General features: G+C 38.5%; 2 protein-coding genes, 1 long non-coding RNA gene and 1 other non-coding gene across 6 annotated transcripts in view; all 4 read left to right on the top strand.

The window, feature by feature from the left end:
- Window positions 1–16895: 16895 nt before the first annotated feature.
- On the top strand, window positions 16896–45797 carry LOC104093518 (uncharacterized). Of its 2 annotated transcripts, XM_070181679.1 has the most exons (9): window positions 16900–17534; window positions 37935–38120; window positions 39317–39409; window positions 42548–42730; window positions 42816–42918; window positions 43002–43187; window positions 43682–44712; window positions 44872–45272; window positions 45347–45797. In XM_070181679.1, the coding sequence occupies exons 1-9, from the start codon at window positions 17247–17249 to the stop codon at window positions 45411–45413; spliced, it is 2538 nt and encodes an 845-aa protein (XP_070037780.1). In that variant the 5' UTR covers window positions 16900–17246; the 3' UTR covers window positions 45414–45797. The 2 variants fall into 2 exon arrangements, with proteins under 2 accessions (XP_070037781.1, XP_070037780.1); XM_070181680.1 differs by lacking the exon at window positions 45347–45797 and having other exon boundaries at window positions 16896–17534; window positions 43682–44779; window positions 44872–45008.
- LOC117276168 (U6 spliceosomal RNA) lies at window positions 36964–37064 on the top strand. The gene has a single exon (XR_004506407.1). It is a non-coding gene; the product is annotated as a U6 spliceosomal RNA (small nuclear RNA).
- A 19022-nt stretch (window positions 45798–64819) lies between the features above and the next one.
- Window positions 64820–67138, top strand: LOC138895153 (uncharacterized). The gene is made up of 2 exons (XR_011409370.1): window positions 64820–64909; window positions 66976–67138. It is a non-coding gene; the product is annotated as an uncharacterized lncRNA (long non-coding RNA).
- Window positions 67139–70136: 2998 nt separating this feature from the next.
- LOC104093504 (probable serine/threonine-protein kinase WNK5) overlaps window positions 70137–72089 on the top strand; it is a 6493-nt gene continuing 4540 nt past the window's right edge. For both annotated transcript variants that reach the window (XM_009599255.4, XM_070181681.1), the window contains exon 1: window positions 70137–71125. In XM_009599255.4, the coding sequence (XP_009597550.1) occupies window positions 71048–71125 (78 nt within the window). In that variant the 5' untranslated portion in view covers window positions 70137–71047. The remainder of the gene's footprint in view (window positions 71126–72089) is intronic.

Consider the following 72089-nt stretch of genomic DNA (forward strand, 5'->3'; position numbering starts at 1 on the left):
CTTGGCCTAGACCTACCACTCCGACAGAGGTTCGTAGCTTTCTAGGCTTAGCAGGATACTACCGGAGGTTCTTAGAGGGTTTTTCTTCCCTTTCGGCACCATTGACGAAGCTGACATAGAAAGCAGCTAAGTTTCAGTGGACAGAGGCTTGCGAGCAGAGTTTCCAAGAGCTTAAGAACAGGTTGACCTCAGCGCCAGTTCTAACACTTCCAGAGAGTCCAGAGGGTTATGTCGTGTATTGTGATGCCTCAGGTGTCGGGTTAGGATATGTCCTGATGCAACATGGGAAGGTAATTGCGTATGTTTCAAGGCAGTAGAGGAAGCACGAGAGGAATTATCCGACCCACGACCACAAGTTAGCTGCGGTTGTCCATGCACTTAAGATATGGCGGTATTATTTATATGGTGTTCATGTTGATGTATTTACAGATCATAAAAGCCTGCAATATATCTTCAAGCAAAAAAGTTGAATTTGCGACAGAGGCGATGGCTAGAGTTATTGAAATATTATGATGTTAACATTCTCTACCATCCAGGGAAAGCTAATGTTGTAGCAGATGCCTTAAGTCGCCGATCTATGGGTAGCTTAGCACATGTAGAGGCTGAGAAAAGAGAATTAGCTAGAGAGATTCATTAATTGGCTTGTTTGGGGGTTCGGTTAGTAGATTCTGATGGTGGTGGAGTAGTACTCCAAAACACTGCAAAATTTTTCTCTCAGAGCTGAAGTCAAGGAAAGGCAGTACGAGGACCCAGAGTTGGTCGAGTTAAGAGAGCGAGTTCCGCAGCAGAAGAAGTCGTTGTTAGATCTCAAGGAAGATGGGGTTCTCAGATACAGGGGTCGTCTGTGTGTTGCAGATGTAGCAGGGCTACGAGACAGGATTATGTCAGAGGCACATTATTCGTGGTACTCCATTCATCCTGGGTCGACAAAGATGTATCATGACATTAAGGATGTGTATTGGTGGAACGATATGAAGAAGAACATTGCTGAGTTTGTCGCCCACTGTCCTAGTTGCCAGCAGGTGAAGGTAGAGCACCAAAAGCTCGGAGGGCTAATGCAGACTATAGAGATCCTGACGTGGAAATTGGAGGAGATAAACATGGACTTCGTTACGGGTTTGCCTCGTTCTCATCATAAATTCAATTCTATATGGGTGATAGTCGATAGGCTCACGAAATCAGCCCATTTCCTACCGGTCAGATCTACATATACAACCGAAGATTATGCGAAGTTATACTAAGGAGATAGTACGGCTACACGGAGTACCAGTATCTATTATATCTGACAGTAGGGCCCAGTTTACAACACATTTCTGGAGGTCATTTCAGAGAGGTCTAGGGACTCACGTGAATCTCAGCACAGCTTTTCATCCACAGAATGATGGACAAGCCGAGCGCACAATTCAGATGCTCGAGGATATGTTACGAGCATGTGTGTTGGATTTTAAAAGAAGTTGGGATGAACATCTACCCCTTATCAAGTTTGCATATAATAACAGTTATCACTCCAGTATCCAGATGGCTCCGTACGAGGTTTTGTATGGACGTAAGCGCAGATTTCCTATAGGGTGGTTTGATGCTAGAGAATATAGGTTACATGGGCCAGACCTGGTTCAGCAGGCCGTAGAGAAAGTAAAGCTTATCCAGGAGTGACTGTTGACAGCTCAGATTCGTTAGAAGTCATATTCTGATGTGCGGCGACGAGACTTAGAGTTCGGAGTTGATGACTGGGTATTCTTAAAGGTGTCGCCTATGAAGGGCATGATAAGGTTTGGCAAGAAAGGCAAGCTTAGCCCACAGTATATTGGACCTTATAGGATTATTCGAAGAGCGGGCCGAGTAGCTTATGAGTTAGATTTGCCCTCAGAATTGGAGTTTGTCCATCCGATTTTTCAAGTATCTATGTTACGGAAGTGCATTGGGGATCCTACCCGAGTGGTGCCCATTGATGATGTACAGATCACGAAGGACTTATCGTACGAGAAAGTTCCGGTTGCCATCGTATAAGGAGGTTGCCTCCGTGAAAATTTTATGGAGAAGCAAGAACATGAAAGAGATGACGTGGGAAGCGGAGGATGAAATAAAGTCTAAATATCCCCACCTATTTCAAACTGAAGATATGGCTTGAGATGGGATACTTCAGCACAGCTCTATTCAGGCTAGTAGGTCATTAGGTAAGTTATTATTTTTGATTTTCAGTATTTATAATTGGCAGCGATGTGAGGCCAAGTGTTCAAGTCTCCAAGAGTAGACATTGGAGGACGAATGTTCCTAAGGGGGAATGATGTTACACCCCATATTTTCGTACGTAAAAGTGCGTCGTAAGCAAACTAATGTAATACCAAAAAATAAGATCATCTTTGGAAGTATATAAAGTAAGTTATCATGTTACCTCAGAGGTTACAAATATTGAAGACCATGAACAACAAGTACAAAGAGTGTTGGTTGGTTCATAAGCTAAGGAATTGAAGAAAATAATGTTTCGTCGAAAGTCGACAAATTAGGAATGTTATAACCCGTACCTTTGGAGTGAGACTAGGGTTCTTAATATAATAAGAAGGTTATATTATGAGTTATATTAGTCGTATGATAGTCGTGTGTTATGTTTTGAAGTCAGGCGAGTTGAGGAACAAAAGTCGATGAAAGTCATCACAAGTTACATTCATAAGTTTTACTGAACTTTGGGTCAAATGTAACTGCTATTTTCTCCCAATTTACTTAGAGTTACGGGGTGTTCCACCCATGAAATTGAATATCTATGAGTCTATTTTCTAATACATTAAACCATTTGTCAATATGACATCGAAGTAGAGAGATATATACATTTTTGCAAAACTGCACAGACTGCTATGTGGCAAGTAGGTGTGCCACCTACTTGCTTAAATGAGAGGATTTTATATGTCCAAAAATGGGCCAGTTCGGGTCGTTCAAAGAAACCTTTTAAAGGCCTATTTCCTTCATATATTACACTGATAATAGGGCATAATAACCAGACATAAAACCCTGCAAAAATCCTCCCAAAAATTGCACACAAACCCAAATTGATTTTCTCTTCTTTTCAAGTCCTATTTAGAGGTAAAACCTAGAGTTTGAAGAACCAAGATAGGAGCTGAGTTATTCAACAAATAAGGTAAGTTTAATGCTCTCTTTCATCCATTTTTTCTGCTGGAGATGTATGAAAAGTCGTTCTATAATTATAAGAACTCACGGGACGGTGATCGAAAGCCGTGAGTTCGAGTTATTCACTTGTAGCGGACTGTTTTATGGATTGTTTCGTGTTGCTGTAGGACTGCGTGTTTTGTTGCTGTTTATGGAGTTTTGGAGGAGAAATTGTGTGGAATAACACCACATAAATTCAGGGTGGTGGGCTGGTCGTTCGTCGTAACATTTTTGAGATGTTTGACACTACTACGGTGGTCGTTTTGTGTATGAAGAGATTGGGGTGTTTTGGGCTGTTTTGTAGTATTTTGTGGTGTATATATGTTGTTATTGTTGTATTCTTGTATTGTTGGTGTTATCTTGAATTTGGAGGGAGTAAGCATTATAGGGGAGATGTTGCCCATTTTAATACAAAATAAGCTTGTCGTTCATTGTGCAATAGTTGTACCTTTCGTAACTTAATAATAGTATTATTATCATTGTTGTATATTAAGGTGCGAAGAGGCGAGTTCAACTTGGTGATTGGAAAGATTGTGATATGGTATGTTAAGTCTAAACCTTTCTTTCATTTTGACATGATCCCGTAACTACATGAGTTTGATAACGAGACATAAAGAGAAGTTCGTATTCCTGAACTTATGTACATTATCCTAGTCTCGTAAGTTACAGTATTCTCCCTTATCGAGACTTTATATTCAGTTAAGTATTATTTTCTTCCAGTAAAGAGAGCAGAGGGTGTATATATATACAGTATTACAATACTTTCACCACCATCGAGCTATAATCGATGGGCAGGACCCTATTGGGCAACCTCTGATCAGATGGTAAGTTATATACCGAGCCTACTGTGGCTGAGCGCCTATGAGCGAGCCCAAAATGGCCGAGATACAGATCTTAATATGGTCGAGCGCCTATGAGCGAGCCTACTACGGCAGAGCAGTTACGCGTTCCGAGCCTTATAGGGCCGGACAACTATTTTAGTTACTATATTGAGAGAGTTGAGTCAGTATCAGCAGGTAAGTATATCTCCAGATCATCTTTGACTCCTAGTTACTTTCAGTTATTATATTACCAGTTTAGTTTCAGCTTTCAGTTATTCTATTGCCTTACATACTCGGTACATTATTTTGTATTGACGTCCCATTCCTAGGGATGCTTCCTTTCATGCATATAGGTTCGGATAGACAGCCCAGTAGACCTCCTTTGTAGGTGTTGTCTATGATCAGCTTGATCGATAAGCTCCACGTCCTTCGGAGTTGCCGGGTCTAGGGTTTTGAGTACATATTTTTTTTTGTATATATATATATATATATATATATATATATATATATATATATATATATATATATATATTATGGGTAGGTCGGGGCCCTGTTCCGACCACAGTTTATCCATCAGTAGAGGCTTGTAGACGTATCCTGTCAGTTAGTGCAGTATGTTGGGCTTGTAGGCCTTGTATGTATATTTTGTTGGTTTGTCAACTGTAGTAGTTATGAAGGCCTTGTCGGCCCAGCTTTATATTGATGTTTAGTCAGAGCTAGTTTCCGTTCAGTTTTATATTTTGTTTCGCAAATTATCTTGCAATGTGGCACCATGGCCAAAGTATGACATTGTATGTTCAGAGTCCCTCAGTCGCAAGTTGGTACGCTAGATTAAGTGAGGCACCGGGTGCCGGTCTCGCCCCTAGGTTCAGGGCGTGACAAATATGTAACTATAATTAATTAACTACATCAATGTAGTTACTAGTCTTCGAACATGAAGGGAAGTCTTCGAAAAAGATAAGAAACTGGGAAGTTGTACAATAACAAATTAACAACACTGTGAAGTTTTGTAGTATTTGGCTATTTGTACAGCTCTTTTGCTTTGAGACCTCATTTCATAAACCACTTTTTCTTTGAGACCTCATTGTACGCTCAAGAGCTGCTTTGAGACCCTCATTTTTTCAATTTCTGATTTTCTGTATCCTCTCAAGAAAAGCAGTTTCAGTGTGTTGATTCTGTTAAACCATTAAGAGCAACTAATGGTCCAACCAAATTGTTGGTTCGGTACACTGAAACAGTGATGTTACTACATTAGAAAAGCAGCTCTTAAGAAGCTTGAACAATGTTGTTACTACATTAGAAAAGCTTGAACAAACTTAATACCACATTACCAAACACATAAAATAGTAAACTACAGCAGATCAACCAAACATGAAACACCTGCCAAACAACAAACTTAATTGAAAATATTCAAGATGTCTGGTCCATTAGAGAGAAAGACAGAAAGTAGCCTGATATTACTGCTTACTAAAGAAATCACTATCAAAAATTCAACACCTCAACTGCTGCTTACAACTTACAAAGGCGGTAAAATCACTATTAAAATTTCAAGAAAAAATAAAGAAGTTGAAGAATGAAGAAGGCGAGAAGCTGTAAACCTGTTGAAGATTGAACAATGAAGGTCAGTCGCCGATAAGAGAGCTGAGAAGTCATCGTCGCCGAGGTCTCTGTTGCACAATCGGTGGTCGAAGGCTCGAACTCGAACTCACAAGTCACAGCTGGTCAGCGGCAGAGCTTTTGAGAATTGAGAGAAAGGTGAGAAATTGAAAATCTTATCCAGCCCTAGGTATACTAATTCCTAATTTTCTATTGCTAGTCGAAATGGGGTTGGACTTGGGACTAAGGGTTTGGGCTCAGCAGTATCATCTTTGTGTTGGGCTGCCCTGGACTATTTGGAAATTGGGATAAACTATTAAGCCTAATATTTTGATATTTCGGTATACCAAAATATCGAAACCTCAATACTGAGGACCGTACCGAAATACTGAATAACTACAATATTTATACCGAAGTAGTACCAAAATACCAAATTAACCAAAATCAAAATACCGAATTAATTTGGTCCGATTTGGAATTCGTTTCCCACCTCTACTCTTGATATATATTTTCATAGATTATCATTGAAAGAGGCGATGGACATTGTGATACGCTTAAAAAGGCCAGAGTCAAGGTATGTGAAGCTAACTCTCTATGTTTGGTAATGTTAATGATTTTCCCTACACTATGTTTCTTTTACAACATTATTAATTGCCTCAGAAATATATAGTTAAGCCTAGTTCCTCGAATAGTTTCAGAACTTCTATTCTCTAGCTTCGTAACTCATTCATGACTTTCATTCTTAACGTTGTGAGCTCAGTGCGTAATTAATATTGACTTGGTTTGATGCCCATGAGTCTCATTCTAGATTACTCAGCATGTCATAAACAGTTAAAGTTTCAGTTTTCATAATCAGTTCGTGAATACATGTCTCAGTCTAGTTCTATTCATCATTTCAGTATCATGTAACTCAATATGATTCAGTATTTCAGTATCATGTATTTCAGTATGATTTTCAGTTCCTAATTTTAAATCCCTGAATGTTGAACACTTGTATTTGGGTCTGAGGCCGCAGTTAATGCTTTATGCATCTTTGGGCCTGAGGCCGCAGTTTATGCTTTATGCATTTTTGGGCCTGAGGCCGCAGTTATGTATACGTATACTTGGGCCCGAGGCCGCAGTTTGTGCACATACATATTGGGCATGAGGCCGCAGTTTATTTATTTAGATAAACAGGTGGTTCATTATTCAGAAGAGGGAGTATTCATATCCTTACTTCCTTTGTGCAGTTATCGGTTATCATTTCAGTTATCAGATTTAGTTTCAGCATTTGCAGTTCTTTCTTTCAGTTGCTTTACATACCAGTGCAATTCAAATGTACTGACGTCCCCTTTTTCTGGGGCTTGCATCTCACGATGCAGGTAATGATTTACAGGTTGACTATTCAAAGCGCTAGGATTCTTGTACCAGGTATTTGGTGAGCCCCAGTTCTTTCGGGGCATTATCATTACCTTACAGTTTTCAGTATTTTCAGACAATCAGTATTTTCAATATTTCATTAGAGGCTTCATAGACTAAAGTAATAGCTAGAAAGAGTCACATGCTTTTCATGTTAAGCAATGTTGACTACAGATATGTTTCAGACTTATATTAGTGTTTCCACACTTTGATTTATATCATTCAGACTTTCAGTATATCAGCATGTGTTAGTTTATCTACCACATTCAGTATGTTATTATATCACATGTTGATTCAGCCAGCCAGTTGGTTCGCTCGGTCACATGTAGTCAGGCACCGAGTGCCGTGTTACGTCCAGGCCCAGGTTCGGGGCATGGCAATTGAATACTGTTATTCGCTCGGTCACATGTAGTCAGGCACTGAGTGCCGTGTTACATCCAGGCCCAGGTTCGGGGCGTGGCAATTGAATACTGTTATTATTGCTCATATTTATTGTCACTCGACCAAATATACATATCATCTACCATAAAATCGATAATCTTGTCTTTTGGATATTATTATTAGCTAAGATTGACACTATTTTACTTAAACCTAATTGGTTGAGCCTAGTTCTAAATTTTTGGGTCAAACAATAGTGTTGGTGGAAAACCAGGAAATCGCTATTTTCGAATTACAATCGGACTGTCGGAGTGAATAAAAATACAATAACTTTTGATTTTTGTACTACACCCAAAACTCGAAAAAATCAAAAGAGCATAGATAATAACCAAACCAAATATACAAAACAACAAAAATAGCGAGATGGCTCTTCAACAGATTTAGAATTTAAAGGTATTTCAAATCTTGAGAGAGAAGACCGAAGGCAAAATGAGAGTGTGAAAGGGAGGGAGATAGATCAGAGACAAGAATTGTCATGATGCTGAAGATGAGATGTGGTGGGAATCAGGGGCGGATGCACCATACAATTATCAGGTTCAACTGAACCCAGTACTTTCGATGCAGAGCATAATTTTATGTATAAAAACTCACTAAAATTACAATAAATAGTAGATATGAACCTATATGTTTAAACGTTGAACCAATAAAACTAAAATCTTAGATCCGCCTTTGGTAGAAATAGTAAATATGGTTGATGAGGTAGAGATAAGGAAGAAGAAAACAAGAAAGAGAAAAAAGAAAAGAAAAAGTAAGAACGAGAAAGAAAAGAAAGAGAAAATAGAAAAAAATATGAAAAAGGTATTCTGAAACATTTCACGCGATGTTATGCCGTGCAAAACACAACAAATGCCACGTAAGCGTAAAAGGTTGTATATGTTACATTTCTAACAAGCACAAGGAGGTTATAGGACCACCACAAAGTATAAGGGCGCAAATGATAAAACAGGACAACCTCAGGGGGATAATTATGTATTATCCCATTATTTTTTTATGTTAATATTACTTGCCATGTTTGATGAATTATTCGATAATGGTTGATAAAACAATGGTACTGGCATACTTGCCATGCAACTAACATGCAGCGGTTTTTCTCACAATAATTTAATACTTTGAATCTCAATAAAAATTTGAGCCAAATTAAAAATAGAAGATGAATATTTGTATCCATTGTGTATCCACCGTGTATTATTTGTCTCTCCCATATATATCAAATGTGTTTTCATATATATATATATATATATATATATATATAATATATATATATATATATATATATATATATATATATGTCTTGAAATACATGTAACACTTAAAACTTTAAACTCGATTTTAACTAAATATTTTGACTCCAAATCAGTTCAAACCACCTCTAATCTTCCTCAAATTTTGTATATTACCTCATTTATATATTTTCAACGAATTCCAACCATATCTATTAGGAAAATACCTTTTTTGTTTAGGTTTTTTCAATGCTATATATCATTGGCCATAAATTTTGACTTTAAACAAGTCTAAATCACCTCCAATCTTTCTCAAATTTTATATGTTGCCTCATCGAGTGTTTTCAACGAACTTCAATTATACACATTTTTTTTTTTGCTTAATTTTTCTTTTTTATATTGTATACCATTAGTAACGTTTTTGGCAATTTTTTGTAACATAACTTAATGGGTTAATCGTTGGTAAGTATTAAGTAGTATTTTTTGTGGCTTATCTCTGTAGTTTTCTCTAACATGAAAGGGTGGCTCGTGAATTTGGGTGATTGACATAAAAAGGAATTTTGGGGGTGGTCTTAGCGGAATATCCCCAAAATTTGTGGTATTTAAAAAATGAATCTGGACCACATAAGCTCTTCAGTTGTTTCTCTACTGAACTAAGTTGTTCATCGAAGTCTACAGGATTGTCATACTTTTGCTCTTCAAAATTTTTCTACCAATCCGGTAGAGTTGATGCTATTATTACTCTACTTGTCATTTATGATGTTCATTGAAGTCAACCGGATTATCATACTTTTGCTCTTCAGGTATTTCTCTACCGGGTCGGTAGAGTTGATACTATATTTTATCTACCTATATGTTAAGTTGTTCATCGAAGTCTATATGATTGACATACTTTTTTTGGGTTGTTTTAACAAAGCGTTCTTCGAATTTGCAACTTTAATTTCGATCAAATCACTCCAAATCTGCTCCAAATGATCTCAAATTTGAAACAAAACTTCCAAATACCAACATAAACAATCCCAAATCACCAATTTAGTCGAATAACACCAAATCAAAAGGACACACTTTGTCTTCTTCAATACTTTCTAAGGTCCAACAATGGAGTTTTGAGACTTTTACAGTAGATCACCAAAATCCGAGTCTAGAGATGGCAATTTGAGCTCAAATTCATTTAACCCGCCCAACTCGCCCAAGATTAGACCGCTCATTGATCCGCCTATTTGTTGAACTCAGCTTATCTTGACCTAGCCCATCTCTGACCAGTTGGGCTGATTTTTAGCACAAATTGTTCCATGAGTAACTTTGTTAAAATATCTTTAAAATAATTCTTTTTTGTTTGATATGTTATATATAACTATAAAAAAAAGTCTTATTTGATAATTAAATAATTGATAAAAAATAACACACATTAATTAAAGCTTGATAAAAGTTGACGGGTTGGGCTATGACCCAAATTTTAGCCCATTTTGACCCAGCTCATCTCAACCCAATTACCCAAGTGATTTTTGGATGAGTTATTGACCCATCCATTTATTGACTCAGCCTGTTTTGTTCCGCCCAAATTTAGCCCAACCCGCCCATTTGACACCCCTATTTATGTATGAACTAAAAGTTTAAGCACAAATTATCAACATTCAAATGGTTTAACAATGAAACAAGAATTTCAAGCTTTAAAATTTAAAGAACTGTGGTGTTCAAGTAAAAAAAGAGGACATTTTTTTGCCAAGACCATCCTCTTTAGGGGTCGCGCCATGCTAATTTCTGGTGAATTATTCTTCAAACACGTTGGGCCTAGTAGATTGGATATTTGATCCTGTTGGGGCTATGTGGCTCTCTCCTGGTACTCGAGTTTTTACTGTTGGGCCTGGCCCATATACCAAAATGATGAAAGATCCAATCGCCTATAGCAAAGCCTTTCCTCAAATTATAGTCAAAGGCAGAAATCAGAAAATAACTTCTTACAAAGTACAAACACGCCAATGGGACCATTTTCTACATTGTTGACCTCTGAGACCATATGAAACATTCATCATTAAGTTTTTACCTTCCAAATAAGGGAAATAAAACAAAAAGAAAAAAGTGTTCACTTACCTTCATTTTTTTTTTTATGTTACTATAAAAGCCATGGAGAGAGAGTAGGTGAGACAGGGATCTGTTTTCCAATTAGGATTTAAAAGAGTAATATAAGTAGTAAAATTTATGATATGCTAGTAATCAATTATTTTTACGAGGGAGTAGAGAAGGTAACAAATTTACTCATACATTACACCCTTACCTCAGTCCTCAAATACCCCAAGCATTGCCAAAAAGAAAATAAAAAATCCCCAAACAAAAAAAGAGAATTCAACATAACATATTAGAATTTAAGTGTAAGGAATTTTATATCATCTCAATTAATGTTTTATTTTATTATTAAGATTATAAATCCAATATTTACATGTATACGTCCTTTGAGAGATCTAATAATATTTATATACAATATACTATATAATTTAAGCTCAGAGACTACAAATTAGCGAATGTTATGAAAATAATTATATTGTGGATGTCCATTTATTACTCCGCTATAGATAATCTTCCTGAAGAAGATTATCCATTTAGTACTCTGTTGAAGTTTATCTACAAGCAGCTGATGCAGGCAGGTTGCAAGCAGCTCAATGAAATGATTTGCAGCAGCTTCTTATTAAACAGACAAGTTGCAAGCAGCTCATGCAGACAGCTGTACAAGCAGCTAAAGAAAAGGCTTGCAGCTGCTTCCTGAAAAGCCTCGCAGCTGCTTCCTTTATTCTATAAATAGATGAGTTTTCAGTTCATTATGTACATAAGTTTGAAGTTTGAATAATATATCAATCTCTCTCTATACTTGTCTTAGGTTTATTTACTTTACAGTTTTTATTTTATAATACGTTATCAGCACAAGACTCTGCCATCTCGAGCAAATACTTTGAAAGTATCACAGGTACAAACTTTTTTTTTTAAAATAATGTCAAATCTTTCTAAATTTGAATTTGTAGCCCTGTATATATCGGGCAAAAACTACATGTCTTGGGTGCTTGATGCCGAAATTCATCTTGATGCGATAGGTTTGGCAGACACCATCAAGGACAAAAATCAGGTATCAAACCAAGACCGTGCCAAAACAATGATATTCCTACGCCATCACTTTGATGAGGGCCTGAAAATGGAATATCTTACTGTTAAAGATCCAGTCATACTGTGGGATAATTTGAAAGATAGATATGACCACCTGAAGATGGCCCTTCTTCCACATGCACGATATGATTGGACTCATTTAAGGCTACAAGATTCTAAATCTATCAGTGAGTATAATTCTGCTATGTTCAGAATTATTTTCCAATTAAAATTATGTGGTGATAATATTACTGATCATAATATGCTGGAAAAAACTTTCACCACTTTTCACGCCTCGAACATGCTCCTGCAGCAACAATATCGAGAGATGGGATTCAAAAAGTATTCTGAATTTATCTCACATCTTTTTATAGCCGAGCAACATAATGGGCTATTAATGAAAAATCATGAAAGCCTACCTACTGATTCTTGTCTATTCCCTAAAGTGAATGAGACGAACTTCCACCAAGCTAAGCGTGGAAGAGGACGTGGCCCCAGTCGTGGTCATGGCCGTGGTCGGGAAAGAAACACTAATCATGGTAATAATAATGCACCAAAGAACTATCCTCACCACCAGCAGTGGAAAAGGAAGGAACAAAAGCATGAAGCGGTGCAAGCAGCAAACGCAGAAAATACATGCTATAGATGTGGAGGAAAAGGGCACTAGTCACGTATATGTCGTACGCCAAAGCACCTGGTTGAGCTGTATCAAGCCTCCTTGAAGAAGACTGAGAAAAATGCTGAAGCACATTTTATTTCTGAAGATAATTTAGACTTCATGCATTTGGATGTAGCTAATTACTTTGCACTCCCGGAAGGAGAAACAAGTCATGTGATCGGTGATGAATCTGTAGATATGTAAATATTTTAATTTTTGTTGTTTGTAGTAGATAGTATGGTTATGTAATAGTTGTACATAAATAAAAGTTATGCTTTGATAATAATGTTTACTATCATATTTATTTTGTTTATGTCATTTTGAAGAATATGGATAATCCTAAAATTATGTTTGGATCAAAGACCAATCATGAAGATATTTGTATAATTGATAGTGGAATAACTCATTCCATATTCAAAGATCAGAAATACTTTTCTTATTTGCATAAGGAAAAAGCAAATGTTTCTACAATTTCTGGTAATATAAGTTTGATTGAAAGCTCTGGAAGAGCTATTGTATTTCTGTCTAAGAGAACAAAACTTATTATAGACAATGCATTATTCTCCTCTAAATCCCGAAGAAACTTGTTGAGTTTTATGGATATCCGCTGAAATGGGTATCATGTTGAGACGATAGATGAAATGAATATAAAATATCTTTGTATTACAAATAATGTTTCTGGCCAGAAGTGCATTGTAGAAAAGTTATCAACTTTATCTTCTGGCTTATACTATTCAAAGATTAGTACAGTTGAAGCACACTCTATCGTAAACCGGAAGTTTACTGATTCAAATACTTTTGTACTTTGGCATGGCCGTTTGGGCCATCCTGGATTAATAATGATGAGAGGAATTACTAAAAATTCGAGTGGACATCCATTAAAGAACCTGAAGATTCTTACAAATGATGAATTTTCTTGTGATGCTTATTATCAAGGCAAAATAATCACTAGACCATCACCAATGAAGGTTGGCATTGAGTCCCCTGCCTTTTTAGAGCATATACATGGGGATATATGTGGACCTATTTACCCACCAAGTGGGTTGTTCAGATATTTTATGGTCCTAATAGATGCATCTTCAAGACGGTCTTATGTGTGCCTACTATCATCTCGCAACCTGGGATTTGCAAAGTTATTAGCCCAAATAATTCGATTAAGGGCACAATTCCCAGATTATCCTATAAAAGCTATTCGCCTTGATAATGCTGGAGAATTATCATCTCAAGCTTTTGATGATTACTGTCTATCAGTTGGGATAAAAGTTAAACATCCTGTAGCTTATGTTCATACTCAAAATGGCCTTGTAGAGTAATTTATTAAATACCTACAGTTGATAGCAAGACCACTACTTATGAAAACAAAATTGCCCACTACTGTTTGGGGCCATGCTATCTTGCACGCAACATCACTTATCCGTCTCAAACCGACATATTATAATAAATATTCTCCGTCACAATTAGTTTTTGGTCATGAACCAAATATTGCCCATCTACGAATTTTTGGATGTGTTGTATATGTGCCAGTAGCACCACCACAGCGCAGTAAGATAGGCCCGCAGAGAAGGTTAGGAATATATGTTGGGTTTGAATTACCCTCTATTATTCGCTATCTTGAACCATTGACAGAAGATTTATTTACTGCTCGATTTGCATATTGTCGATTTGATGAAACAAATTTCCCATAATTAGGGGGAGAGAAAAAGGAAATCAAAAGAGAAATTGTGTGGAAAGTTTCATCATTATCTCACTTTGATCCACGTACCCCTATATGTAATCAGGAGGTCCACAAGATCATCCATTTACAGAATATAGCAAATCAAATGCCAGACGTATTTACTGATTTGAAAAGGATAACTAAGTCACATATCCCTGCAGAGAATATACCTATCCGAATTGATGTCCCAGCAGGACCATCTATTAGCATGAGAGCTGGTGAACCTAAAGCACGCCTGAAGCGTGGTAGGCCTTTGGGTTCTAAGGATCGAAATTCTAGAAAAAAAACCCGACAAATGATCAAAATGATATTATGAAGGGATCTCCAGAAGAGACCCAAGATCTGATTAGTTCTGAGATTCATGAAGAAATTAATGTACCCGAGACTCAAGTGAGTAGGGAACTTTTAATAAGTTCTACTGGTAATAGGATTAATTTAAATCGATCTGAAATAGTGGTGGATAATATTTTTGCATATGATGTTGCACTTAACATTATACAAGATAGTGAGAATCTTGAACCCCGATCTGTCGAAGAATATCGACAAAGATCTGATTGGCCAAAATGGCAAGAGTCAATTCAATCGGAATTGAAATCACTTGCTAAAAGAGAGGTCTTTGGACCAGTAGTCCAAACACCTGCTGGTATAAAGCCAGTTGGTCATAAATGGGTTTTTATGCGATAAAAATGAAGTTGAAAGATACAAGGCTCGCCTTGTTGCACAAGGATTCTCACAACGACGTGGAGTCGATTATGATGAAACATATTCATCCGTTATAGATGCCATAATATTTCGATATCTCATTAGTTTAGCCTTACGTGAAAGGCCTGAAATACATCTAATGGATGTGGTTACAGCTTATCTATACAGGTCACTTGATAATGAAATTTACATGAAAATCCCTAAAGGATTTAAAATACCTGAAGCATATTCAAAATCTCGGGGAATGTATTCAATCAGATTACAAAGATCTTTGTACGGTTTAAAGCAATCTGGGCGCATGTGGTATAATTGTCTCAGTGAATATTTGCTGAAAGAGGGTTACATAAATGATGTTATTTGTCCATGTATTTTTATAAAGAAAATGGCTTCAGAATTTGTTATACTTGCTGTTTATGTTGATGACATAAATCTTGTTGGAACTCTAGAAGAGCTCCAAAAGGCAATTGAATATCTTAAGAAAGAATTTGAAATGAAAGATCTTGGAAAGACAAAACTTTGTCTTGGTCTGCAAATTGAACATTTAGCAGACGTGATCTTTATCCATCAATCTGCCTATACAGAAAGGGTCTTAAAACGCTTTTACATGGACAAAGCGCACTCATTGAGTACACCGATGGTTGTCCAATCACTTGAAGTGAATAAAGATTTGTTCCGACCTCCAAAAGAGGATGAGGAACTCCTTGGTCCCGAAGTACCCTATCTTAGTTCAATTGGTGCACTAATGTATCTTGCTAATGCTACAAGGCCTGACATAACATTTTCTGTTAATTTACTAGCAAGATATAGTTCTTCTCCTACACAGAGATATTGGAACGGGATTAAGCATATATTGCGATATTTAAAGGGAACTCTTGATATGAGTTTGTTTTATGCTAACAAAGATAGTGCAGATCTTGTTGGTTATGCAGATGCATGTTATTTATTTGATCCCCATAAAGTTAGATCTCAAACCGGGTACGTGTTTACATGTGGAGGCACTATCATATCATGGCGCTCCACAAAGCAATCTATTATTGCTACTTCTTCAAATCATGCTGAAATAATAGCTATTCATGAAGCAAGTAGGGAATGCGTATGGTTGAGATCAATAATTCATTTTATTCGAGAAAAATATTGTTTGGAATGTGAGAAAAGACCCACAATTTTATACGAAGACAATGCTGCATGCATAGCCCGATTGAAGGGAGGGTTTATAAAAGGAGATAGAACGAAGCACATTTTACCAAATTATTCTACACACATGATCTTCGAAAAAATGGTGACATTGATGTGCAACATATTTGTTCAAGTGACAATACGACAGATTTATTCACTAAATTTTTGCCAACTTCAACTTTTGAGAAGATGGTATACAAGATTGGAATGCGGAGACTCAAATATTTGAAACAAGGTTTTCATCAGGGGGAGTAAAATACGCGATCCACTCTTTTTTCCTTACTAAAGTTTTTCCCCACAGGGTTTTCCTTATAAGGTTTTTAATGATGCAGCTAGAATTGTATACTCATTTTCCTTCACTAGGATTTTTCTCACTAGGTTTTTCCTAGTAAGGTTTTAACGAGGCACAATACCTTTTAATGAACATTTAAGGGGGAGTGTTATAAAAATAATTATATTGTGGATGTCCATTTATTACTCCGCTATAGATAATCTTCCTAAACAAGATTATCTATTTAGTACTCTATTGAAGTTTATCTACAAACAGCTGATGCAGGTAGGTTGCAAGTAGTTCAATGAAATAATTTGCAACAACTTCTTATTAAACAAGTAGGTTGCAAGCAGCTCATGCAGACAGCTTACAAGTAGCTAAAGAAAAGCCTTGCAGGTGCTTCCTGAAAAACTTCGTAACTGCTTCCGTTCTTTTATAAATATAAGAGTTTTCAGTTCATTATTTATACACGTTTGAAGTTTGAATAATATATCAATCTATCTATGCTTGTCTTCGGTTTATTTACTTTACCCATTTTATTTTATAACAGCGAATTCTTTTCAAAGCATGTTATTTTTGCTTTTGTTTGAAACGTAATAAAGAAATAAATAAATTAAAAACCCCAGATGAGACCAAAATAAACAAAGAAATCTACCCTAAAATCCCCAGGATTTGAAAAACCAGCATTCCCAAAAACTCTTCATTTATTTTTTAGCTTTTCTTGAAAGTTTCAACTTTCATATTGGTTTGTGTTTTATCTTGGATCTTTTCCCTTTCCTTTAAAATCCCCCCTTTTGCATATTGTAACACAGAGAGAGAGAGACAAAGAATCTTTCCATTCTTCACTTTATTTCTTGTTTGATTGAATCCATTTTTTTCCGTTGTTTCTGATTAAAATTAGCAAATTCATGATTTGGGTTTTATAATATAAGATAAAAAAGATTGTATTTTTAGGATTTTCATGGGCGAGTTTAGGGAACCTAACGGCGGCGTTTCAGTAACGGACGAGGAGGAGATACCAGCACCGTCGCCGTCGCCACCGTTGCCGTCGACGTTCTTCTTGTTATCTTCTTCAGCGATATTGTCAAACCCAAGTGTATCTGATATTGGGCCTGAGAGGTGGGCCAAGGCAGAGAAAGCGACCCAGAATATTATTCGGGTAGTCCAGCCCACTTCTGTGTCCGAAGACCGGAGACGAGCTGTTATTGATTATGTTCAGAGGTTGATCGGAGGTTGTCTTGGTTGTGAGGTACTGACTTTTCATTAACATGCGTATTTTACCTTTTGTCTTAAACCTTTGATGTATAAATGTTTTTGTTCCTTGTTTAATGGATATGTTTGGGATGTGCCACTTGCAGCTTAGCATAAGCTAATGTTATTGGTTCATTTGATTGTCTTGTCTAAATTCACAGGTAAATATAGTGGGTGTACATGCACCCGCTTCTTATATGCTAGAACCACCTATGCTCGTCTTTGAACTAGTTGTATTTATAATGTTTGTCTTACTCTGCATTATGAGCTCATGGTTATTGATTGGATAGCAATTCATTACTACTAGTGAATTTTCATGATTTACGAGTAGGTCTATAATTTGTATGGATGTTGTGTTCATGTGTTCATTGGGGGAGGTATGCCTTGGCAAGTACAAAGTGATAAACTTGGGGCTAGTGCTTAGATGCCGAGGCTGAAAGCTAGCGATGTAGCGATACAAAGCGAGGGGTTATCGCTTCATAGGTGCAACCATGCACGCCAGAGAAATGTGTGCTTCAGACAGTGATGCTCAAAGTGATCCCAACAAGAAGCGGACAGTTCTTTGAATCTCAACTTTGAGCAGTTGGATATATTCAGAGGCGGATCCAGGATTTGGAGGCCCCGGGTGTCGCACTGTTTTGAAAGTAAATGTGTTGCAATTTACACGATCCGAATAGATTTACATCTAATTGGTTTGGTCAACTTTTGCCGTTGATTCGAGTTTTATTCGTCTTTTCAAAGTATATAGACAAATATACAAATAATATTCCAAATATTATATAAAAAAATTCGTGATCATATCAGTGTACACATAAAGATTTTAAGAAAAAAAAAATTTTAGTGTAGAACGAAGCTAGTCTTAACGTGCCCTTTTCCTTTGTATTTTGATAACCATTTAAATCAAAACAAAGCAACATGAAAAAGTAAAGATAAGAACCTCGATGGGAGAGAAGCTAAGGTAGAAAGGAAAAGTTTCTAAAATTTTGACAAAGAGAGAGGAGAAGATTTGGGAGAAAGGAAAAGGTTTGTTGGAAATAATTTAAAGTTATGCTTAAAATTAAAAGGAAGAAAAACAAATAAGCAAAATTAATAAAAGAAAAAAGGTCATTCAATAACATTCCTCCAGACTTGAATCACTGTCAAGGGGGAAGTTCTTATTATTTAGGTTAGTTAGGTATTTCCATTTCAAAAAAAAAAAAGTAAAAAATAAAAATTGGGTTGCGCTATATATATGAAAGAGTATACAATAATGATGTATTTGGCAAATCAAATACCATGGTCTAATAATCAAACATTCTGATTAGTTGATAATATTAGTATTAGTTGGAAATTTTGTGAAAGATTCCTGTGAAAAGTTTCATTAACGCGGAATTCGTGTCGAGTAGACCTTGAGCGTGGTGAAGTTCGACAGAAATGGTTAAAGTTGGAGCTTGAGTTACCTAGCATACTAAAATGTTTTAGAAAGTGTTGTAGGCCAAGTTCGAACTTGTGCCCCTACGGTAAAAACTATGACTCCTAACCACTGGCACCTCAAGCTCCATTGTTGGTCCGGGTGACACGAATTGTATTTATCCGATTCTCATACATAGATACAGATACATATAATGTTTCAACCGAGGCGTCCGGGTGGCGTACTGCCCCCACCCTTGTACATAGATCCGCCCCTGGATATATTGGATACTGAAATTAGTTATTTTTAATAGCAATTTGATCGTTATAGTACTAAACTCATATATATTTGGTAATTCTTTAATGTCGTGAGTTATGGGCTTCACTTCTAAAGAGAATGCACTTCATTTTTTACTTCAAGCCCCATGGAACTTATCGCGTTCTCTTTTTGCTTTTAATAACACTGTGCTTAGGCGGGCTGGTGTAATGGTCGGTTGGATAAGCATGGTTTTGTAAGTCAGAGTCATTAATGCTACTTTGACTTATACAATTTAAAGTTATTGCAATTTTTGTAGTAAGTTTTCTAACTTGAAATTTATGTTTACTGTAAGAAATCTCATTCTGAATGTTCTTAACATTGGGAAGTTTTGTGTATCTGGGTAGAGATGCAAGGTTCATATTCTGTTTAGAGTGTTCAAATTAGTTGTTTGTTTGATCCTTATCAATCAAATAAAAAAAGTTGTTTGATTGAATTCTAGTTGCAGCTCATCCGATAAGTGCTATATTTGATTGACAAGGTGTATTGATGACTTGGCTTAGTGCTTGTCTTGCTTACATAAAAGCTTATTTGTCGATGCCATTACTATATTTTATTGAACATAGGAGCAGAATAGTGGAAGAGGAGCTGTGAAGCAACGATAAAGTTGTCTTCGTGTGACCAATAGGTCACGGGTTCGAACCGTAGAACCAGCCACTAATGTTTGCTTTAGAGTAGGCTGTCTACATCATACCCTTTGGGTGTGACCCTTCCTCGGACCCTGCATGAACGCGGGATGCCTTTTGCACCGGGATGCCCTTTTTATAGGAGCAGAATAGTGGTGGTGAGAAGTCAGAGCATTAACGAGGGGGGGGGGAAGGTATTAAGACAGAGAAGATCAAGGGGAAGAAGAGATATGCCAATATTACCTAATACGTATTGCTTCGATATATGGAACGGGAACGGGGTTGCAATTTGTCCTAAAATGCAATTTTTTAGGAGCAGGCATCTATTGTTTTTCTTGGATAACCGAGAAATTCGTGAAGGCCAACTGACCGGGGGGGGGGAAGGTATTAAGACAGAGAAGATCAAGGGGAAGAAGAGATATGCCAATATTACCTAATACGTTGTCACGCCCCGACATCGGGGAGCGCGACCGGCGCTCAACCAAGATACCCCGGTCAAGTAAGCCTGCTAGATGACTTCTACCTAATCTTGCCCATTAACAATATAAGAATCCGTCGCCAGAAATATACATGAGAGGAGTCAAGTGCTCCACATTCTTTTCCATTACTCAAGGAGATTCATTTTACAATTTCCAAAATATTACAAGTTTATAGACATGATGAAAAACATGTTTGCCACATACCAACACTTCTAGTTTATTACCCAACATCAAACACCACCCACAACCTGTCTACGGAGCCTCTAAGTACAACCGAAGAGTAGAATGGAAGTGCTGGCGACAAGGCCCCGGCTATACCTCAAAACGTAAATTACAACGTCAAATGACATATAGCTCGGAACAGAGTAGGGCTCACCAAAACCTAATGAATAGGGAGTAACTGCTAATGAGATACAAACTATAACTGATTTAATGAGCCATTCGCAGTTTCACAGTCTGAATTTGTTCATACTTACTGTTACGCGGCGCCTTCCTGAAGTTCCTTGGAAGGGCGACGTAAGGCTAGGCAACCGATGTCAGTACGGTTGCTGTCCGCCAACTGAGGTCCCCTCCGTACGCTAGACTAGATTGTCAGTGCCGTACGGGAAAACCAATGTCATGAGCAATTGAAAGAGAGCAGAAAAGAGAATTGAGAATGAAAGAAAGCTTGATTGCATTGAATGAAAGCTATTACAGAAAAACAAGACGGTGTCGGGGGGGAGAGACACCAGTACAGAGAATTGTTTGCTTGCTTGAAAGTTTTGATTGCTTGGTCCCCCTTAATAATGCTTAAAAAAAATAAACTAAAGTTACATGACTAGACCTATGAAAGCTGGAAAATCACACTTAAAGAAAATACAGCAAAACTACTCTATATTTACAATGAAAAGGACTTAGTCTTCTACAAAGCAGCAACAAGTCCGTTGGCAGCAACTTTGTCTTTAGCATCAGGGTCTGCGCGCGCGGCATTGTCTGCGCGCGCGGCGCTGTTGGCTTTTGCCTGTGGCTGGGCGCTGGCGATGGCTATCGGTGGGGCGACAGAGGCACATGCGCGCTTGTCACTTGGAGCTGCCGAGACCACGGGGCCGACCGTGGCGACGGGCGTTGGGAGGCTGGCCAGGACGCCACGGGGCGCGTCCAAGGGATCATGGGGCATGGCTGGAAAGCCGCCCATGACATTCTCCCCCACCTGAGTTGGCGACGTCCTCGGCGCCTTCCTTGCAAGGTAATCATCAATCAGGCTCTTGTAGGCTTTGAGGTTTGTTCCCCTCTCCCAAGTATTCTCCTCTGCATCACATCCCTGCCATTTCACCAAGAACTCCTGGTGATCTTTTCTTGAGGCGTGAATCACTCGATCATCAAGAATAGCTTCAGCATGCCTTTTCCCGGTTGAATTGGGACCTCGAATACTTGGTATTGTGAGTTGGCTTTGCGAAGGATCCTCCATATCTTCCCGAAAAGGTTTCAGGAGACTGACATGGAAAACAGGATGGATTTTCCACCAAGCTGGGGTATCCACCCGGTATGCAACTTTCCCAATGCGCCTTTCAATGGACAAGGGTCCAATATATTTTTGCAATAGGCTAGGGTCATGGACCCCTGCAAACAAGTACCGCTTTGGGATTTTGACCATCACTTTGTCTCCCACCTGGTATTCAACAAAGCGGCGATTCTGATCAGCATGCCTCTTCATCCGCTTTTGGGCTTTGACAAGATAGCTCCGCACTATCTCCAAATTTTGCTTCCATTCTTTTGAGAAGCTAGCAGCCCGAGGAGATTTTGACATGTTTGGTGCGTTCACTGTGTGTGGGAGTAGCGGTTGCTGCGGTAACAATTTCAAAAGCGCTTTTGTTAGTACTTGAGCTCTTTTGTGAATTGAAACACAGTTGAGCAGCATCCAGAAGCTTCACCCAATTCTTCTGCGATCCGGTCACAAAGTGCCGGAGATATTCCTCTAGCATGCCATTGAATCGCTCCGTCTGGCCATCAGATTGCGGATGAAAACTTGAGCTATGACTCAATTTTGACCCGAGGCACTTAAAGAGTTGGGTCCAAAAATTGCTAGTGAAGCGTGAGTCGCGATCACTAACAATGTCTTTAGGTAAGCCCCAATATTTGACGACATGAGAGAAGAATAGTCGAGCTGTATCTTCTGCTGATATATATTGTGGGGCTGCTATAAAGGTAGCATACTTGGAAAACCGATCCACCACAACCAAGATAGTTGTGAGATCTCCGACCTTGGGCAATCCGGTGATGAAGTCCAGGGAAACGCTTTCCCAAGGTCTTTTTGGGACAGCTAGTGGTTCCAAGAGCCCTGCCTGCGTCAAGCGGTCTGACTTATCTTTCTGGCATACTAGACAAGTCTTCACATACTGAGCGACGTCATCGACCATTTGAGGCCAATAATATGCACGGCGAAGTAATGCCATGGTGCGTTCCTCGCCGGGATGACCGGCCCACAAAGTATCGTGGCATTCTGCAAGAAGAGCTCGTCGCAGATCTCCTCCTTTAGGAACATAAAGTTGGTTCCATTTCACCTTCAGGAAACCATCTTCGGTGTAGAACTGGCGAGTCTTGCCCTGTCCTACCAAATCAACCAAATACTGTGCAGCAGGATCCTTGATGAGTAGATCCTGTATCTGGTCTTTTATGGTGGTGGTTACTTCACTTCCCTTTAGGGCGGCGAGTACACACATCGATGCTAGATCAGCTCTCCGACTGAGTGCATCAGCAACATGATTGGTCTTTCCACTTCGGTACTCCAGGTTGAAGTGAAATTCCGCTAGGAGTTCCTGCCACCTAGCCTGTCGACCATTCAGCTTTGGCTGGGTCATGAAATGGCTAACGACTGTGTTGTCTGTCTTGACCACGAATGGGGCTCCCAGTAGATAATGCCTCCAAAGGCGTAAGCAATGAACGACATCCAATAATTCTTTCTCATGGGCGGCATAGCGCCGCTCTGCATCCTTCAGTTTTCGGCTCTCGTACGCTACGGGATGCCCTTCTTGTAGCAATACTCCACCAAGTGCATAGTCGGAGGCATCCGTTTGCACTTCGAATGGCTTGGCCAAGTCAGGGAGGGCCAAGACTGGGCTACTAGACATAGCCATCTTCAATGCGTCGAAGGCCTCTGCCCGCTTGGGGCCCCCAATCCCACGGGGTGGCCTTCTTGAGAAGTTCTGTCAGCGGCACTGCAATGAGGGAGTAACTTTTCACAAAACGTCGATAGAAGTTGCATAGACCAAGGAACGACCTCAAGGCATGTATATCCTTAGGAGGCGGCCATTCTATAATGGCCTGAATCTTCTGCTGGTCCATCTTGATCCTCCCTTCCTCGATGACATGTCCGAGGAAGTCAATTTGTTTCTGAGCAAAGGAGCACTTGGATAGCTTCGCATATAATTCGTGCTCCCGCAATCGGCTAGGACCTTCCGCAAATGCTCCAGGTGTTCTTCCAGTGTCTGGCTATATACCACAATGTCATCCAAATAAACCACGACGAATTCATCAATGTATTCTCGGAAGACTTGGTTCATCAAGGTGCAAAATGTGGCTGGCGCGTTAGTCAAGCCAAAGGGCATAACCAGGAAGTCGTACGACCCATATCTTGTCACACAGGTCGTCTTGTGCTCATCACCATCTGCAATCCGAACTTGCCAATAACCTGTCCTCAGGTCTATTTTGGTGAATACCGTCGCACCACCCAGTCTATCAAACAAGTCTGCCATTAGCGGAATAGGGTACTTGTTTTTCACGGTGATTTTGTTTAGAGCCCGGTAATCCACGCAGAGTCGTAAACTACCATCATGTTTCTTTTGGAATAGCACAGGGGACCCGTATGGGGACTTGGAGGGCACGATGATCCCTGTGTCTAGCATTTCCGTCAATTGTCTCCGAAGCTCGGTGAGTTCGGGTTGTGACATTCTGTATGGCGCCTGGGCAGGTGGCTTCGCACCCGGCACCAACTCAATCTCATGGTCCACAGTTCGCCTAGGCGGAAGATGCTTTGGCATGTCTTGTGGCATGTTGTCTTCAAATTCCAGAAGTAACTCCTTCACGGGTGCAGGAATGGGACCCGAGGAGCGTTCTATATCTTCCATGCAGAGGGTAGCCAGGAACGTGGGTTCATGTCTTTTTACCCCTTCTTCAACTGCAAGGCCGAGATGTTCTCGGCTGCCATCTTCATGGGAATGCACGGAATAATGCAGGGCTTGGCCCCATTTGCTCCCATCATCAGTAGCATGTCTGCATACGGTGCGGGCATGGTATTGGTCTGTCTCAGGAATTCCAACCTCACTATTAACTCAAAGTCATTTATGATCACCACGCGCAGGTTGAACTTTCCTTCATAAGGGCCAAGCTTCACTGGTACTTCTTTGGCTATTCCACCCACTGGTTGAGGTGGTGAGTTGATAGCCTTCACACGACCTTTGCCCTTTCCTACAACTAGTCCAAGGCGCTCCACCTGAGTCGAGGCTAAGTAGTTTTGGGTGGCACCCGTGTCTATCATTGCCCGAATAGGCTTGCCATTTACCTTCATGTCAACGAACATTAAGGTCCTCTCTTGATGAGGAGGAGTCCTCTCATTCGCCTTCTTTTTTCCTTTCCTGGCAATTGGACAGGGGTCCTTCTTCTTGCGGATACCGGCACTGGTTCCCATTAAGGGCTCAGAAATGGAGCCAACAATTGCATTGAATGCACCTACTGGCTCGGTCTGGTCCGCATCATCGGCGTCGTCATCCGTCCCATCCTCAAAAGCTTGATGGGCATTCATCTGTGCATGTGGACATTCATTATTCCAATGTGGTCCGCCGCAATGGCGACATCCTGAGGGGGGCTTCCTCCCCCGATCATTGTTGTTAGATGCAGCACTAGTACTGCCGGAAGAGGGAGTCTTGGATTTGGGTGCACTCCGGTCTCCTCCACTTCTGCTAGGGCCACTAGTGTTTGGTTGGCCCCCTTTGTATCCTCCTCGGACAGGCTGTTGAGGCCTATCCTTCCGGGCTTCCACTTGGTAATCCCCAAGGCACTCTGCTGCTTGGATTGCCTTAGGCAACGTGTCTACCCTTTGTCTCTGCAACTCCATCCGGGCATAAGGTTTCAACCCTTCCAGGAAGGTGAAGAGTTTGTCTTTGTCCCCCATGTCACGGATGTTCAGCATGAGCGCGGAGAATTCCCGCACGTAATCTCGCACTGATTTGGTCTGGCGGAGCTCCCGCAACTTTCTCCTGGCATTGTACTCAACATTTTCGGGGAAGAACTGTAGGCGTATGGCTGCCTTCAGTTCCGCCCATGTCTCGAGGGCATCTTCACCAGCCTTGATGGCTTCGTACTTCACCCGCCACTAGAGTTTGGCATCACCTTGAAGATACATGGCAGCAGTTGCTACCTTCTTAGCTTCTTCTAGGCCTCCCACGGCATCGAAGTATTGCTCGATGTCGAAAATGAAATTTTCTACTTCTTTGGCATTCCGAGCTCCACTATATGGCTTTGGCTCAGGAATTTTAAGCTTTTGTGCCATAGGGGCGAGGTTCACACCACCCCCAAATTGGTTTCCGCCTCCTCGAAGTAGGCCTTGTAAAGCAGCATTGACAACGTTGAGCTGGCCTGTCAAGTTGTCTATAGTTTGTTGCATGGCAGTCACCCTGTCTGCCTCTTGTTCCCTGTTGGCTAAATCCTCGGCACGCTCCTGCTGGAGGACCTCAAATTTACCAAAAATTTCAGCTGCCTCTGTGGCTGCCGTTTGCCGGTCTCCTTCAGAGTCGCGACTGATGTTTTCTATGTCAACTTCGGCCTGGACGAGTCTGCGGTCCAGGTCGTCCAACCTTTGCACTAGGCTGGTCTTTAGATCGGGCACCATTTCCACGATGGGTCGTAATGCGTCAACCGTTCCCTCAAGGGTCGCGATGCGATCCCCATAATTCACCATGGTCAAAAATGGTGGTAATTGCAATATAATCCCTCGTCCGATGTCGAGCCTAGGCTCTGATACCAACTGTTACGCGGCGCCTTCCTGAAGTTCCTTGGAAGGGCGACGTAAGGTTAAGCAACCGATGTCAGTACGGTTGCTGTCCGCCAACTGAGGTCCCCTTCGTACGCTAGACTAGATTGTCATAGCCGTACGGGAAAACCAATGTCATGAGCAATTGAAAGAGAGCAGAAAAGAGAATTGAGAATGAAAGAAAGCTTGATTGCATTGAATGAAAGCTATTACAGAAAAACAAGACGGTGTCGGGGGGAGAGACACCAGTACAGAGAATTGTTTGCTTGCTTGAAAGTTTTGATTGCTTGGTCCCCCTTAATAATGCTTAAAAAAATAAACCAAAGTTACATGACTAGACCTATGAAAGCTGGAAAATCACACTTAAAGAAAATGCAGCAAAATTACTCTATATTTACAATGAAAAGGACTTAGTCTTCTACAAAGCAGCAACAAGTCCGTTGGCAGCAACTTTGTCTTTAGCATCACGGCCTGCGCGCGCGGCATTGTCTACGCGCGCGACGCTGTTGGCATCTGCCTGTGACTGGGCGCTGGCGATGGCTATCGGTGGGGCGACAGAGGCACATGCGCGCTTGTCACTTGGAGCTGCCGAGACCACGGGGCCGACCGTGGCGACGGGCGTTGGGAGGCTGACCAGGACGCCACGGGGCGCGTCCAAGGGGTCATGGGGCATGGTTGGAAAGCCGCCCATGACGGACGTTAGTACATATGAAATAGTACTAGTATGTAAAGCTAACTGTCCTCTTTCAAAATAGAATGCCAAAATAAAAAAGGAGAACCATGGAAACAGCAACAACAACCAATGATATCCAAATACCAAGTTAAAACATAATAATTTTCAAAATACGATAGTAATATTATTTTTGGTTGGGAGATCCCTTGTAACAACCTCTACACAAAGCGGTCCCGCCGCCTCACCCCAATGTGTGCGGGTGGAGGTGTATTCACAATCACAATAGAATACTCCGAAAATCACAACTTTAGGTTCATTAGTAATGAAGACTCCGAAAATCACAACTTTAGGTTCATTAGTAATGAAGACTTTAAACACAATGGATTTCTTTCCAAGAAATGGAGTAAAATGATTGGCAATCGCTGCACAAGTTAAAATCATAAACGAGGAACACATCATTTATTCTTGAAATACTTTTCCCCAAAAGGGCAATACACAATTTCAACTCATGAATATATAAAAGCTCAAAACACGTTGGAAATACTTACAAAGCATAGCATTAGTTGAAACAACCACATTTTGGGCACGACTTGAGTACATAAGCTTTTAGGCAAATCTATTTTCGAAGTCAATTTGGAACAGTTGAATCAAGGCTCATTTCATAATCTTCCGCACATCATTTCATTTCATTGGCACTATTGGCCACAAGTATAACTTTCATTCTTGGCACGGTGACCACACTTTATATCCCCAACTCATTCCTTTCACTTTCAAGCATCTTTATAGATTATCAACAACAAAGCATCTCTAATCACTGCTTTCATTACACACATGAGTAATTAAGAGTCTTAAGCACATCGAGATTTCTTACACAATTTGGCATAATAACCTTCATTCGAAACACGACTTGAATTCATAAGATCTTAACACACATCCTATACTTGAACACATTCTCTTATGATATCATAATATGACGAGCATTCGGAACATGTTTTGAACATATACTTTTCGACATAAAGCTTATTCGGAATAGTCAATTTATAATGAATAACTCGGTGACTTTCAAGAACATTATGGGATTCAATTCTAGGAGAGAAGTTTAGCCAACATACCTTGCTTGAGCTTCCCTTAGATTACCACAACGTCCCAACACTTCTAGCAATTCCAATCAACTAGAGATATAACAAAAATTGAACCATAATTAGGGAGAGATTCATGGTTTCAGCTCACTTAGGCATTTCATCAAGCACTAGGTGTGCAAATTACACTACAAGGTTTCTATGGTGGAATCATTTCATCCCACGACAAATCATTCACCCAATTTAGTTCGACAACCTCCCTACCACCCTTATAGGTACATTCATGCATAAAGAGTAACTCCCACACCTAAGAATCATACTTCTTATGACCTACTTTTAGTCCAAATCCCGAAATTTAGGGCTAGAGAGTAGAACCTTACCTCTTAGATAAAGGTTTTGTGATTGGCTTGCTTGATTCTTGAAGATTGGGCAAGAATGGATGATTAGCATGCTAGGTCTTCTCCTTCTCTCTCTAAAATAGCTCTCTCCTCTCTCTAAAAAAAATCAGATTTTACCTTTAAAATGACCCCCTAAGGCCTTATATCAAAATAGGGTCGGATAAGAAATTTTCCAAAAATAACCCCCGAAGTCAATTATGTGGTAGCAGAATCGTTATGTGGGCAGCAAAATCGATTATGTGGCCAGCAGAATGATTATGTGGGCAGCACCAGCAGAATCATTCTGCGGCCAGCAGAACTGTTTTTCAAAATTTGCCCATTCTCTGCTCCACTTTGCGATGCTTATGCGGTCCGCAGAACCGTTCTGCGGTCGCGAAATTGACCGCAGAATCGCCTTCTTCTGCCATAAATTCCCATCAACACTTTAGTGCATTTTTTAACCCAAAAAGTCCGTACCGTGGCTCGTTTTCTACAATTCTCAAACTCATTAGCCTACCTCGGCACCACGAAACCTTAAATTTCTTGGCGAAAATTTACGGAGCCTTACATTCTCGCCCACTTAGGATCATTTCGTCCTCGAATGAAAAGTAGAGTCCGCCCAGCACACCTAACATAACTCGTCTCTTCTTTCACACATCTCAAGCTCCCAAATTTTGATTAACTCCCAAACTTTTTTTCAGAAATTTCGGCAAAGTTTCCCCTATAATTGGGCCTATCCACCTGTCAGAGAATCACCAAAACCACCCTAACAACACATCCACAGCTCGTCAAAGCATCACAATCTATATCAATCAACACTAATCTCAGCATTACAGGTGTTATATTATCAAAAGTGGTATACGGACATGAATTGCACACATTTTAATCATAACACATAGAAAGTACCTTTCGAACCACAACCATCTGGCTATGCAAACAACTGAGAATACTTTCTTTCCACAACACTCTCGGCGTTCGAGGTGACCCCCTCGACTCATAGACTTTGCCGTAGCACATTAACGGAGGCAATCTCAACTTCCGGACTTATCTAACAAGGATGACAATTAAGTACCTCTTATAAGCCAATTACCCATTAACTTCACCTTTAATAGTTTCCACCGGAATGATAGACAAAGGATTTCGAACAACCTTATGGAACCTAGATACATGACGCATCGGGTGCATGGAGGACAACGATGGAAAAACATCATACTCATAGTTTGGCCTATTTCCTTCAAGATTCCTTAAGGTCTAATGTGATTACACATACTTTACCTTTATTAACAACTCACCTGATATATTCATGGAGAAAATCTTGAGAATAACCCGTTCACTTTCTGCAACTCTAAATCTCTACGCCGAACCCCCAAACTAAACCTTTGGCGACCTTCAACAATTACCCTAAGATGTGCTAGCATGAATATGACCATAAAATTCCTACCCAATATGTTTGATCATGGGATGATACTTCTTCTTTAACATGTTTCTGCCATAATAACTCTTAAATTGCAATACCAGGCCACATCATGGGCAATTACAATACTAGGAACAAAGTGGGTTACTCACTGAGTCATGATATAGGTGGACATGAAAGTTATACTGCGATGGACGAACAAAAGATCTTCTTGGGACAAATTCGTGGAAACCTTAAATTTCCTAGAAACTTTATACAGACAAGTGACCATTTCAATTGACATGTACGCATATGATAGGTGCTGAGGTATGCTCTCATGTTACTAGATAATGAATAGGGTTTATGATAATATTCACAAAGGAGTAAAGTTACTGTTCAAACCATAGGAGCCACGTACACCGAAGAGAGAAAGAGTGGCTCAATAAGGATCTCAGCACTAGGCTGCCTTACATTAGATATGATACCACGTAGGTAAACTTTACGACGGTGCATGCATAAGCACCAGTGAGCAGATGTTATCCATCTGAATAAAAAGGTTCTATAAGAAATTCATCAGGTATAGTCCCTTGTTGAGAATTTAGGGAAGCAAGTGGGAAATATTAGCCTAGAGTTATAACTCAATTCAAGGACATAATTATAGAGCTCAATCCCGCAAGAGGTTGTAAATAAGAGAATTTGTGATAAAGAGGCTTCACTAATAATGCGTCTCGTTCAGAAAGTAAGTACATGCAATGTTTTGTGATTCAACGTCTTGTTAAGACCATATTTACGTAGGCTCTTCAATATGGGTGTACATATACAACAAGGAAAAATTTTGCGGTGTTCATAATAATATAGCAAGGAGTGACTTACTTGGTGATTTTAGGTTGACAAGGCAGTACCTTAATTGATGATCCTCGGCTCCACATCCATAACATACATTGGTACCATAGTGACATACCCCCGAATGATATCTCCTACACTTCTCGCAACGAGGATGAGGTCCACTAAACTGACTCGAACCACTGACCTGATATTTACCTCTTTTGCATACATCATAAGCATCCCCCTTATCCTTCCACCAGGCCTTCATGGCGGGAGTAACAATCTCTGTACCAGTTTGCTGTGTGGGCCTTTGGAATTGCCCAAGCCTGCCACCCCTAACACTCTCCTGAGCATACTTACAACACGACACCAAATGTTCCTTCCCACATAACGGGAAGACCGTGATGGGTGTACCCAACCTAGGGCATTTGTTCTTCTTGTGCCCCCTCTTTCCACAACCATAACATATTTCAAGAGTCATCCAACACGTCCCCAAGTGGCGCTTCTTGCAAATCAAACATTCCGGCTTATTGATACAAACAACCCTCTTTCGTTTCTTAGGTGCTCCCACCGCATGAATTGGTGGCGAGGTGGCATTAATAGGAACAAGGACACTTCCCCTAGCAACTTTCAATCCCTCCCTGCTGCCTCGAACGCGTCGGTTACTCATCTGGAAAATGAGACATGACGAGGAAATTAGCTTCCTATCTTGAGCTCTATTGCACGATCTGGAGTACCAAAGAAGGGTGACATTCCTAAATGCCCAAGTAGCCTCCTAATTATATATGTGGCAGACAACACACTGATAAGAATGACTACTAGACACGGCTCCGAGACATCCTAGGACACTTTAAAACCTTAGGCTCTGATACCAAGTTTGTCACGCCCCGACCCCGGGGAGCGCGACCGACGCTCAAACGAGATACCCCGGTCAAGCAAGCCTGCTAGATGCCTTCTGCCCAAACTTGCCCATTAACAATATAAGAATCAGTCGCCAGAAATATACATGAGAGGAGTCAAGTGCTCCCATTCTTTTCCATTAATCAAAGGAGATTCATTTTACAATTTCCAAAATATTACAAGTTTATATACATGATGAAAAACATGTTTGCTGTCCAACACTTCTAGTTTATTACCCAACATCAAACACCACCCACAACCTGTCTATGAAGCCTCTAAGTACAACCGAATAGTAGAATGGAAGTGCCGGCGACAAGGCCCCGGCTATACCTCAAAACGTAAAGTACAACATCAAATGACATAAAGCCCGGAAAAGAGTAGGGCTCACCAAAACCTGATGAATAGGGAGTAACTGCTAATGAGATCCAAAGCTGTCCGTTGTCGAGCTACCTGCATCTATTTAAGATGCAGCGCCCCCCGGTAAAAGGGACGTTAGTACATATGGAATAGTACTAGTATGTAAAGCTAACTGTCCTCTTTCAAAATAGAATGCAAAAATAAAAAGAGAGAACCATAGAAACAACAACAACAACCAATGATATCCAAATACCAAGTTAAAACATAATAATTTTCAAAATACGACAGTAATATTATTTTTGGTTGGGAGATCCCTTGTAACAACCTCTACACAAAGTGGCCCCGCCGCCTCACCCCAATGAGTGCGGATGGAGGTGTAATTTCAATACCACATTCTCTACACAAAGCGGCCCCGCCGCCTCACCCCAATGAGTGCGGGTGGAGGTGTAATTTCAATACCACATTCTCTACACAAAGCGGCCCTGCCGCCTTACCCCAATGTGTGCGGGTCGGGGTGTATTCACAATCACAATCCCTACACAAAGCGGCCCTGTCGCCTCACCCCAATGTATGCGGGTGGAGGTGTATTCACAATCACAATCTTTACACAAAGCGGCCTTGCTGCCTCACCCCATTGTATGCAGGTGGAGGTGTATTCACAATCACAATCTCTACACAAAGCGGCCCTGCCGCCTCACCCCAATGTATGCGGGTGGAGGTGTATTCACAATCACAATCTCTACACAAAGCGGCCTTGTCGCCTCACCCCAAAGTATGCGGGTGGAGGTGTATTCCGGGGTTAGGTTATGTCAACCTACCCTTCCTCGGTGACTAACGATACTCCAAAAAAAAACATTTTTGATTTTCATAAACGGGAAACAGGAATATAATTGCATTTACCTCATAACCGTTCACACCATTTATAGCCTCATTGGCACTTTCAACCACTTACAACATCATTATTTCATTGGCTCTCTTGGCCATACATATGATTCTTCATTCATGGCTCAATGGCCATATTTCATATTTTAATTTCTTTCCTTTCATGGATCATCATCATAAATATCAACAAATAGAATACTTTAAACACAATGGATTTCTTTCCAAGAAATAGAGTAAAATGATTGGCAATCGAAGCACAAGTTAAAATCATAAACAAGTAACACATCATTTATTTTTGAAATACTTTTCCGCCAATCGAAGCACAAGTTAAAATCATAAATGAGTAACACATCATTTATTTTTGAAATACTTTTTCCCAAAAGGGCAATACACAATTTCAACTCATGAATATATAAGAGCACAAAACACGTTCGAAATGCTTACAAAGCATAACATTAGTTGAAACAACCACATTTGGGCACGACTTGAGTACATAAGCTTTTAGGCAAATCTATTTTCGAAGTCAATTTGAAACAATTGAATCAAGGCTCATTTCATAATCTTTAACACATCATTTCATTTCATTGGCACTATTAGCCACAAGTATAACTTTCATTCTTGGCACGGTGGCCACACTTTATATCCCCAACTCGCTCCTTTCACTTTCAAGCATCTTTATAGATTATCAACAACAAAGCATCTTTAATCACTGCTTTCATTACACACACGAGTAATTAAGAGTCTTAAGCACATCGAGATTTCTTACACAATTTGGCATAATAACCTTCATTCGAAACACGACTTGAATTCATAACATCTTAACACACATCCTATACTTGAACACATTCTCGTATGATATCATAATATGACAAGAGCATTCGGAACACGTTTTGAACATATACCTTTCGACACAAAGCTTATTCGGAATAGTCAATTTATAATGAATAACTCGGTGACTTTCAAGAACATTATGGGATTTAATTCTAGGAGAGAAGTTTAGCCAACATACCTTGCTTGAGCTTCCCTAAGATTACCACAACGTCCCAACACTTCTAGCAATTCCAATCAACTAGAGATATAACAAAAATTGAACCATAATTAGGGAGAGATTCATGGTTTCAGCTCACTTAGGCATTTCATCAAGCACTAGGTGTGCAAATTACACTACAAGGTTTCTATGGTGGAATCCTTTCATCCCACAACAAATCATTCACCCAATTTAGTTCGACAATCTCCCTACCACCCTTATGGGTACATTCATGCACAAAGAGTACCTCCCACATCTAAGAATCATACTTCTCATGACCTACTTTTAGTTCAAATCCCGAAATTTAGGGCTAGGGAGTAGAACCTTACCTCATAGATGAAGATCTTGTGATTGGCTTGTTTGATTCTTGAAGATTGGGGCAAGAATGGATGATTAGCATGCTAGGTCTTCTCCTTCTCTCTCTAAAATAGCTCTCTCCTCTCTCTAAAAAAGCAGATTTTACCTTGTAAAATGACCCCCTAAGGCCTTATATCAAAATAGGGTCGGATAAGAAATTTTCCAAAAATGACCCTCGAAGTCAATTATGTGTTGCAATTATGCGGTAGCAGAATCGTTATGTGGGTAGCAGAATCGTTTTGTGGCCAGCAGAATCGATTATGTGGCCAACAGAATGATTATGCGGCCAGCAGAACTGTTTTTCAAAATTTGCCCATTCTCTACTCCACTTTGCGATGCTTATGCGGTCCGCGGAACCGTTCTGCGGTTGAGAAATTGACCGCAGAATCGCCTTCTTCTGCCAAAAATTCCCATCAACACTTTAGTGCATTCTTCTACCCAAAAAGTCCGTACCGTGGCTCGTTTTCTACAATCCTCAAACCCATTAGCCTACCTCAGCACCACGAAGCCTTAAATTTCTTGGCGAAAATTTACGGGGCCTTACATACGTATTGCTTCGATATATGGAACGGGAACGTGGTCGCAATTTGTCCTAAAATGCAATTTTTTAGGAGCAAGCTTCTATTGTTTTTCTTGGATAACCGAGAAATCGTGAAGGCAAATTGATAGGGTTTGAACCGAGAAATCTTGGTAGATTCCTCTATCCTTCTCCATTGAAATACCAGACGTTTGGTCCGTGATAGGGTTTGAACTCATGACGAGCGCCTGCCCACATATCACGCGTTGCATTCTTATTGTTTAACCAAAGCCTTGGGGGTATTATTTAGATCCCAATTTTTTTCTTTCTTAATTTAGATGGAATATTTAAGGTACAAAATAGTAAAGTTAATAAATAAAGATGATTAGCATCGCATTTTGCTTTAGTTAAGTAGGATTTAAAGTCAAAAGATGCTAGGAAATGGTAAAATATGAGGACAATGATTTTGATTTCTAAATGTAGCATACCAGATCGCTACTAAATCATCTCATGAGGTCGCAATTTTAATTTGCTAGTGCATCTGTGAACTGTGATTACGCTGGATGGTGCTAGATCGATGGTTCTAGTTTCCAAAATGTTTATCCATGGCAAAACTTCCTTTCAAATGCACTTCTATAATCAAGAAAGTATAATTTGACTAGAAAGCCTCTGGACTTAACCCTAGATGACAAGATACAACACTTGTCAACAAAAAGAAGTTAGCTACCTTAGCTGATATGAAAAGTAAATATGTTACTGATGTAGGCCTGTCAACGTTGCGCTCTTATCGTTCAACCAAAGCCTTGGAGTCATTATTTAGATTACATTTTTTTCTTAATTTAGATGGAATATTTATGGTATAGAATAGTAAAGTTAATAAGTTTGATGCTAGTAAATGGTAAAATATTAGATTGCTAAATTTTGCATTTCAAAATCGCTACTGAATCAAAGAGGTTGCAGTTTAAATTTTTCTGTGCATCTTTGAATCGTGGTTATGCTGGTGTATGCATGGTGCTAGATCGATGGTTCAGGTGTCCAAATTGTTTATCCATCGCAAAACTTCCTTTCAAATGCAATACTATAATCAAGAAAGTACAATTAGACTAAAAAGTCTTCGGACTAAAACTTAGATGACAAGATACAACACTTGTCAACAAAAAGAAGATAGCTAGGCAGTATGAAGAATGAAATTCTAACCATTTGAGGTTGAAGTCTTGTTTATATAAGTGATAATTTTGATCAATGCAACTCATCCTGTAAGTGGTATATTTATTGACTGGGTGTATTCATGACCAGGCTTAGTACTTGTTTTGCTTACATATAAGCTTACTCATTGGTTGTCGATGCCGTTACTATATTTTATTAAACAAAGGAGCAGAATAATGGTGATGTGAAGTCAGAGTATTAACGAGAAAAGGCGCTCACGAGGGGGTGGGGTGGGTGTAGGGTTTAGAACAGAGAAGAAAGGGAAGAAGAGTTATATGCCGATATTACCTAATACATATATTGCTTCGATTTATGGAACGAGAATGACAATTTGTCGTAAAACACTGTTTTTTAGGAGTAGCTTCACCCTTTCTTTTTTAATCATAGAGAAATTCTCGAGGTCCAACTGGCATACGGTTTGAAACTTGGTGGATAATGGGTCCTCCCCTCTACCATTCTCTACTTAAATATCAGACTTTGATCCGTGGTAGAGGTCGAACTTGTGACACGCGCCTAGCCCACACATCACGCGCTGCGCTCTTATCGTTGAACCAAAGCCTTGGGGGCGTAATTTAGATCACTTTTTTCTTTTCTAATTTGGATGAAATATTTAAGGTATAACATGGCAAAGTTGGTAAGAAAAGATGATTTGTTTTTTTGAGAAAGAATAATAATTCGCATCATTTTCTTAAATTGAGTTGGATTTAAAGTCAAAAAATCTAGTAAATGGTAAACAGGAGGATAGTGATTTGAATTGCTATATTTAGCATTCCAGAATCGCTACTAAATCATCTGATGAGGTTGCAGTTTTAATTTGCTAGTGCTTCTGCGAATCGTGGTGGCCTTGGTGCATGTGTGGTGCTAGATTGATGGTTCAAGTGTCCCAATTGTGTATCCATAGCAAAACTTCCTTTCGAATGCACTACTATAATCAAGAAAGTATAATTAGACTAGAATGCCTCCGGACTAACCCTATATGACAAGAGACCACTTGTCAACAAAAAGAAGATAGCTAGACATGTCCCTTCGGGAACATCCGATAAAATTGGAACATACAGAGAAGATTAGCATGCCGCTGAACAAGCATGACATGCACAAATCAAGAAATGGTCCAAAGAAGATAGCTAGGCAGTGTGAAAAATAAAAATTTAACCGTGTTAGGTGACTGCTTCCATTTCAAATATATTACTAATTTAGGTTTATTTATCTAACTGTTTTGATGGCTGATGGGAGCATGCTTTCTACAGGTACTGATGACATAGTGGCATTTCTAATTTGAGTTGTCTTTTTGAAGTATATTACCAGTTCAGGTTTAAGGGGGATAACTTCGGTGGAGGGAAGAGGTAGCTAGGGTTAGGGAAATTGGTGAAAGAATCTCTTTTGACACATCTTATAATAAACCATTTGTACTCCCTGTGTTTCAATTTATGGGAACCTATCTGACTAGGCACGGAGTTTAAGAAAAAAGAGAAAACTTTTGAACTTGTGGTGTAAAATGAGGCATATATATTTTGTGTGGCTATAAATCATTGCATAAAGGCAAATGTATTCCAAATATGGAAATGGGTCATTCTTTTTGGCATGGACTAAAAAGGAAATAGGTGAAACAGAGGGAGTATTTGTTTTGATTTTTTTTTTACTAAATGAAAAGATTCTTTATGCGCATTTTTGTTGGTACTTCTCTGGCGACTAGTTTTTTTTTTGTTTGATGACCGAGAGATCCGTCTAGAGCCAACCTTAGGATCAACCACTGCCCTTCTACCCTTCTCCACTTAAATATCAGGCTTAGTTCGCATGGCACATGGCTTGAACCTATGACCTAAGTCACAAGTCCTTCAACCTTTGCCACTTGAAATTAGCAGGGGGCTCCGGCCACTAGCTTTCTAAATGGGGAAATTTGCAATCATAATGTTTTCATAGTTCTATTTTTGCAGACACATGTTAGTTTTGTGCATTGAGTCCAACTCTTAAATGGATATTTTCGTGGACAGGTTTTCCCTTATGGTTCTGTCCCATTAAAGACCTATCTTCCTGATGGAGATATTGATTTGACCGCATTTGGTGGCACAAATTTTGAGGATGCCTTGGCTAATGATATGGTATCTGTACTTGAAGCAGAAGATCAAAATAAGGCTGCAGAATTCGTCGTAAAAGACGTGCAGTTGATTCGTGCTGAGGTGCTAAATTTATTTCAATTGTACCTTTCAATATGTGATAAGCAGTTTCTGTCAAAATTGTTTTATTTTTGAGGTGTTTCCCCCTTATAAAGAAAGATAAGGTTGATATTGGTACTTAAATGTTGAATTTTTGAAAGGCCCTCTCTTATGGGAAATAAGTAAACCTTTTACTTGGGCTGCATGCAACAATATATTTTAAGTGGACCTTTGTCTAAAACGTTTCTCTGGTTGCATGAGAAAATTGATTTTATTTCTATTCGTTTCTCTGGTTGCATGAGAAAATTGATTTTATTTCTATTATGTTCTTATTGAAGAAGCTAGAAGATCCAGGTTGCCTGCGGTTGTCAGTTGTGGATGAATTAGGTTAAATGAGCTTTAGTTTGTATTGATAATTGATCTACTGAAGTATCCGAATCATCACCATCAGCATTTTTTATTTCCACGTTCATTTACCATGATATAACAGATCTATGTGAGCTGTATTTTTTATTCTTGCATTAGGTTTATAGCTCTTTGCCTTTTCTTTCCTTTTTGATCCTTTGGTAGCTTTTTCCTTTGCTTTTTCATAACAATCCAAATACCTCTATTGCCTTAGTGATCTGGGCTTACTAGTTATGCTTCTGGGAGCCAAATTTGAGGAAGACCTATTTGTCATTGCAAGTTCTTTTTTTGCCTTGTTGGGGATGGGGATAAATCAAGATCTTTTTATTAAAGAGCACACCTAGACTATATCAACTTTACACAGAAACTCCTCTTAAGTTTTCAAAGTACGACCACCTATCGATGCAAAAAGGAATCTTTAAACCAAAAGTACAAATGAAATAAAAGAACAACATTGACTTTCTATACTGGTCTCTCCACTCCTAAAGTTCTGGCTGATCCTTTTAGCTAAATCGTCTACAAAGAGCGGCATCTCGTATCTCCTTTTCTTGGACTCCATTTCTCTACCCTTCAACTTACCACAGCATCCACCACTGTTTCAGAGGGTTTGCAAATTATATTAAGAAGGGAACATATTATGGCCCAAGCTCTATTGTGAAATTGCAGTCTAGTATCATCTCCTGCATTGTTTTCTGCATGTTACTCATGCATCACCAACTTCATTCTCCTGTTCCTTGCAAATTCTTATCTTTTTTTTTTAATTGTTGATACTAAGCTACTTCTTGTCTTCCTGATGTTTTATTCTCATATGGCAGGTTAAACTTGTAAAATGCATTGTGCAGAACATAGTTGTTGATATTTCCTTCAACCAAATAGGCGGTCTTTGTACTCTCTGCTTTCTTGAGCAGGTAGGGATATTCTGAAATTTAATCCTCTTCTATATTCTAGGAAGTGGTCGTTGAACCGTTGAAACATCAACTCCATATTTAGTTGATTGTGTTATTCTGCTAAATGTTCAAGTACTAAAAGATAGTTGATGCAACCTTGAAAAATATGGGGCTGAATGGTTGCTGAAGAACATGGGGCTGAATTAATTGGTTGATTTGATCTGTTATTATAAATTATAATTGTATCATTCCTTCCTATGTAGCTGGTTATGGACCTTGATGCACTGAACTAACCTGTACTGGAATCTTATTCTATCCTCCCCGCTTGCCCAACTCAAGTAAAATATTTTAGCCTTTGAATCTAAAGCACTTCAATTTGCAAATCAACAACAACCCAGTGGGATCCCACAAGTGGGTCTGGGGAGGGTAATGTGTACGCAGACCTTACCCCTACCCTGTCTGTTTCCGAAAGACCCTCGGCTTGAGAGGAAGAATAGGAACAAGTAAATAACAACAAGGCCAGGAAAATGATATCAACAATGTAAGGACCGGAGAAAAATAAATGGAAGAAAGCAGTAGCAATAGCAATAGCAATAGCAAAAGTAATAGCCACAAGCAGTAACACGACAGGGTACTAGAAAACCGAAGCGGAAGATAGTACTAAAACAACCCTAATACTGGCATTCTAAGAATCAAAGACAATGTACTAGTCAGCTAGCCCTAATAAACTCGGAACAGATCAGAAAAACACACGACGACCTATTACCCTTCTACCCTAATCTTCAACCTCCATATCCTCCTGTCAAGGGCCATGTCCTCGGTAAGCTGAAGTCGCGCCATGTCCCGCCTGATCATCTCTCCCTAATACTTCTTAGGCTGCCCTCTACCTCTTCTCCTACCTGCCAGCGCCAGCCGTTCACACCTCCTCACTGGGGCATCTAGGCTTCTTCTTCTTATATGCCCGAACCACCTAGGCCTCGCTTCACGCATCTTATCTTTCATAGGGGCCACACCCACTTTCTCCCGAATAACCTCATTCCTAATCTTGTCCAACCTAGTGTGCCCGCACATCCATCGCAACATTCTCATTTCGGCTACGCTCATCTTCTGGATATGAGAGTTCTTGACTGGCCAGCATTCTGCCCTATACAGCATAGCCGGTCTAACCGCCGCTTTGTAGAACTGACCCTTAAGTTTTGGTGGCACATTCTTGTCACACAGAACGCCGGATACTAGCCTCCATTTCATCTACCCTCCCCTATACGGTGTGTGACATCCTCGTCAATCTCCCTGTCCCCTTGGATAACTGACCCGAGATACTTGAAACTTCCTCTCTTGGGGATGACTTGTGAATCAAGCCTCACGTCTATATCTGCTCCCCCTGACACTACGTTGAACTTGCACTCTAGGTACTTCGTCTTCGTCCTGCTCAACTTGAAACCCTTAGACTCTAAGGTCTGTCGCCAAACCTCCAACTTTTTGACACCGCCTCGCGTCTCATCAATAAGCACTAACATACACCATGGCACCTCCACTTGAATATGACGTGTCAATGTATCCATCGCCAAAGTAAATAAGAACGGGCTGAGTTCTGATCCTTGGTGTAACCCCATCCCAACCGGAAAATGTTCCGAGTCTCCTCCCACTGTCCTCACCCGAGTCTTAGCTCCATCATACATGTCCTTAGTCACTCTAATGTACGCTACAGGAACACCTCTAGCCTCTAAGCATCTCCAAAGGACCTCCCGAGGGACCTTGTCGTACGTTTTCTCTAGGTCAATAAACACCATATGCAAATCTTTCTTTCCTGTACTGTTCCACTAACTTCCTAACAAGATGGATGGTTTCCGTAGTCAAACGTCCCGACATGAAACCGTACTGGTTCTCGGAAATAGACACCGCCTTTTTAACCCTTATTTCTACCACCCTTTCCCACACTTTCATAGTGTGACTAAGCAATTTGATACCCCTATAATTATTGCAATTTCTGATATCTCCTTTGTTCTTGTACAACGGGATCATCGTACTCCACCTCCACTCCTCGGGCATCTTCTTCGTCCTAAAAATAGCGTTAAATAACCCAGTTAGCCACTCCAATCCAGCCCTACCCGCATACCTCCAGAATTCAACTGGGATCTCATCTGGCCCGGTCGCTCTGCCCCTGCTCATCTTACGCACCGCCTCCGCGACCTCCTAGAAACTAAAATGCCTACAGTACCTAAAATCACAATGGCTCTCGGAGTGCTCCAAACCGCCAAGCACAATACAATACCTAAAAGCACTTCAATTTTGCAAGGCTGAAAATTGTACATCAAAAAAATTGTCAAAGTTGAAATTGTACTTTTCTTTCTACTTATTGTTTGCCTCATTCTTGAAAGGTCTGCACCTCCCTCTAGAAAGAAAAGATAAACTTGGTGAATGCAATAGGATGATATATCATTAATACAAGTTGTGATTCAGGACATAGGATGAGATATTGCTGAGAATATAATTGCAATATTTGCTTTTCGTCAGGCAAACTTCCTTGGTTTTGTCTCCTAGAATACAGAGCAGAATTCTTGCATCCAAATTCCAAACCAAGACAATTTTTCAACAAACTTGATGTTGGGACAGAATTTGTAGGTGTATTCTTGTGTCTTAGAATAAAAAGAAGGCAAGGTAACCAATATTCATAAGAGAAAGAAGGGGAATGGTGTTGCAAATGCAGATTCTTTATCCATTTTAAACGTGTTAAAATCATATGTGAGAATGGGATACTTATGAATATTGATTGAGAAGACTTTTTTTTTATGATAAGGTGAGAGAAGACGTTTTAGTATTGACAATGTGCGAATGTGCTCTTCTGATATTTTCTCTGAATGATGAGAAAATTTTGGTGAAAGTACTTTAAGTAGACCTCGGTTGGAAATACAAACTATTTCACGGTTTAAAGAGATTGTATATTGATGAAATCATGACTACTGGAACTGAGAAGATGTTGATGTTCCCATCCCTCTAAGCTTTTCTTGTTTCATTTGTCATCCCCTGGGAAGGCATCAGGGGTTGGGGTTGGGGTGGGAAGGAGGAAAATGAGATTACTCTGAATAAATTGCCTTTGATCATTTTGTTTGTGAAAGCAAACGTACATTTCACTTATGTGGGTTCTGCTTACTTTTACAGGTTGATCGCCTCATAGGAAAAGATCATCTATTTAAGCGCAGCATTATCTTGATAAAAACTTGGTGTTATTATGAAAGCCGGATTCTTGGTGCTCATCATGGCTTGATTTCTACCTATGCCTTAGAAACTTTGGTTCTATACATCTTCCATTTTTTTCATTCAACACTAGATGGCCCCTTAGCAGTGAGTTCTCCTGCCATAACTGCTGATGTTTCCTATTTCTATTTGATATATTGGTGAGCCTAATGACTGATATGGTGAATTTTAGGTTCTGTATAAATTTTTGGACTACTTTAGCAAGTTCAATTGGGAAAACTATTGTGTTAGTCTAACTGGGCCTGTTCGCATATCCTCTTTACCAGAATCTGTTGGTAAGCAACATGTTCCGGCATTGCAGTATGTACTGATGCCATGACTTTTTGTTTGGTTCCAATGATTTTCTTTCCTCATGCAGTTGAGATGCCTGAAACTGATGGTGGTGATTTACTGCTCAGCAATGATTTTGTTAGATATTGTCTTGATATGTTTTCGGTGCCTTCTAAAGTTGGTGATTCGAATTCCCGGACATTTCTGCGAAAGCATCTTAACATAATTGATCCTCTAAAGGAAAATAACAATCTTGGTCGCAGTGTTAGTCAAGGTAAAAGGTCTCTTGAACATAATTCTCTATCCTCTTTGTTTCTACAGTATAATCCTCATGGTAATCAATGTATTATATGCTGGTATCAGATACGGAATAAGTATTAATACTATCCGATATGTGGTATTTCTTAGATACGGGGGGTGGGGGGGTGGGTGGGTTCCAGATTAGGCTCAATTCAATCGAACATTTTGCATCTTACAAGAAAAAGGTCAATCGAACTTTTTGCAGACCATAAAGTGGATTTGCATCAACGTCAAACCAAATTAGACCCAGTGGGTTCAGATTAATTCTTTTTGAGATGAGGATAAAAAAAAAATAATCAGATAATTCCTAGCGTTTCCAGATTATCTCATTCCAAACGACTAGCTTCAGAAGAAAGACAGGTTTGGTTGTGGAATTGATTTTGGACATTAGACCAGTAGTCATCCAAGACCTTGTTTTCCTTATCCAACAGTGATGTGTTATATGATGGATGTCTGGGTGTTGTGCAGGGAATTTCTTCCGAATACGAAGTGCTTTCAGTTATGGGGCTAGGAAGCTGGGCAGTATACTTATCCAGTCTGAGGATAATATTGCTGAGGAACTTTATAAGTTTTTTCCTAATACTATGGATCGGCATGGTAGCGGAGAGAGGCCTGATGTTCAAGATCTGAGCAATGGCTTCTGTCCTGCATCTCCTGCTCCAGATTTTGAACCATCACAAATAAATTCTGATTTAAATTCTGCCAGTGATAGCGGAATTTTTAGGCTCAATCCTGATGGATCTTGTTGCAGAGAAGATGGACATCATAAAAGCATTACAGATAGGCATGAAAAGGGGAGCCCTTTGGGTTACCGTCTTTCTGGGGATGCAGCAGATCTTGCCAGCTCCATGGAGAATGGCCTTTCAATATCTACTCATAGTCCTCAACTTACTGATTCAAGTAGCAAAAAGTGCCAATCAACAACTAAGGCCATGCCTTATCATGCACCTCATCTTTATTTCACCAACTCCCTTGTGTGCAATGTGGAGATGAAAAATGAGAAGAGAGTTTCATCTGGGTCGTTGCCGCCTACTTCTAATGAGGGAAGGGACTTTACTGTCGATGGCTTGAAGCAGACTGTATTGGATGTTAAAGAAGCTGTCTCTTCTACACCAAAATCATATGGTTGCTCTGAAGATTTGAACTGGGATTTGGCCTCAACAAATGGTGCTGGGATTCCTTCGAAAGCTTTGTCTGATCTAAGTGGGGACTATGACAATTACTTCAACTATTTGCAGTATGGCCGCTGGTGTTATGAATATGCCTCGAATCTGCCTGTACCTCCAGCACCACCATCTCCATTTCACATCAAGTATTCATGGGAAGCTGCTCAGCAGCTGTCATATATGAAAAGGAATGGTTTTTCTCATGGTAGTACAAATGGTGTTATCCCAAGTCAAACCTTCTATACCATAAACCCAATGTTAATACATGGCATGCCTTATGCCTTGGAAGAGATGCCAAAGCCACGGGGAACTGGGACTTACTTCCCAAACTTGGTATACTCATGTTATACTTGTTGTTTATTGAAAGTGGTGCAGATCACGTGCAATAGTCATTGCACATGTGGGTCTCTGACCCTTGCATACAACTCTTTCTATTGTGAGCAAAAATAATCTTCCTTGTTTGATTAGTTCTTTGTGGCTTTACCTTTGCAGAATCGTCCTCCACAAGGTTATAGGCCGTCAATGGTGAAGGGTAGACATCAAGCAGGATTGAGATCTCCCCGAACTAATGGCCGGGCGACTTTCACGGAGATGCACACACTTGAGAGAAGCTTCCATGAAAAGCCGCAATCTGAATCTTCTGCTGATCAAAGCGATGTCCACCCTTTATTTTCTCCTCGTGGGAGAGGACACCGTAGTAGCATGACTGCTCTGGTTGTACAGTCTGAGGGAGTGGTTGAGTTTGGTTCTGTTGGCCTGGTGCCTCTGGGAACGAGCATCTCCGAAAGAAGGCAACAAAAACCTGTCTCTCTACCTACTCGACAGACCAGCCCAGTATCTCCGATACCAGGGATGCAGAGGTCAAATTCTGTTTTTAGTAAGGATCTTGATAGGTATGAGCACCTTTGAATAGTAAGTCCTACAGTATTCAATCACAAACCTTCTAAGCTTGCTTTTACAAATTCAGGCTTGCACTCGAGTCATCATCATACCATCTAAAAGATGAAGATGATTTCCCTCCTTTGTCTTTCTGAATTGTGGAATGCTCCTGCTATTTTATCACCAAAGATGATCGGTTTCAGCCTCGTCGTCTTCCTCCTCATTTCAAATACTGGATGTACCATTACTTTTTGCTTTGAGGTGTTTGTACATTATTATTCCCCACAGCTGCCAACTTACACATTATGGGTTTGTGAGTTGCACTTGTATAGGATGTTAAAATCATAGAATTTTTTTTTAAGAGGCTGTGCTGTTGATTATAAGTTATAGCCTAGTTATAAGATGACTTGTGGTTAAGTTAATCACTTGTAACAAAAGATAGGGAATGTATGGAGATGTAGGATTGTGAACATGCCTTACATATTCTGGTTTTACAAGATTGCTTCTGTATCAAATATCACGAATTTTTGGGGATAGCATACTCAAGTTTAGTACTTGTAGATATTGATTTAGCCATTAGTATTTGCAAATACTTTAGTATTTGGAATACTAGTGAAATACTGAAATGCTTGTTTGAGGAGTATTTCAAGTGAAGCAATAAATCTTTCAACTTTTTTTTTTCCAAGTAAAATTCATATGAAAACTTAAAATTTTCAAACTCTCTTTTCTACTTTGAACTTCGAATATATATATTTTCAAGTTAAACTAATTATTGTCCAAATGGAAAATCCCTACTTACTTTCTTTACATCGAATTTACAAACTTTGTAACTCAATAAAAGTCGTAGAAGATTTTAATTTTATTATAAGGGTTTTTGGAGGAAATTCTTTTTCTCAATTAAGGTTCACTTTCTAAACTCGCTATGATTGGTAAACTGCAAACAGTAGTTTCCAACAATATAATGCCCTTTAAAAACCAAAGAAGGTTATGGAATTCCAACTGAAAAATCATTGATAACGTTAAAAATTGCGTTATCAAACTTGATCCCATTTATGAGTTGGACTGGCCACTTTTGCCAAGTTGAATTTCCAAGAACTAGCTATTTAGCCTAAGACAACGACCAGAACAATTACACCACAATAAGTTGGAGTCGATTATAAAAATTCTTACTGGTCATATCGCTCCATTTATTAAAATCTTAGAGCTTAAGACAACAAAATTCGGCTAAAATAAACTTTTATGCACCTTAAAATTTGTCTATTGATAGAGCAGATTTCAGAAGGCTGGGTATGGAGGATAATGATGGCATTTATGTTAAGATTAAGAAAAAGGCAAAAGAAAAAGGACTTAAATGGAAAAGACAATAGAAAGATGTCGTGGGACTCTATTAAGATTGGAAAGTAGAAAAATAGAAAGTTGCAAATTAATTGCCGATCCTACCATTAAATTAAGCCTTGGTAAGGGGTGGCCATAATACCGACCGAACCGAAAAAATCGTTCAGAATCGATAATTTCGGTTTTTACGATTCGATTTATTCAGTTTTTCGGTCGGTTTGCGGTTCATTGTGGGTAAGCAAATTTGGCTAGAGACAAACAGGTGAAGGGGAGGCCATCAGAATCTATAGTATAAAACTTCAGTTTTTCGGTTAATCGAAAAACCGAAGCACCAAAACCGAACACCGAATCGAGTACTAAACTTCTTGGTAATGAAAAAGAAGCATAATATTGACTAGAGATGAGTTTAAATAGAGTAACATGGTCCGCGAAGATTCATATATCTAATCAATCTTAATTTATTGTTGTTGTATGGTAAAGGAAAAGGAAGAAATACCATCTGAAAATCGGATTAATTTCACTGATGGTCATTCAACTATCTTTCAATTTCACTAAAGTCACTCATTTATTTTTTGTCACTTAAAAGTAACTAAACTTTATCATTGTCACTTAAAAGTCATTTTGATTCAAACCCCTATCATAAATATGACATGGCATAAAATTTAATGAGAAAAAATCCAAAAATAAATGTCACATAAGCTTAAATGGACAATACCCACTTTAGATCCATTTCTCCCTTAATGTGATTTGACCCATAATCCAAATGGTTTCGATAATTTTTTTTTTAATTCCACATTAGTTTAAAAAAATTATCCTATACAACAAAATTCTTGCCTTTTCTGTTACATAATGCCCATTTATAATTATTCTATACTAAAAAATTCTTCTCTTGTTTGTATGCCCCATCCGAGTCGTTTTATAACTCTACTGAAGTTAAAATACGAATGTATCCAACTCACATAACATATTTATAATTTTCTAGTGAAGTTAAAATTGTATTGTACTATCCATCTCACATAACATATTAATATGTCATAAGCATACAAGAATAATAAGGCTAATAAGAATCTATTTTCACAAACTACCATTCTATTAATTTCAAAATGGTGCTTATTAAGCAACACCAGCATACAAATAACCTGCTTAGTAAGAACACATGTAAAGTGCATAACAAAAATTGTCAATAGACATGCAATTACAGACAACCTATTACAATTGTTTAAACAAAAGAAAGATTGTATATGTACGATCAACCCTCACTACAAAAAATTGGATTATTAGTGGCAACATATAGCAACGACCCTATAAGTTGCTACAACAACTATATTATTAGCAGCAACTTTAAAAGTCGCTACAGATGGTTAATGTTTAGCAGCGACTTTTTTTTAGGTCGCCTCTGATGTGGCTGAAATTTTCAGTCCCGCTAAGAATAAAATTTTGGCTCTATATTTTTTGTGGTGACTTTTGGAAAGTCGCTGGTAAATCTCTATTGCAGCGACTGAGTCGCTCCTATACCGTAGTTTTTTACTTTTAAAATAATAAAGAAAATAAAAATAACTATCCTAATTAAACATTGTCTGCTGGAACAGAAGCCCAAAACTCTCCTCTAGTGAAAGAATAAAAGGCACAAAACTCTCTCTAGAGAATCAGCCCTCTCTCTAAAATCAGTTTTCTCCTCGGCAAAAATTGCACCCAAATCAAAATCCATCAAATAAAAATGTGAATCTCATTTGTTTCAAAACCCAAATCTTTTCGTTTTTTTTGGGAAAGAAGTTGCTCCACTTTAATCGATCGATTTCGTGGAGAAAGAATCAAAGAAATAATTTTTGTTCCTAATCGATTTCGTGCATCCTTTCCTTCTTATTTATTACTATCTCATATCTAACTAAAATCCCATAAAGATTTATATAAGATATATTTACATTTGGGTATTTTTTTTATAATGATTTTCTAAGACAAAACTTTCAACATGCAGTTAGGGATAGTTATTTTTTCAGCAATTTCACATTTGTATCTCAGCCATTTGATAATCTACAGGAATACAACAAAAATCACACATAAAGAATCATTTGAAGCGTATTTGGTGTTGTTATTGTCGATTCTAGGTCTTGACACTGGGTGACGTGGGTGAAGTGGATTTTTTCTATTTTGCTCGGGACAATGTTATTTCGGCCCTATACAGTCCCAACTCGTATAAAAGGAGTTCAAAACCTAATTTGGAGGGGATCTAACATATTTTGAAGGAGAATTCACGTGGGGGAACACACACCACGCTTGGAAAAGGTTTCTAATTAGTTTTTCTTCTCCTCTATTCCTTTAATCTCATAATTTATTAGTTATAGAGTTGTTGGGTACTACATGAACATTTTAGTTTGAAGTTTAAATAGTTCTTATTATTTTATCATATTGGTTTATTTATTCAATTTTGTGCTTAATTATTTGATTTCTTGATCACCAAATGAATACTATCTACGAATCTAGGATTGAACTCGGGAGAAAAAAATTCTAAATTGCATATAAGATTGAGTAGAGCAAGATCTTAACTCTGAGTGGGGGGCAGATTTACGGTTAGGATATGAATATACCTAATCTCCTTGCTTGGTTACTATACAGGAATTATTAATGCGTTCTAGTTAATTCTAATTCCATAGGAATATAGGCGTTAGATTAGTTTGAATAGGCGAGTAGTACTTTGGGGGAAGGCTACGAGCAATATTAACCCTGTCAACCAATAAATCAGATAAATTAATTAGACGATTTAAGTGAAAAACTCAACGGGATTGTTAGCTAACCCATAGCTCTAGAATATTTTCTCCCTTCTCTAAGATTGCAGACTTGTTTCTTTTAATTTTATAGTTTACTATTCTAGTTTAATTTTAGTTAAATATTCATACTTTAGAAAATCGCTTGAATAGATTAATTGTCTTATTTTAATTTAGTAAATAGTTAATCACAAGTCCATGTGGGTGTGATATCTGGACTTACAATCCTATATTACTTGTCGACCACGTATACTTACGTGTGCGTTTGGAAGCAACAAGTTTTTGGCGCCGTTGCCGGGGACTTAGAAATTAACTAGTCTACTAGATTAGATATTTACTTTTTGTCTATTCAAGTTTTTAAATTTTAGCTTAGTTTAATATTTTATTATCTTTGTTGACATGTCATCTTGGAATGAGAATTGATCGAATATTGGTTATTCTTATTTTGGTGATCCCTGTTCATATTGTGGAGGACCACACTTATGGAAAAATTGTGAATATCAATCTTCTGAGTGAAATTTTTGTAATGTGTGTGGTTGTCAAGGTGGCCATTGGGATGGTTGTCCTAATTCTTTTTACCCTTCTCTGAGCCCTTATTATGATATTTCTAATAATGTTTATGAGTTTGATAGGAGCAATAAAGTGGAGGATGTGGAGCGTGTCGCCCGTATTATGGACATGATGTGGCAAGTAGCCGAGCAACAAGATGAAAATCAAAAGGCTATACAAAGAATTAGTGCAGCAATCATGAGAATGAAGGCTGAGGCAGACGAAGTGGCTAAAGAGAGCGAGTTCTCACCAGAAGATAATTTTGAAGAAGCAGATATAGTGAGCCAATCTTGGCTAGAGGAACAAGCTCAATTGATAAAATTTCATAAGTTTCTTCGTGATGGTCTTTCAAATATGACAGAACACCTGATAGAAGGAAGAACTGAGCTCATGCAAGAGATAGACCAATTTGTCTCAGATATCCATGACCTGCAGGCTAAATTGAATAAAAAGGTTGAGGCGTCTGATGCCCTACAACCAATTGTTGTGGATACTGGCTAATTTGTGGAGCAAAAAGAGGAATTCCAACTTTTCGACCAAAACTTTGTTGATAATGCCAAGGTTGACGAAGTGTGTAAAAGTGAGGATGTCAAAAGTGAAGCTATTCTAGAGTTGGAGCGTATTGGACCTCATTCTAATCATTTTTTAACATTGTGCTTGGTTGGTGACACGAGAATTGATCCATTCGAGCCTATGGATGAGTCAATGAATGGGGAACAAAATGCTTATATTCTGAAATTTGTGATGCTAAGGAGACAAAATGACATCTCTCACTTAAAGGCCAAGAAATGCAAGATGCGATACCTATTGCTTGGTTCCTTTATTTTTACACCACCGCCCCAGGAACGTGACAGAAAAATTGATGCAAAATTGGGGGCGCAATTCATATCTTCAAAGTGGAAGGAAAAGTGGTGAAAGTGATGGAGTCGTGCCACGACTATAAATAAGGCGCTTGTTGGGAGGCAACCCAATTCTATTATTTCTTTTTATTTTGATTAATTTTTTTATTGTGTTATTTTTTTTGTAATGTTATTTTTGTGTTTTGTAGGAGTAGGAGTATGGAGTCAAAGCCAATAGGCATGTGCAAAAACGAGCAGGTGGTTGAAACTATGTGTAAGATGCCCGTACAAAGGACCGTACCTGAGAGAAGTCTGAGTATCTCGTGAGCTGCTAATACTTTGGCCTTTGACCTACCAGGGAGTCTCTTTTACCCTCTTGTTATTTTTAGTGTGCATTGAGGACATTGCACAATTTTAAGTGTGGAGTGATGAGATTGTCTGGGTGATTTTTTGTGCTATCTTAGCTTAGTTGTAGTACTCGTTCTTAGTGTAGTAGTTTTTGTTAAAAATAAAAAAAGGAAAAAAATGAAAAAATCAGAAAACCGGGACTTCCTGATGATGGATTTTGTGGACAACTTTCTTGAGGGATTAAGGTCAAATAAAAAAAAAGAAAAAAAAAGGAAGGAAAATAGAAAAATCCAAAAATATGTCTTTTATTTTTATTTAGGTAATAATAACCCCCTGTGATTTTTCTGTGTGCATCGGTTCTTTTCCAGGGGATGTAACTTGAACTGGGTAAGTTTTTTTATTTTTAGGATTAGTTATTTTTTTAGGATTAGAAAAAGAGGGAGAAGAAAACCTTTTGTTACTTGTTTGATACTAGCATATTTAGGCCTGAGCTTGAGTAGTACTTTCCTCTGAGTGTTTGAGTAATGAATAAAATAGCAGACTTTTTGAACCTAAGCTCAAGGTTGGTGATACTGATATTGTCTCTTTTCGTCTTCTTGAGCTGAGGGTCTTTCGGAAATAACCTCTCTACTCCCTCAGGGTAGGGGTAAGGTCTGCGTACACATTACCCTTCCCAGACCCCATTAGTGGGATTTACTGGGTCGTTGTTGTTGTTGTTGTTGTGTTATTTTGTCGTTCTCTATGATCCTGTTTGTCTTAGAGTAGAATTGATCCATCTTGATTGATACTGTGCCATGTGTGGTGAGGATTTCTTACATATATTCCATGTTCTGCATCTTAGTCTAGAACTTGCCCTGCATGTTATTGAAGCGAAATAAAAGTGTTGCTCTGTTTAGAAGATGATAATAGGCTTTCTTTGATATGTCTTGTGAATTTTAGCCTTTTCAGATATTGTACCACTAGTTAGCCCTTTGAGCCAGTAGCCTTTTGTTTGGAAGCCGTATTTTTGCCTTGATTCTTTTGTTGAATCCCTAGTTTTTGCACCCTACTTCCTTGAGAACTGTTGCTTAGACTGTGTTACTAATTGATAAATTTGAAGAAAGGGATGATTAAGTAAAAAATGGTGACCAACGATAGCTGAAAAGTGTTGAAAAGCCCCCCTTGAAAAGAATGTGACATGAAAAAAGAGAATTAAAAAAAAATTGCTTTGAAAAAAAATGAAACATTCATGATATGAGGGAAATACTTGTGAAACAATTGATGAAGAGAGGACTGAAAAATAAAATTAAGAGATGAAAATAATGGGTGATGAAGTAAAAAAAAAAGTGCAAAGTGCTTAGGAAAATGTAAGTCACTACTATATAATTCTCCTACCCGTCCCTTAGCCAACATTACAACTTGTTAAAATCCTATTTGATTCTATTTGAGCATACTTAATTAGTAGAGATGTATATAATGTGCAAGCCTATGGTTCTTTGTGCATACATGTGAATTCGTTTGTGAGTGCGAGAGTTGTTCTTTGATGCTAAGTCCTTAAATTATATTCATTATTTGATTTGAGTGTATGGACTACTTATTCTTGTGAGGGCACTGGTTTCATGATAGATAGGTGATGTTATTAGCTTTATTTGACAAAGTAGGTGAGCGAGCTTAAATTTGGTGAGTTAGAGTCCCCCTCTGAGGTTAGGAGGTTAGAAATTTATTGTTTGTTTGTGACTTGTATATCTTGCACGATGATCAGGAAGTGTATACCTAATGGTTTAAGTTGCTATAGGGCCTAATTGTTAGTATCAATCGAAGTGGTGGTGTTTCTAGGCTTGATTTATTGAGAATGATTTTAATGCTTACTCGAGGACGAGCAAGAGTTTAAGTGTGGGGTTGTGATATTAGGCTAAAAATGCATATATTTAATTATTGTTGCCTCACATTCTAGTACGTTTAATTGCCTTTTGAGTATTAATTATATTACTTTATGCTTAATTTTATATTTTAACTGTGTAGGAATGAAGCGGTGTGAAGATGAAGAAATTTGAAGTAAAATTGAATAAAACGCGGAAGAAAAAGAAAGGAAAATAAACTAATAAAAAAAGGAGAAAAATAAGGGGGGGGGGGGGGGGGGACCATTTGGGCTTTGTCCCTCCAAGTGGAAGACAAGAAAAGAGTTACAATTCAATTTAAAAAAAACGTAAGCAAAAGACTACTGGACTCGGCGCCAGGGCCAGCGCGAGGCGCTGCCGTGGACGCTGGGTGACGTGAATTTTTCCTATTTTACCCGGGACAATGTTATTTCGGCCCTATACAGTCCCAACTCGTATAAAAGGAGTTCAAAACCTATTTTGGAGGGGATCTAACATACTTTGAAGGAGAATTCACGTGGGGAACACACACCACGCTTGGAGGAGGCTTGTAATTAGTTTTTCTTCTCCTTTCTTCCTTTAATCTCATAGTTTATTAGTTCTAGAGTTGTTGGGTGCTGCATGAACGTTGTAGTTTGAAGTTTAAATTATTCTTAATATTTTATCATATTGGTTTATTTATTCAATTTTGTGCTAAATTATTTAATTGGTTGATCACCAATTGAATACTATCTATGAATCTAGGATTGAACTCGTGAGATGGAATTCTAGATTGCATATAAGATTGAGTAAAGCAAAATCTTAACTCTGAGTGGGGGGCGGATTTACGATTAGGATATGAATATACCTAATCACCTTGCTTGGTTACTATACAGGAATTATTAATGCGTTCTAGTTAATTCTAATTTCATAGGAATATAGGCGTTAGATTAGCTTGAATAGACGAGTAGTACTTCGGGAGAAGGCTACTGTCACGTCCCAAAATCTCACTTGTTGTGATGGCGCCTATCTTAATACTAGGCAAGCCGACAATCTCAATAAACTCCCATATATTTTATGTTTGAAAACAAAATGATTAAATTCAGCAGAAGAAAATTCACAAATACATATATAAACACTCCCAAAACCCGGTGTCACTGAGTACATGAGCATCTAAATGAATACAAAGCCTGACTGATAAATATTACTGTCTGAAATATAGAACAGTACAATAACTAAACAGGAAGGGAATCAAGTCTGCGGTCTTCAAGCAGCTACCTTGATAGTCTCCAACGGAAAGAACTCCGAATTCTAACAGCCGTCGTATCCGGGAGCATCTGGATCTGTACACGAGGTGCAGAGTGTAGTATGAGTACAACTAACTCAATAAGTAACAAGACTAACCTCTGGGCTGAAAGCAATGACGAGCTCCGCAGGTACAGTCCAGTATAAATAATGGTACAAAACGTAGACATGCTTTCAAATTTAACGGTTAAACTCAGTATAAGTGAAATAGATCAATAGTGCATGATATGAAGAATATGACATCTCAGTAAAAAAAAGACCTCATGTAAATACTGGTCACAAATTATTCGATCACTCGGTACAGTTTATGGCCAATCCAGCCCAGGGGTGTTCCAACCCGTATATATATACACATCGACTGACAGTCAGTCACTCAGTACTGTATAAGGCCAATCCAGCCCTGGGATAATTTATCCCCAAATGCAAATGAGACGGACAAGATCCATGTCCAGGTAAATTCATTACAATAGACATAAGTAAGGCAAGTCCATGCCCTGGGAAAATCCATCCCGAATATATATATAATCATCGTAAGTAAGGCAAGTCCATGCCCTGGGAAGTCCATTCCAAATATATATAATCATCTACGCTCACTGGGGATGTGTACAGACTCTAGAGGGGCTCCTTCAGCCCAAGTGCTATAAATCAACCGCGCTAACTAGGGGTGTGTGCAGACTCTCGGAGGGGCTCCTTCAGCCCAAGCATGATATAAAGCCAATATGACGTACTGCAGGCGGGTAGTCCCGATCCGTATAATAATAAAGCCAATAAGGCCTGCTGTAGGCGGGCAACCCCGATCCATTTAATAATAAAGCCAATAAGGCCTGCTGCAGGCGGGCAGCCCCGCTCCATAAAATAGTAAAGCCTATAAGGCCTGCTATAGGCGGGCAACCCCCGATCCATAAAATAGTAAAGCCTATAAGGCCTGCTGCAGGCGGGCAACCCCGATCCATATAATAATAATGTAGAAAGCCGTTATGGCCTGCTGCGTCGCGCAACTCAATCCCATAAATATCCTCACAATGGACAAATATTACTGAGTGTGAAATGTATATTTTTGAACAATTAATTCAACAGCAACACGACCGCATGGGTCCCAAAATATTGGCACGTAGCCTAAACATGATCTTTAATAGGATTCTTAGCTCAATTTCTCTAACATGTGGAGAATGTTCAGATAATAACATGATTCATTAATCCTACAACTGCATAGGATTTATTCAAGACACAATTTATATGGTGCACATCCACATGCTTGTCACATATCGTGTGTGTCACCTCCAAATAATTTATATCATACCAAATTCGGGGATTTATACCCTCAGAACCAAGTTTAGAAGTGTTACTTACCTCAAACCGTGTAATTTTTTACTCTGGTATGCCTTTGCCTCGTGAATTATCTTCCAAACACCTCGAATCTAGCCACAATTAATTCGATTATGTCAATAAAATTTATTGGAATTTATTCCATAAGAAAATGCTAATTTTCGATAAAACTCCGAAAATTACACTCCAAAATTCACCCGTGGAGCCCACATCTCGAAACCCGACAAAAGTTACAAAATACGAAAGCCCATTCCACTATGAGTCTACCCATACTAATTTTACCAAAATCCGACCTCAACTCGACCCCCAAATCATCAAATCTTATTTCCAAATCTCTAAGTTCAAATCTCCGATTTACACCTCAAAACATGTAATCTAGTCGTATTATTCAATGATAATTCAATATTATGGAGTAGAAATGATCACAAGGGTCTTACCTCAAGTTTTTCCGTAATTTCTCGCTCAAAAATCGCCTCAACCAGTGTTTGGAATGTCCAAAAATGAGAAAATCACGGAACCCTCTGTTTTTTGTACACTGTCCAGAGGTTCCGCACCTGCGGCCTTTTTAACCGCTGCTGTGCAACCGCTTCTGCAGATTTTCCCTCGCTTCTGCGATCACCCACGTGCAGGTGCATGTCCGCACCTGCGAGATGCCTTCCGCATCTGCGCTCCACAATCACCAGCCCAGCCTCCGCTTCTGCGCATCTCAGCTCGTACCTGCGAGCTCGCTTTTGCGAGTTTCCTGTACGCTTCTGCGAACCTTGCGCACCTGCGATGTCCATTACGCTTCGGTGTGGTCGCATCTGCGAGCCATGTTCCGCAGGTGCGATTGCACCAGAAGGCAGAAACTTCAGATTTCTTCTAAGTCCGAATTTGATCCGTTAACCATCCGAAACTCACCCGAGCCCCTCGGGACCCCGTCATAACATACCAACAAGTTCCATAACATAACACGGACCTACTCGAGGCCTCAAATAATATCAAACAATATCAAAACGATGAATTACATCTCAAATCAAAATATATGAACTTTGAACTTTCAAATTCTATATCTTGTGCCGAAACACACCAAATAAATCCGGAATGACTTCAAATTTTGCATACAAGTCATAAATGACATAACAGAGGTATTCAAATTTTCAAAATCGGATTCCGACCCCGATATCAAAAGTCAACCCCCCGGTCAAACTTTTCAAAAATTCAACTTTCGGCATTTCAAGTCTAATTTCACTACGGACCTCCAATTAATTTTTCGGACACGCTCCTAAGTCCAAAATCACCATAAGGAGCTATTGGAATCATCAGAATTCAATTCCGAGATCATTTACTCATAAGTAATATTCGGTCAACTTTTCCAACTTAAGTTTTCAATTATGAGACTAAGTGTCTCATTTCACTCCGAAATCTTTCTGGACCCGAACCAACTAACCCGATAAGTCATAAATCAACTGTAAGGCATAAATTGAGTAGTAAATGGGGGAGCGGGGCTGTAATACTCAAAATGACCGACCGTATCGTTACATTCTCCCCCACTTAAACATACATTCATCCTCGAATGTGCCAAGAGTTGTTTCCAAGCCACCAAATCACTATTCCATCTTACCACGCACGTACCCGGGGGTGATCCTACGTCACCCTATTCCGTGTAAATCGTATAGGCCTGACAACACATCATAATTAAAAATCATTACTTTAACCTTAGCCCATAAACCTTGGAATTTAATTTTCAACATTTATAATTTCTTTTCAAGACCTGAATCTCGAACCAACATGCTGTATGAGTCTGAACAAGATGTATTGAGCCATAACCATAACCCTAGATATAATCACTTAACATACTACACAACTCGCATGCCCGCAACACCATTTTCGATCACATTAACTACTCCAAAGTAATCCGGTAATAGTATTAAACCCCATATAAAATAAAACCTCATTCTAAAACTTTCGCACACTGCTGATAATGAAAGAAACACGCGAAATCTCATAACATCTTATCAGATTGACAAGTCATGGAGCTCTTCTGCCCCAACCAGAACCAAAATCACATTCTAAGTCGACTTTCAATATTCTCCTCCCAATATACCGTAATCAAACCTGATAGTACCCATTCTAGGTCCAATGACCTTATAGTATTAAACACAACTATCCCACAGACACGCCACATCAATATAACTCAAGCCACAACTGCGCAATCCGTGTACCCAAATATGGGAGATGTCTCAAGGAAGAGAACCGTATTTTAAGTTCAACAAGCACCACCACAACTGTAATGCTATAAGCTCACTATATATAATAGAACCAAGACACACAAATTTAATAACAATAACTAACTCTTCTAGAGCTCACATTAACATCACTCGCACGGACAACTCACGTGCTATAGTATCAATATCTAGACCCGCACGGACAACTCACGTGCCCATAATATAACTATCTGGACCCGCACGGATAACTCACGTGCCAATAATATCAGTACATGGATCCGCACGGACAACTCACGTGCCAATAACATAATTCGCCTGGCATGGTCACATGCCTTTAATTCAAGCATATCATACAGGAGCAATCAAATAAATACACATGAACATCGTAACTGATCCCAACTCCAGCACTAGAATAACTAACACATCTTCCATTCACGATCTTTCCATGAGAAATATTTTCATAATTCTTCCGTGCCACATAAAAATAATTTGAATATCAGCAGTCTATCAACCAGGTGAGTACTAAATACCAATGAACATCCGTAAGTCAAAACACAATGCACCTTTTGAAGTGCGCACCCTTCTTAGGGATTATCGAGCAGTTATAACATTCATTTAAATATCTAAAACTGACCATTCTGTCCAAACTTCATGATTTTCCTTTCAAGAATGAACTGCCACCTTGTACATATAAATCTAAATCCGGCACAACACATCACTTCTATCATGTGAAAGGCACGAGAATCTCATTATAAACTCTGAGTCACCAGCAAATTACATACCATATTAGTTAGGAACCTCTCTCTTGCTTCTTTCTAGGGGGAAATCACAATACCCAACACATTCCCCACACTGGTAGAAAATATCCGATTCAAACCATGGTAGAAACCATCATGAACACTTTGAAATCCATTTGCACATAACCAAGCTATCAGAGCTAAATTCCTCTAACTCAACCAAGCCACACAGGTTGCCAAATTCGAGAGTATTGCCACAAAATACCCATAAAGCCTCACCTCATCATAAGAGCCAAAAGAACCGAGCATACCATTACCATATTGATCCAGCATGTTACCCATTTGTCCTATTTTCTCCGAGTTTCTTCTGGATTATCCTCAAGTTGCCATTTCTCCTTGTCAGAACACTACTACTTTACCCAAAGCTCGCCACAAGACATCCTAACATAAAACTATACCGCCCTAAGGCCCATAAACCACTGTATTCTTCTTAAGCGCCTTCATAGATACCCTAACCGTAACACTCACTCTGAAAATACATTATGTGAATTTAAAATTTTTCTTCTTACCTTCCTTATACCGAAATGTAGAATCCATAGTCGTACAGACTTACCGCACGTCCCGATACCATCCAATGTAAGTACTGATTCTAGTGATATACAAATTCGGAAAACAATTTCAATTTTCACATATACATTTTGAATCCATTAGAACCCTCTCGATAGTCATCCACTCTGCTCAAATCTAATTTACTCCGTCCCAAACGAGCTGAAAGACATGTGCTCCTTTAGCACAATCAACACTCAAATAAGTAACCCTGCCTTAATACCACCTATAAAATTCATTCTCCGTGTGCACTACATCATTCACAAATAACAACTCACTCATCCCACAATTTTCATATACTCATAAAGCGCAATATAACCCATATCCAGAAATCTCCTTACTCGAGTCATTCTCGAACTCCACCTCTGCAAGTCATCACTGATTCCCAAGAATACTTTAGACCAAAACAAAAAAAATTGACACATAACCAAGAATTGAATTATCAATAGCAGGCTCCCCCACTTAGCCTTAAGCTGCAATTATATAAAATTAGAACCTGCAAGGATTTCTCCTTCTCAATTACCAAGATCTCGCACCGTTAACCCGCCAAACTTCTCGAAGTCTTTTGTTAAGCTTTTCATGAACATACTGAATCGCCAGCCACAGTCACACACTCGACCTCTTACCGGGTAGTAAGTAATATTCCTCGCAGAAGCTTTATCAACATCACGCCACCGCTAACTGCTCACAAGAGATAACCCACTTATGGAATTCCTTACCGACATCTTCCAACGATGCTGCACTGGGTGCAACGACCATGTAATCAGTAAATTATCCTGAGCTCATGCTCGCCCACCATTTGTATAAGTTTGCACTTTCCCTATTAACATTAACTGAAAGTTTAACAATACCTTCCGAACTCAAGTCATATTGCACCTGAAACGATAATCAGATCTTCACATCCCTCTTCATTTCAAACAAATACCTTTCTGCCATATTCAATCTTTCTTCGTACAGTAACCATCACTCCAAATAAAGTCCGTAGGCCAAATCACATTCTATCATGATTCAAACGTTCTACACTTTCTCAAGGTGCGCGACTACCCTACCACAAAATCCATATGCTAATATGCCACTGTTACTTTGGTTAAACCATCTCCTTTAAGCAACTTCTTAACCTCTATTTCTCCTACTTGACCTGCTAGTACTTCAACCACCGCGAAACACTTCCCTTCATGTCTTCCCTCATAATTTGCTGCCCAACTATTGCATCAAATCAAAATGCATCTCTGTAGCACCTGAACCAATAAATTGTTACCGACTCTAAGCCTCTACGAAGATCATCTTTCTCGAGCCATCAACATTAGAAATACCCATTCGATTCTGAACTGCTGCACACATCTATCTCTGGCAACCGCCCCTCATGCACCATTTCATAACACCCTGCCCCGAAGGCGAAATCCACGAAGACCGTAACACCGGCAGACCATAATGCGTTTAAACAAGGATGACGATACAACATCACAATGAAAATTCGACCATGCTCGCAAATACCGAGTCTTGTTGCTTTAACAACCAAACTTGGACATCTATAGTCTGCCCCCTTAATCATGAACTGATAAATCCTCTCTTCGAGCCATTCACCGCCTTAACACATAACGAGCACCTTACCATTACACCAATATTGCGCGATAACAACGCATAGCCATCGTAGCAACCCGTGCACAGTCTCGAAATCATAAAAAAATAAATACAGATATTGAGCTGGAATAAAAGAACATTTAAATAATCTTAACACATCCCGCAGTTACATCATACTCATCACAAATCCATTCCACCGCTCATCGAGCCACAAATTCTACTCGTATGGACATTACCGGATATATGAGTCCAAATGTACAAATTACAACTGAAGCTACCGAGCCTAAGTTGCAGTCTAAACCTGGCCTCAAGTCCTCCAGACTGGCCCATCACCAAAACACAGAATACACATCTTGAACCTCATTCATATAATCACAAGCCGGTTATGAACAGTTGATATCGAGCGCTCATATGCGCATACGAAATGTGTGGAATGAATTCAAAGAGTTATGTTTTAAGATGAATCAATTCCGCACGATAGAATGCAAGAAAATGAAATTTTCCTAAGGGTTCGACAGCCTCTCGAAGATAAGTACAGATGTCTCCGTACTGATCTGCAAGACTCTACTAAATTTGCTCATGACTCGTGAGACCTATGTCACCTAAAGTTCTGATACCAACTTGTCACGACCCAAAATCTCACCTGTCGTGATGGCGCCTATCTCAATACTAGGCAAGCCGATAATCTCAATAAACTTCCATATCTTTTATGTTTGAAAACAAAATGATTAAATTCAGCGGAAGAAAATTCACAAATACATATATAAATACTCCCAAAACTCGGTGTCACTGAGTACATGAGCATCTAAATGAATACAAAGTCTCACTGGTAAAAATCACTGTCTGAAATATAGAACAGTATAATAACTAAACAGGAAGGGAATCAAGTTTGCGGTCTTCAAGCAGCTACCTTGATAGTCTCCAACGGAAAGAACTCCGAATTCTAACAGCCGTCGTATCCGAGAGCACCTGGATCTGCACACGAGGTGCAGAGTGTAGTATGAGTATAACTAACTCAATAAGTAACAAGACTAACCTCTAGGCTGAAAGCAATGACGAGCTCCGCAGGTACAATCCAGTATAAATAATGGTACAAAACATAGATATGCTTTCAAATTTAACAGTTAAACTCAGTACAAGTGAAATAAATCAATATTGCATGATATGAAGAATATGACATCTCAATAAAAAAAAAAGACCTCATGTAAATACTGGTCACAAATTATTCGGTCACTCGGTACAGTTTATGGCCAATCCAGCCCAGGGGTGTTCCAACCCGTATATATATACACATCGACTGGCAGTCAGTCACTCAGTACTGTATAAGGCCAATCCAGCCCTGGGATAATTTATCCCCAAATGCAAATGAGACGGACAAGATCCATGTCCAGGTAAATTCATTACAATATAAATAAGTAAGGCAAGTCTATGCCCTGGGAAAATCCATCCTGAATATATAAATAATCATGGTAAGTAAGGCAAGTCTATGCCCTGGGAAATCCATCCCGAATATATATAATTATCTACGCTCACTGGGGGTGTGTACAGACTCCAGAGGGGCTCCTTCAACTCAAGCGCTATAAATCAACCGCGCTCACTAGGGGTGTGTGCAGACTCTCGGAGGGGCTCCTTCAGCCCAAGCGTGATATAAAGCCAATATGGCCTACTGCAAGCGGGCAGTCCCGATCCGTATAATAATAAAGCCAATAAGGCCTGCTGCAGGCGGGCAACCTCGATCCATTTAATAATAAAGCCAATAAGACCTGCTGCAGGCAGGCAGCCCCGATCCATAAAATAGTAATGCCTATAAGGCCTGCTGTAGGCGGGCAACCCCGATCCATAAAATAGTAAAGCCTATAAGGCCTGCTGCAGGCGGGTAGCCCCGATCCATATAATAATAATGTATAAAGCCATTATGGCCTGCTGCGTCGCGTAGCTCAATCCCATAAATATCCTCACAATGGACAAATATTACTGAGTGTGAAATGTATATTTTTGAACAATTAATTCAACAGCAACACGACCCCATGGATCCCAAAATATTAGCACGTAGTCTAAACATGATCTTTAATAGGAGCCTCAGCTCAATTTCTCTAACATGTGGTGAATGTTCAGATAATAACATGATTCATTAATCTTACAACTGCATAAGATTTATTCAAGACACAATTTATATGGTGCACGTCCACATGCTCGTCACATATCGTATGTCACCTCCAAACAATTTATATCATACCAAATTCGGGGATTGATACCCTCAGAACCAAGTTTAGAAGTTACTTACCTCAAACCGTGTAATTATATACTCCGGTATGCCTTTGTCTCGTGAATAATCCTCCAAACGCCTCGAATCTAGCCACAATTAATTCGATTCAGTCAATAAAATTTATTGAAATTAATTCCATAAGAAAATGCTAATTTTCCATAAAAATCCGAAATTAGACTCCAAAAATCGCCCGTGGGGCTCACGTATCGGAACCTGACAAAAATTACAAAATTCGAAATCCCATTCCACCACGAGTCTACCCATACTAATTTTACCAAAATCCGACCTCGACTCGACCCCCAAATCATCAAATCTTATTTTCAAATCTCTAAATTCAAATCTCCGATTTACACCTCAAAATATGTAATCTAGTCGCATTATTCGATGATAATTCAATATTATGGAGTAGAAATGAACACAAGGGACTTACCTCAAGTTTTCTCGTGATTTCTCGCTCAAACATCGCCTTAACCCGTGTTTGGAATGTCCAAAAATGAGAAAATCACGAAACCCTCTATTTTTTGTACACTGTCCAGAGGTTCCGCACCTGCGGCCTCTTTAACCGCTGCTGCGCGACCGCTTTTGCAGATTTTCCCTCGCTTCTGCGATCACCCACACGCAGGTGCGTGTCCGCACCTGCGAGATGCCTTCCGCATCTACGCTCCACAGTCACCAGCCCAACCTCCGCTTCTGCGCATCTCAGCTCGCACCTGCGAGCTCGCTTGTGCGAGTTTCCTGTACGCTTCTGCGAACCTTGCGCACCTGCGATGTCCATTACGCTTCTGCGTGGTCGCACTTGCGAGCCAAGTTCCGCAGGTGCGATTGCACGAGAAGGCAGAAACTTCAGATTTCTTCTAAGTCCAAATTTGATTCGTTAACCATCCGAAACTCACCCGAGCCCCTCGGGACCCCGTCCGAACATACCAACAAGTTCCATAACATAACACGGACCTACTCGAGACCTCAAATCATATCAAACAATATCAAAACGGCGAATCACATCTCAAATCAAAATCTATGAACTTTGAACTTTCAAATTCTATATCTTGTGCCGAAACATACCAAATAAATCCGGAATGAATTTAAATTTTGCACACAAGTCATAAATGACATAATAGAGCTATTCAAATTTTCAGAATCAGATTCCGACCCCGATATCAAAAGTCAACCCCTTGGTCAAACTTCCCAAAAATTTAACTTTTGGCATTTCAAGCCTAATTCCACTACATACTTCCAATTAATTTTTCGGACACGCTCCTAAGTCCAAAATCACCATACGGAGCTATTGGAATCATCAAAATTCAATTCCGAGGTCATTTACTCATAAGTCAATATCCGGACAACGTTTCCTACTTAAGTTTTCAATTATGAGACTAAGTGTCTCATTTCACTCTGAAATCTTTCCGGACCCGAGCCAACTAACCCGATAAATCATAAATTAACTGTAAGGCATAAATTAAGCAGTAAATGGGGGAACGAGACTGTAATACTCAAAACGACCGGCCGGGTTATTACAGCTACGAGCAATATTAACCCTGTCAATCAATAAACCAGATAAATTAATTAGACGATTTAAGTGGAAAACTCAACGGGATTGTTAGCCAACCCATAGCTCTAGAATATTTTCTCCCGTTGAACTCTTCTCTAAGATTGCAGACTTGTTTTCTTTAATTTCATAGTTTACTTTTCTAGATTAATTTTAGTTAAATATTCATACTTTAGAAATTACTTGAATAGATTAATTATCTTATTTTAATTTAGTAAATAGTTAATGACAAGTCCATGTGGGTGCGATATCTGGACTTACAATCCTATATTACTTGTCGACCACGTATACTTGCGTGTGCGTTTGAGAGTAACAACACGTAAATGTAGAAGTAGACAAGAGGATCCATCTAGAAGTGGACAAGAGGATGCATGAACAATTTGCTAGTTTTATGACCAGAATGTAACAGGTACTTGGTCCGCTCCTTCTTAACAATTCTTCTTCCTTCTCGGCATTTCTTCTTCCTTCCTTCTAGACAATTCTTCTTTCTCGATAATTCTTCTGTCACTTGCTCCCTATCTTCTTTTCAACTTCTCCTTCTTTAACTTTCATCATCTTTCTATTTTTTCTTTATGTGAAATCTGGATTTTTGGAACCCAAAGTCTTCTGAAATAGTACTATAGCTTTAATCCGCTAGGTATTGGGTGTTATCTTTTGCAAGAACACATTAGAGTATCTGGATGTTTCAGGAATTAGTTCTCCTTTTAGTATATTTTGTCTGGGAATTGATTCTACACTTCCTAGGAACGTAATCGTCAATATTTGCTCTTCTTTCACGGCTAATTGTCATGATTGTAATTTGCTTGGAAGATTTGAGTGTGATTGTTTTTCCTTCAGTTTATTTGAATTTTTTTAATTTATAAAATCTGTATGAGTAATTCTGTGATAGATAGCTCGCTTCTTGTCTGAATAATATATTTTTGTGCCTAAAATCTGGATGCTGTCATCTCTGATTATGCCTCCAATTTCTTTCTTCCGCTATTTGCCAAGAAAATACAATATTTATTTTCACAACTCCATGAGGTGGTTTATTCCAGCAGACATGTTTCCACCTAGGAATATGCTTAAGACTTTCTACTAAAACACATCATTCAGGCTATGAAATAGGATCTTCACATGAGGGGAAGTCTATAGCAGCCTTCATATTCCAAAATATCTTGTGCTTCATCTTTTGAACTGAGAGTTTTGTTGCTAACCCTATTTATCGGCACATGACCCCTTCCAAATTTTCTAGCATATGTTGGCATGACTTGTAGTAGCAAACTATGTGCCTTGTTTCTGGTGTCCATGCTCCACCAATAAAGAAGATCCATAAATGCTGGGCTACCTCTCCCTCAAAGAAGACATGTTTGCATTGTCTCACATTGAGGAATAGAGCAACATCTGCCCAGATTCTGTGAATCTACCGATAATTATTTTCAGACACGTTCGTCATGAATTATGGATGTTTGTGTAAAGGGTGACAACGTACATTTTCGTTCTACTTGTCTATTTTAGGATCTGGGCTTTTCTTCTAAAAGCTCCCATAGGCAAGTGAATGATTAGAGAGGAAGGAGGAGGCTTCTTACCACTATTTTATAAAATTAAAGGCAACAACTGTTTAATGTTAGCTATTGTTTTCCAATATTGTTGCAAGCATCAATAATGTTTTAAAGGATAATTTTTCTACAGATAATATTTGCCTCCCGCAGAAGAATTTGTTTGATTTCTTTGCTAATTAGACTTATTACGACAAGGGAATAAGTGTGATTAGATTGAGTTACTCCAGGAGACTGAATACATAAAATATTATTCTGCTATTGGACATATTTAAGTTTTATTGTTCAATGTTGATGTTAATTGATGCAAACTAGATGTACCTTTTTCAGGTTTATTTTTGTATTCTGATTAATATTGCATTTACGAGTTAGCAATTTTCTTAATCTTTTGAAATTTATTTTGGTCCTTGTGGGATCCTTTTCTTGTCTTGCCTGAATAGAAAAGTTCCTAGCCATTTCTTTAAACTTCTTGTAGCTATTTAACTGATAGTGCATGTGCAAGAATGCAGTAACAAAAATTTGAGATTAGTGTTCAGGCAGTTTTGGACTGTCTTGATTGTTAATACAGATTAGTTATTTAAGTAGGTTCAGTGAATGGAAAATTATAAGCACATGAAATTGGTAATTAAGGCTAGGACAGGGGTAGAGCTTAAGTTAGAAGAGGCTTCTCGCATTGTCCAATACCTCTACTTTATCCGGTTTTCGTGCAACTGTTGTATTCTCATTCTTTTGCCGCCTCAAAACTTATGTTCTCACACTTGTACCATTTCATTTCACAATTGAAATAGATAGAACAAATTTACTTTGTGTTATACTAATGTATTAACTTGTACTATATTCGTCTATGCATGTTTTTGGAGATAACAAATCTCATTATGTTCCTTATATATATATATATATATATATATATATATATATATATATTGCTTTTGTCTAGCAGGGACAAGATACTTAAACAATGGTATCGTTCAAGGATGGTGTTAAGCAAGGAGCAGTTACAAGTGTATGCGTATAATTAAAATTCACAACGAAGTGTCGTGTAGTATATATGTAATTGACTTTTTAGTAATGATAATATTTATAATATTTGGCTTGAGAAATTCTTTTGGTGTTTGTTAAATATTATTGGTTACTTTAATATTGGTAGTCAATTGATATAAATATCCCTATATGAAATTTTAGAGAATTAGGTTCCTACTGGCATGGAAATATATATAATTCTGGTCGTTATAGTTGATGAGAAAATACATTTTAGTGGCGACATAGTTTTGTGACAAAAAATTAGTAATTATTGCGATATAAAAGTTGTCTCTGTACTAGTCGCTGCTAAAGGTGAATATACAGTGGCGACCCATCTAATATTTGTTCTTGTGGAATAATTTTTTGTAGCGTTATTTTCAACCTTTTGTGGCAACTATATCGCCGCAAAATATGTTCTTTTAGCGGCGACTTCAAATGTCGTCACAAATAACTTTCAATTACGGTTGTGGTAATACAAAAGTCGCCACTGATACCTTTTAGCAGCAACTAACAAGGATTTTGTAGCGACTTTGGTCGCCACAACAAGGATGATTTCTTGTAGTGCCCCCCCTCAAAAAAATAAAAAAAAATCACAAGACCTAATTTTATCTAGGGCGTGCGTTTTTCTCCCTATTGAAACCCATATGGGTTATGGGTCAAATCACATTAAGGGAGAAATGAATTCAGTGGGTATGACTCATTTAAGCTTATGTGGTATTTATTTTTAGATTTTTCTCATTAAATCATATTTATGGTAGGGTTTGAGCCAAAATGACTTTTAAGTAATAATGATAAAGTTTAGTTATTTTTAAGTGATAAAAAATAGTTAAGTGACTTTAGTGAAATTAAAAAATTATTGAATGACCATCAGTGAAATTAACTCCTGAAAATCGAATCTTACGGCAATTGAATGCAAAGTAAGAACTCAAAGCTCCACACAATATTCCCAACTAGTTTTTTGTTTCTCAAATCTCTTTAGTATCTTTTAACTTAGAATATTCCTAGGAATTTCTAATAAAGAGAATGCATAACGAATATAATCATAAAGGTTATGAAATAATTTGTAGTCCACTTCTTTATGTATATTTGTTTTTTTAAATGACTATTTACAACTTTGATGTTCGTTATATATCTTGTACTTATGTTTTTTCTTAAGCCTTTTATTTTTCTTTTCTCGCTTTTAATTATAAATGAATTTAAGAATTTTTTTTGATGGCACAATAGTTTAGCGTCAAACTTCTAATAAGTTTAACCAATGTTACTAGCTAAAAGGTTATTTTTGTGTACAGCGTACAGAATGTGATCATGTCTAGCTAGCAGAAGCACAGTTGACTATTAATAATTCTGAATTCTGATATATACATACAAAACAAAAGAGATAATATTGGATTAAAAATTATATTGAAGAACGTAATCTGTGTTATAGTATTCCACATAAAAGAATGATTAAGATATGTAGAAGCACAATTTAATAAATAGTAGTATGATTTTAAACCGGCAACTTACATGTATTTGGTATTTTATTATCCTATAAGAAATATATGAGTAGCTAAGTGTAGGTTACTATTTTCTATCCCGAATTATTTATTCTGCCATTCATTTTGGACCACACTTTTATGAGTAATTTCAGTTAAATTCTCTTAACCTATATATTTGGTTGGGAAATAACATATACATTGGTCACTAATTGGATGGGAATAGCAAACACCTTGATTAAAAAAAGATGAAAAGCAACAAGGAAAATAAGATAGTCATCGACATTTTAAAGGTTAAAAATATGTATACTTGTAATATGGAGGCCAAAATATTCTTGCAATGGAAGGAACTTTTGGTTCTAAATGAAGGGAATAACAAAGATAATTAAACATGACGAATTTCCTTCCCAAGAACAGATTCTTTTTTGGTTCTCATTCGGTATTTTTATTGGAGCCTCGACTAATTCGAACTAGCATTCTCCACCAAAAATTTTTCATTTCAAGGCTCGAATTCGAAAGCTCTAATTAGTATAAAAGGTTCTTATCTATCCTATCGCAATCTTAGAGGGTCAACAAAAGATATTCACCTAATAGTAGTATCACATAAAATTGAAAATACTGTCCCTCATTCTCTCATTTAAATTTCTTTTGTACTCCAATACTTCATTTTCTTCACATACTTTTTGGTTTTATAGCCTCAAAAGTTCGACTATAAGTCGAGTTTTCCTTTTACATTGCTTCTTGTATAAATACAATCATGAAAGTTAGAAATAACAATTATATATGTACAGTTGTATGATTATACGTAATTCGAAAATACTTGTTCTCAAGAGAGTTCTCCATCCTATTCAAGAGTTACAAAAGTTACAAAAATGACTAGAACTGAATGGAAAAAGTATGAAAAAATATCTCATAATATATTTAATAAGAAAATAGATTATGTTCATGCCGAAGTACCAACTCGTAACAAAATCTTAGGTGTCAAAATATGAATTTCATATACCAAAAAAATAGGACATGCTATATTCAAAACGTACAAAATATAGTAATTATATAATATCGTAAAGGTAGAAAAGGAGTAAAATCCAAATCCCAAAAGGTAAAGGGGTTCAATTAGTTTGTTCCACTTTTATTCAAAAAATGTTCAAATTCTTTAATGAGCTAATTTAATCTCTACTTTTAGATGAACTTCAATTGAATAATAATAACATTTCAACTCTTCCATTAATAACTTTCCCTGGTTAAATGTGGCATCAATTGGGAGGGAGAGGAGTAATAAACACAAATACGACCAAATTTTCTAACTTTTGTGTTTGACTTGGAATTAATAAAAAATAAAGTTTATTAGAGCATAATAACCACAAAAAGGAAGGAAAAAAAAAAGACACACGTCCAAACTGGATTTAAAGGAGAAAAAAAAGCTCAAATAATGGTACCAAATATTTCCAAAATAAAACTTATTAGAACATAATAACCAAAAACAAGACACACGTCCAAATTGGACTTAAAATGAAAATAAAAAAACTCAAATAATGGTAGAGAGAAAAAGTCAGCAAATTAAATTTTATTATAAAGTCATCTCTAAAAGGTCAGATTTCATGTACCATCACTAGCTACCAGAAACGTCTCACCCTTTTGTTAACACCAAAAGTCTTCTTGTCCTTCTAAAATCTCTTCAACATTAGCAGCCCTACTATTTGCACCTACATAACAATTTCTGCAATCTTCTTTCCTCTTCGATTAGCCGACCCCAACTTGTTTAGAACTGAGTCGTATTGTTTTTGTTCTAACAAGTACCATCGCTCTCTGGTCCAGAATCTCATTTGTTCTCATCGACCCCCCTATGTAAATTCTCATTCACCACAAAAAAAAAAAAAAAAAGAAGAAGAAGAAGAGAAATGTCACTTCCAAAACATGGGCACAGATGCCACAGATTTTTCAAGTTTAGAATCCCATCAATTACTTATCTAAATTAAACTTGAAAAGTTGTTGGCAGATCAGATATTCCCTTTTGTTGATAGCATCTCCACCTCTAATAGTGTGTGTTATTGACCTATCAATTAAGTCGATAACAAAAAAGGAAGATTCGTATTCCTTTGTTTTTCTGGAAATTAAAGACAAATGATTTGTTGGGATTACGAGTTCTCACGTGAAGTAGTAGGGATGGCTTGGATTATGCTAAGGATTGATTACTCAAGGCTTTTTTGGCTATTGTTTGGTGTTTTCTCTTACGAAAATCATGAAGGAAAACCTCGGATCTCCTAGCATTTCTCTCTCTCTCTCTCTCTCTCTCTCTCTCTCTCTCTCTCTCTCTCTCTCTCTTTTCCCGCTCTTAGTCACTAAAAAGTGTTGGACTGGACTCCGCCAAGAGGTTTTGTAGTTTCATTTCCCGTCTTTCATCAAGATAAACAAGTACTTCTCAGTCTAATAAAGTTTAGTGAAAATAATATAGTTAGCGATATACACAATCTTCAAAAGAAAAAGAAGAAGCTTTGATCTTTTGATTCATTCACCATGCATAAAGTTCGGCTGTTTGAATTAAACTCGGAGTTGGAATATGTGGAAATGGATTCATCTAAACGCTATGGACGTGTAAGTTTTTCATATCCTTATTCTCTTTAATTTTTCTAATTTTAAGGCTTCATATCCTTATTCTTAATGGTGATTAATGCTTTGCGCTTAATCGGGTGAATCATCGTCTCTCTGGGAAATACTCTACCAATTAATACGTTTAATTTCCTCTTTTCTTCTTTTTGATTTTAATTTGTCGAGTCTAAACTTCTTTAATTGGAAGTTTTTTGATTTACAACTTTGCAACTCTTTCAATCTATCATACAGAACCAAATTAAAACCAACTTTCATATACTTCTATCGTTAGATCAAGATTCTTTCTAACAAAAAATAGTAGATGATTTCTTCTTATCTTCGTTTTAGTAGATACAACTATTTAATGTTTATGCTATTGAGAATTTGCAAGTACCGGTGAAATAATTCAAGTGTGTGCAAATTGATTCAACACGACTATAAGAAAAAATCATGTGGTTCTAGTTATTTGATTATCGTAAGAAATAGCATGCTATAGCCTATAGGCCGGCAAATGTTAGTTGAAAACCTCCAAATGGCGGACCTCATCATTTGTAATTAAAGAAGCATGTTGTGAAGCAAGTTGACTTTTAGAATATATATTTTTATTTGTCAATTCTTGAAAAGAATTCCTTATAAGTCTACGGCCTCTAGAGTGGTTCTCCCAGTGATAAAATAATCCATTTTTTTTTTAATTTCGTTTTTGTTTGGTGATGAACCACCAAAACTTGTGTGGTATAAGGATTTTGGCAGATTACTTTTAGAATCTTATAACATTTAAAAGAAATCCTAATTAAGCTAGGAAGTCATGATTGATAATATATTTTGATGATGATGCTTATGCTGGATATAAAGGGGAAATATCAAGACACAGTGTTATTAGTCTAAATACACAATAAATTAATGGTGTTTCGACTATCCGTCACATGATCACACAGTAGACAAAATGTATACTCCTATATTGGTATTCTGC

The sequence above is a fragment of the Nicotiana tomentosiformis genome, chromosome 7 (genome assembly GCF_000390325.3).
Source record: "Nicotiana tomentosiformis chromosome 7, ASM39032v3, whole genome shotgun sequence".
NCBI lineage: Eukaryota > Viridiplantae > Streptophyta > Magnoliopsida > Solanales > Solanaceae > Nicotiana > Nicotiana tomentosiformis.

Bases quoted from the DNA above. Each gene is read 5' to 3' on its own strand.
- LOC104093518 (XM_070181679.1), top strand. From the start codon at position 17,247: ATGGGCGAGTTTAGGGAACCTAACGGCGGCGTTTCAGTAACGGACGAG. The intron at 39,410-42,547 runs GTAGGGATATTC...TTACTTTTACAG, and splicing joins CTCTCTGCTTTCTTGAGCAG to GTTGATCGCCTCATAGGAAA. The intron at 45,273-45,346 runs GTATGAGCACCT...TTACAAATTCAG, and splicing joins TTTAGTAAGGATCTTGATAG to GCTTGCACTCGAGTCATCAT.